General features: G+C 39.1%; 1 protein-coding gene across 3 annotated transcripts; it reads left to right on the forward strand.

Moving 5' to 3' along the window:
- Positions 1-10,547: 10,547 nt before the first annotated feature.
- On the forward strand, positions 10,548-50,326 carry Rab11fip2 (RAB11 family interacting protein 2). 3 transcript variants are annotated; one of them, XM_052182478.1, is made up of 6 exons: positions 10,548-11,548; positions 16,787-17,229; positions 18,153-18,621; positions 40,130-40,175; positions 46,132-46,339; positions 46,966-50,326. In XM_052182478.1, exons 1-6 carry the CDS (start codon positions 11,196-11,198, stop codon positions 47,034-47,036), a joined length of 1,590 nt encoding a protein of 529 aa, XP_052038438.1. In that variant the 5' UTR covers positions 10,548-11,195; the 3' UTR covers positions 47,037-50,326. The 3 variants fall into 3 exon arrangements, with proteins under 3 accessions (XP_052038438.1, XP_052038447.1, XP_052038455.1); XM_052182487.1 differs by lacking the exons at positions 46,132-46,339; positions 46,966-50,326 and adding an exon at positions 34,778-34,889; XM_052182495.1 differs by lacking the exons at positions 40,130-40,175; positions 46,966-50,326 and having other exon boundaries at positions 46,132-46,264.
- The last annotated feature ends 21,763 nt before the right edge of the window (positions 50,327-72,089 follow it).

The following is a 72,089-nucleotide window of genomic DNA, read 5'->3' on the forward strand; positions in this document are numbered from 1 at the left end:
CCAGGCCACAGGGGCATGTTTTCCACTATGTTCATAGCGGCCTTGTTTGTAATAGCCAGAAACTGTAAACAACCCAGATGTCCCATGACAGAAGAATGAATACAAAAAATGTGGTTCATTTACACACTGGAATACTACTCAGCTATTAAGAATGAGGACATCCCGAGTTTTGCAGGCAAATGGATGGAACTAGAAAGTGTCATCCTGAGTGAGATAACCCAGACCCAAAAGGACATGCATGGTATGTACTCACTATTAAGTGGATATTGGCAAAAAAAAAAAAATACAGGATACCCAAGATACAGTCCACAGAACTCATGAAGTTCAACAAGTCAAAGGGCCCAAGTATGGACACATCAATCCCACTTGGGAGGGAGAAGAAAGCAATCAAAAGGGGGGAGGGAGGGAGGGGCGTGGGTGGGAAAAGTGACAGGGAGGTGAAGAGGGGAACTGCTCAGGTATTGGGTGGGGGAAAAGGACTGAAGCCCTGAGGGCCATCGGAAAGAATGGAAACAGGCAACAGGAGGAAGGAGGTGTGTGTAGGGGATCCTCCAGAAAGTACCAGAGACCTGGGAGGTGAGTGACTCTCAGGACTCAAAGGGAGGGACTTTTGATGTAACTGGTCATTTTCATTCTTCCTCTTACATGTAATAGACTGTGTAGATAACAGTACTTTTTAATAAGAATGGTAATACCATGCTATGGTATAGTGTACTATTTTTAAATATATAAGAAAGCTCCACAAAGATATGTACTTTATGCTTTTATTTTTGTAGTGCTGGTGATTAAGTTCAGGGTCTTATACGTGGTAGGTAAGTGCTTTACCCCATGCTTGCATTTATATATAACAAAATAAAGAACTAACCAATTGCAAATTTATTAAATGACAAACATATAATTTATCATCACATCTTTCAAAGTTCTAGTCAAGACCAATAAGGAATGAAATGGTGCCACCAGAGATCTCTGTGTTGACATTTTTTGGTTGTTGTTGCCTTTTAATGCTTTTTAATCCTATGCCTCAAAAGGAGATAGTTAACAATTGATCTGGTTAGATATGATTTAAGGTGTGAGGTTTATATATGCCAGCATGAATGGGGGTTATTTCTCTTAACACTTTCAGTGACACATCTTAAAGACCATAACCATATTGGGAGTGATACAAAGGACAGAGTGAAAAAATATTTATAGCATATGACTGTAATGAAAAAAATGTAATCATGAACCAACAGTACACTAAACTGGTAGGACACAGTTTACATTAGATCATAAGAATGAATATCAAAAATACAAGCAATATTTTTGAAAAAACCAACCAGCAGTAAAAAATTTATTTATAATACAAACCAGATACTCCAAAATAATTTGTGGTTTATTTAATTCTTACCGTTCATCCCATATTCTTTTGAATGAGCTGAAGGAAGGCACCCGAGTAACTACCTCAGCTGGTTTTGATTTTGACTCTGAATTTCCAGCAAGATGAAAACTCTAGTCTCTATAACAAAAAGAGATGGGATGTCATTTTTAGAAATTTAGGTTCCCCCTCAATACAGCTACATATTAAAAAGAAATGTATTACAATAAGTTTCTATATTCCTGAATTATCTTATTATTTTGGGGCAAACAATAATTGCATAGAAATTCCAGGTAGAGGATGATCATGCTGGCATTTATATGTGCAGCAGTGTACACTCACAGAAAACCATTGTTGTAACAAAACCAGCTGCATGTAATAGAGAGTAAATGATTTACAAGGTTGCTATGAGAAACTACTCTATTTTGTATTATCATAAAAAGAACAGAACCGAATATTTGCATGACAAACAGAAGAATCCAGGAATTCCAAATGCAAGTTGGCATAAAAAAAAGTTCAATCGATACTAAGACTGGAAGGTGATTTAAAAAAGGAAAGAAAGAAAGAAAGCTCACTTTACTAGAGAATACTGACATTTAGAATTTGCAAAGTTAACATTTGTCCAATAGTTGAAAAGAGGAAACCTACTAGCAGGGATCTAAACTTGGAGTAAAGCTTGTTTCTGTTGTAAACTTCAATGGCGTTGAGAGCGTACCATAGTCTGAACTCTATTTCACTTAAGCAGAGAAGGGGAGTGCATTTTTGTTCCTAAATGAAGCTTGACCCTGAAATTTGAACCACACCAAAAGCCTTAGAAGTCTGCGTTTTAATGTGTTTTATATATTTATCAATCAAAGCATCTGCCTGCCAACAGTGCAGCAGAAGAACTGACTCCCCTTTCCATCCCAGCTCAGCCAGGAAACCAGTGCCTCTGCTAGCCCAGAGCCCCAGTTCTACCCAGACATAGCCACAGGACACAGAATCAGAATTATTGGGATGGCGCATCTCAAGAGAGAGAGGTGGCTTCATGAAGCTCCCTCTCAGTCGTGGGTGAAAGCTGAAAGCCAAAGTCTGTGCCAAAGGGAGTTCTGGCAGATCAGATGACTATCAAGATGAGGCACAGGCCAGAAACAGCAGAGAGCTGTGAGGCAGAGTGGAGGTTCCAGGTGATAGGCAGTGATGAGCCTGAGCCGCATCAATGGTGGGTCATCTATGCAGCTGTGAGATCTGCTGAGATCCCCACACTCCAGCTCAGGACTCCAAAATGTGTAGTCCAGGATTTGCAATTTGGCTTAAGCAACCATGAAATTTCTCATGTCTGATTTTGCTCCACTTATATCAATATAATAAAACCATTCTAAACAAATTAGTTGCCATAATTATCTGGTTCCTGCAGCTAAAGAAACTCTAATTATATACATATGTGTTAATTATACATAGCCTATACAAAACATAACAATAAATTATGTAATTATATATGATACATTCATGAATTATGACACAGTAGCATCCCGTGGAATATTTATAAAAGTGTATGATATAGTGAATATGTACAAATTACATATAGTAGATATGTTTTACATTATACGCTATGTTTACAAAATAAGAGGTTCTCATATATGTTACCAGATCAGAGAAAGGTCCCAAGGCACAAACTTCTATAGCTGAAAGGAAGAATTAGAGTCCCTTATAGAATTTGTCACCTTCAGGTTCTCTTTGCCCCTCATGCTTTCTTAGAGATGCAACAAATTCAAGATTTTAACCCAAGGAGTTTAGTGGCGAGTGTGCTGGATGAACATGGAGCATATTTCAAGTATAATTGAAAACGTATGTAAATGAGTGCAACACAGCAGCGTTTGGTTTCTGTCTTCATTAGTTTGCACCGTCATTGTAACTAGATACAGTGACACACCAGAGAGGACCGCCACTCTGAACCTTGGGCCTCTATGATGCCTTTGCTTTGCAAATGTGAACACCAATTTTGTCCATCGATGGGAAGTATCAAGTGAGGATGATTGGCTCCAATCAGATGAGGACCAAACACTGGTGTTGGCAAGAGGTGGATGTAGGATGAAGACAAAAATCAGGAGAGAATGGAGAAACAGCAAGCATGGACAAGTCGGTTAGAAACATTTGGTCTTAAGTAGCTACAGAGGAAGAGGCATGTGAGAGCAAGTGTGTGATGACTACATTTATCTGGAGTCTCTGTCAGTTTGCCCTTTCTTTCTTCCTTCCTCCCTCTCTCCCTCTCCCCTCCCTCTCCCTCTCCCTCTCCCTCTCCTCCCTCTCCCTCTCCCTCTCCCTCTCCCTCTTCCTCTCCCTCTCCCTCTCCCTCTCCTCCCTCTCCCTCTCCCTCTCCCTCTCCCTCTCCCTCTCCTCCCTCTCCCTCTCCCTCTCCCTCTCCTCCCTCTCCCTCTCTCTCTCTCTCTCTCTCTCTCTCTCTCTCTCTCTCTCTCTCTCTCTCTCTCTCTCTCTCTCTCTCTCTCTCTCTCTCTTCCTTTTTATTTTTTCCAAGACTGGGTTTCTCTGTATTGCCCAGGCTGTCCTGGAACTCACTCTATAGACCAGGCTAGCCTCGAACTCAGAAATCCATCTGCCTCTACCTCCCAAGTTCTGGAAATTAAAAACATGCGCCACCACTGCCCGGTGCCCTTTCTGCACAGTCTTTTTCCCTAGTTATCTTGATCTTATCAGTTCATTCTTTACCCTGCAGGAGTAATCTTTGCCTCCCCTGCCTGTTTTATCCATTGCATTCTCTACCCCACCCCTTTTTAAAAGATTGGCTCTTACATTGAAGTCCAGGCTGGCCTTGAACTCACACCCTGTTAAGCACAAGCTCAACTCAAGTGTTTGCAGTCCTTTTGCCTTAGCCTTAACATTACTGACTGCATATACTTTGACCATTACCTCTTTCTTATTGTCTACTTTGAAATGGGAGAGTGGGAACTGACTCTTTTGTCCACATCCACTTTCCATATCCTTTCCCTTTCTGAGGCTCTAAGCATCATTCACCTTGCACTTGCCTGAAACCAGAAGGTCACAAGAGACTGCCAATTACTAGGAATGAGAAAGGCATAGATGGCATAAGCTGTTATCAACTCATTACCAACCTTATAACTGAATGAGCTTGTTAAGGCATGTGCTTCCAAGAAGTCGCTGGGTTTGCTCTCTCAGAATAAATTTAAATTTAGCCTCATTTTATAGTGTTTTCTTTGGTTTTGCAACAGACATCAGTTTCAGCTCATCACAGAGATTTATCTCCATATCCACTGAATTTTTTTTTCTCGTGTAAGTGCCTTTCCTTATAAAATCAGTAGACTTAGATATAGCTTGAATGATGGCAAACTAGAATTTTCTTGTTTTTAAATCTGTTCAACTCCTATCATTTTAAGCAAACATTGATGCTTGAAGAAAATGTGTGAATACTAATGCATACATACAAACCTGAACCGTGATAAAATTTCATAGTTAATAAATTCTTTTTGTTTATAAAAGACTTTTCCATCTGGCACTGTTCTCAGTTCTGTAACACATGTTTAATGCTGATTGAGGTGGTGGATCTGCTTTGATCTCCTGAATGAAAACCCAACCGTTTTCTATAAAGGACAGCCTGAGTTAGCATTTCATCTCTTTTGTTATGGAAGCAAAAATGGTTAGTGAAGGTCTGGATGGCTCTTTTTCCACTTATAATGTCCAAATACCCTTGAGTCTCTGCCATTTATGGACACCAAACGCCATTGGTTGCTACTTTCTGAAGAATGCTATGGGCTGCAAATCAGTCACTTATCTTTGACTCTGTGCTCACACTAAAGCAGAGTTAGGCCCTGGCATCACATCGAGGATGCTCAGGTAATGTTTACAGCCAATTGAAGTACAAGAGTTGTTGAAAAGACTTGGAGAGCCTGTTTTCCAAGTGTCCTGTTACATCTTGAAATGAACAACACTGAAGACAGTCTTGTGCTTAATCTTGGCTATCTAGGTGACTATGATAGTTCTGATCTGTACAAAATGACTGTAGTTGAAGTTTTTGATGGTCCTTTTCTATATTATAGCTAGCAGGTGCTTCAAAGGTGATCTGGCTCAGACTGTGTAAAAAAGATAAGCTCATGCCCCTAAGCTGAAATACATTTGTTTTCAAATATTCAGATCGTCTAGGTCATTGTTCAGCTTACTTGAAAATTGCTTCAGAAAAGATGATTTAAAATCTGGCCTTGGGACAAGAAAAGTTTGACCCATCACTCAAAATAACATCTCTCCACCCCTGGCTCTGCATAAAAATCATAAAATAAATGAAATAAGATGAAATTCAACAAATGCATTTAAAGATTTAGTAGATAGAAATGCAGACACAACCTACTGGGTGAGAAACAAAGACATCATATATTTTTGAGAGTAGCCTGACAGTGAATGCTCTACAGATTAACCCAGAGTCTAGAAATATTATACATTCCATGCAGATCATTAAAACTCTTTAAAAATATTTTTACAAAGCACAGGGACAAATGAACCAATCTTTTCAAATTTTAGTGTGTGTTTGCATGCGTGCATACATGCATGCATGTGTGTGTGTGTGTGCATATGTTCTATACATGTGGAGGCCAGAGGACAACTTTATGAAGTTGTCTCTCTCCTGTCACCTTTAGTAGGTTCCAGGGATTGAACTCAGGTTATCTGGCATGTACAGCAACTGCTTTACAGCAAGGGTAATGGGTTAGAGTTACTTCAATAATAATCGTTCAGTAACAACCAAGATTCCAATCATTGCTGTGTGAGAGTTAACACTCAGAAGACTGAACACTACGATGAGTCACCATGAGACAGCTGAGATTGGAAGAGACAGAACTTAAGAATTCACTGTTTTTCAGGAACAACAATTCTTACTTTTCAGCAAATAGGACTTTAAGAATCCTGCGATAAGAAAGAAGGTGCTCTCAAGGCTTAGGTGGATTTTTTTTTTTTTAAAAAAACCAGGTCTACAGCTTGTGGGTTTGTAGAACCAGGAGTATGATAAGGCTCTTCTGATATGTTGGCCTGTGGGATTTTCTGATTGTTACTCACAAAATTCATTATTATTAGAGAAGTATTAGGGACGAGTGTGATGGGAAGATGGCAAAAGTTTCTGTCCACGAGACGAATTAGAATGATCTAATTCATTCCCTGAGACCATGTGGCAGAAGAAGAGAATCAGTTCCAACCTCCACTTGTGTGCTGTGGTATTTTCCCCATCAGATAACTAGCTAAATAACTAAATAAATTAATATATTTTCAAAAGAGAGGTATTATTACAAAAAAAACCACACTCTCTGTGCATGTGCATAAGGAGACAATTTGTACATCTACAAACCGTTGTTTATGATAGCTGAAAATTGGAAACAATTTAAATGTTCCTTGAAAAGACCAAAGATCAAATGGGGTTTACTCATCTTATCCAATACCATATAGCAGTTGTCATAAATACATTCCTGTTATATGAATTCATATGCATCTATTTGGTTGAGGGAACAAAGGTTGTCTGACATAATATTATGAGACCATAAACAAGAAATGGAAAATCTTTTACATGAAACGTCCTTATGTGCAAATGTGTGCTCTGCTCTACAAAATCTTATTCCCCCCACTCCCCCCCCCAGCATCTCTTCATAGTTCAAAGAAGCTGCCGATAACAGAAGTCATACTGATGGCTACAAGGGAACAGTTCAAGGCTTTTCAAGCCACTTGCCCTATGTGTAATTTCTTCCAAATCTTGAGCTGTTAGTGTCAATTTCCTCAAGCAGGGCCAATTAATTAGAGTTACATTTGCTTCCTTCCTCTGATCATTAATTGCTTTCATTTGGGGGAAGAGAATACACAGGACATCTTGAAATATATACATACATATATACATATCTATTCCTTCCAAATTAGAGGATCCATCATTAATAAATTACATAAAAAGGAAATCTGCTTTAGTATATTTTCTGTACCCAATTAGGTGATTAAAATGCAATTTGCTTCTTCGTGCTACAGTTGGACTAGTTGGAATCAGGACTGGGAGGAGATGCCCTGGTGTTTGTTAGGACAGACTCTGATTTTACAGATGGCTCAAAGAAGGAAATTTTCTTCCTAAAGATACATAGCCAGCAATAGGCAAACATGGCATTCAGACCCAGGCTTTTGGCTCAGGCTTTGTACACTACATAGCATATTGCTTCTTGTGTAGCACAGCCTAAGTCCTCATGATTCCACAAGACTGATTAATCAGCCCAGTGATGAAAATGAAACAAAACAGCCCCTTAAATCCTTAACACTAGTCTTTGCTGTTAGACTTCAATGGGCCAAATAATTTCTTAAAGTGTATAGTGTGTGTGTGTGTGTGTGTGTGTTCAATAAGTGTCTGTATCTGAAGTTTGAAGGTTTTAATAATACCCTGGAAAAGGTTTTTGCTTTTTTTTTTTTTTTTTAGCTTCTCCATCTCCATCTGGAAAACAACTAACACACCACCCATTACATAATGCACACTGAAGCATTAATATGTTGGACCCAGTGGGTTATTTAAACACTGAGAGTTTATAATTGTCCTACAAGAGATCCACAAGATGTGAGCCTAGAGATGTGGATGTTCAATGGGAAAGCCTTCCAGTGTGCTAGGAATAAACTCCCTTGTGGGACTGTCTTGAAAGGCACAGTACCTGCTGTTTTCATCTGTGGAATCTGGTGAGCTGTGCATGTGGTGGATAGTGGTGACCACTTTAACTTTATGGTCAGTTTTTTTTTTCATTGCAGCAAGTGCTTAAAGTATAAAATTAGAATTCTCAATCTTTTCCTCCTATGAAATATGTTTTTTTACCCCAATGCCTTGTTTTTAGAATTGCACTCAAGATTTCTGGACATACCATTACTAACAACAACAACAACAACAAAAGAAAGAAAGAAAAGAAAGAAAGAAAGAAAGAAAGAAAGAAAGAAAGAAGAGAAAGAAAGAAAGAAAGGAAGGAAGAAAGAAAGAAAGAAATTTAAAAATAAGTAGCTGTCAATTTTGGGGTTCTCTGTATTCACTCATATGATCTTTCCAACTTTAAAAATAACTATACATACACTTGAAAGATAGAAAAAATAGTTTCTAAAACTTACAAAAAAAAAAAAAAACCCTGAACACTTTAGTAGAGCACTTTGATCTCAGGTCTTATATAAATATTATTATTTTTTCATATGAGCCAACCATATTCTTGGCTTAGCTGACATGCTTTTATATTCTGAATGTAGTGATGCAATAAAAAAGACTCACTCTAGGAAATTACTTTTTTTATATAATGCAATTCTAGATTTTCTTTGGCTCTTATGGTTTTTGTGTTCATTTGCTTCCCATGAACAAAAAGATGTTATTGTCTTATTCTGACTTAAAACTATTATGTCATGATTTCCTATCTTGCTACACAGTAATATTAAACAATTTTGTCTCTAGCTAGGTTTTGAAACACCTCAAATTTAGGTGTGATAAAAGAGAGGCTAGCAATATCGATTGTCAGCTTTTGCATTTAGAGCATTTTCTGTTTTGGGTTGGAGCCTGTTATTGCATTGCCGTGGACTGCTGTAGCCAGCTTCCACCCTAGAAATGGCTGCATTTCAACAATGAGGGAAATGATACTTGTAAACAAGTTTATAACCATTAATAAAGCTTAGCAAACACTGTAAGCCCTTTAAAAACACAATCCATTATTATAATTGCCTATTGTTTAATTACACCCTCTAATAGAAGTGTGAAACCTTTGAAATGCCGTTTATAAAACTATGCTTAAATTGGATTTCTAAATGCTTATTTTGTTTTTCTACAAGTTTCAGGTGTCAAATTATTTCTCTCTAGAGATGCTGGTGAAATTCCACCACTGACTGTTCCAATGTACTCTTTAGAGAACCCTGAAAATATTTTTCTTTAAAGTTGACAACTGCCCACTCTGGGATCCAGATGCTATGCATTCAGTGTGATGATTTTGTTCTGCTTTGCATACATGGCCTTTTCAAACACTGTCTCCCAGGGATGGGAAACTCAGCTTGGATAACAGAAGTTTTAAAACTTGCCCGAAAATAGCAAACACAATATCTTATAGCTTATGGCCACTTTAATTTGGATAAAGCACATTCTTATTTATCATATTTATTCTCAAAATTAGTCCCATAAAGGGAGAAAAGCATTTAGTCAGACAACAGATTGGTTAGCATGTCTGCTTAATGCTTAGTTCTCTGAAGTCCTTTAGGGATGTCTAATCTTTTGACATTGCTTCGAGAGCTGTCATCTGTCTACAAAGTTCTCCCTGAAGAAAAGCACAGTGCAGTTAAATACTCTCATAACATTTAAGGTTATGTTTGGCCTCATTCATAGCTATTGTTGGCCACAGGTTGGACGTGCTGCCAGGTAGTCCAAAGAACTTCAGAATTTTCCTAGGAAGACACGGATAGAAATAAAGTCAACAGAGGTAGTATGCATCTCCTGAGACTAAAAAGTAGAGCAGGAAAGGGAGACATAGTGCTAGTGTCCTCTCTAGCCATGAAGTTGGGGTGTGGTTTCCTGGAAGACTTGACAGTGAGCACTAAGACTTGGAAGCCATACACACGACTTAGAAAGCGGGGTGGGTGGGGGGACGAAAAGGGGGGAATGACTAAATGACTAAATAGTTCCGTAGAATTATGGTGGCAGGCATAGGTGCCAGAACCAGGTCTTCTGACGGCATCCCAAAGCATCTATGATTTTTATTAAGCAAGGAATCTAATGTTTTGGAATCTATCTGTATCCTTCGCTTTAGGTCTGTGCTCAGAAGGAGGTCCCTTTAGTCAGTTGAAGGTTTCCTCTTTAAGACGATGGAAAACAGTTGGATGAAGTTTAAATTGTGCTATGTGCTCCACCACCATTTAAGGACACCAGCCCAGCTAGGACTGAACACACTGCTGGAAGAGATTCCTGCCTTCTGGAAACCGGTTCTCTCCCAAATGCTGGCGGTGTATAGGGCCCAGTGCAGCCTCCCAGAACCCCTAGTCCACCTCTGCGGGCTCACACGTTCTTAGAGAGCAGCAACCGCCAGGTTGGAACCTCAGCACCCACCCTCCAGCGCGCGCAACCCAGCCTCGGCTCCCGCACCGCGCACCCCGTCGTCACGGCAACCTGGGAGGCGCTGACCCCCCCCAACCCCGCCCGGCCCCGCCCCTCGCGCAGTCCCGCTCAACATGGAGACCGCCAACCCGGAAGTGGCGCGGCCGCTGCGCGCCGGGCGCTAGGAGCCGCGGGTCGCTGGCCAGGCCTCGCCCGGTGCCGCTGTCCGGCCTCGGTTTGCCTCCCGAGCCCCGCGTCTCTTCGGCGCCTGTCCAGGACAGCCGCTTCCGTCCCGCTCTCCTAGGCCTGCGCCACTCTCGGGGGAGGAGCCGAGCCGAGGCCGCGCGGGCGGAGGGAGCCAGGCCCGGTGGCCGCCGACGGTTCGTATCAGCCGGGTCGGAGGAGGAGCCGGGCCGCGCGGGGCGGAGGCCGGGCCATAGGGGCTCAGGCCCTGGGACGGCGGCGACGCGAGGCGCGGGGCTGCGCGCGGAGGCCCTGACGGCACGGAGGTGATGTGGGCCCCGGTGCTTCTTCGGAAGAAAGGGACCCCCGCAGCGGCGGCGGCGGCCTCCCTGCCGGTCCTCCTGACATCAGCCCTTAGGGACCTCGGGGCTGCCCTGACTCCCCAGCTCGCTGAAGTGCCCTTAAGGATGCAGTGATCAGGGTATGGGGCTCTCCCCGCGGGAGGGGCGCTGCCTGCGCTTCTGAACTCTGCGCAGAGACAACAAAAACAAAAAAACGAACCCGAAAAGCAAAACAAAACAAAACAAAAAACCCAGAATGATGCTGTCTGAGCAAGCCCAAAAGTGGTTTCCAACCCACGTGCAGGTCACTGTGCTCCAAGCTAAAGATCTGAAGCCAAAAGGCAAAAGTGGCACCAATGACACATACACCATAATTCAGTTGGGCAAAGAGAAATATTCTACGTCTGTAGCTGAGAAAACCCTGGAGCCGGTCTGGAAAGAGGAGGCCTCCTTTGAGTTGCCTGGGTTGCTTATTCAGGGTAATCCAGAGAAATACATTCTTTTTCTTATAGTGATGCACAGGTCCCTAGTGGGACTGGATAAGTTTTTAGGGCAGGTGGCAATCAATCTCAATGACATCTTTGAGGACAAACAAAGAAGGAAAACAGAGTAAGTTATATAATTTTATTTTGAATTTTGGGTACTTAAAGCTATATGGATTTACTGTTCTTGAACATAGTATATTTGAGGCATTGGTCTTTGGAACTGAAATAGGATCCAGTATTAAGCACTTCTCTTTGCATGACTTTGAAGTGAAAATAGCCTTTGCTCTGATTTTTTTTTTTTAAATGGAGTGATTAGTGAATCATTTTTTTCTCATTTCTATGTGAGATAAAGTGCTCTTAAACAGTGGAATATTTTGCACTGGATTTTAATACTTCTTATAGGAGGCCTAGAGCATGAACTGGAAAACCAGAAAATTAAATATATGTGTACCATTAGGTCTATGTTTGTTGAACACTGTTAAAAGATAAATTACTAATGAAGGCTGTCAAAAGCTAAGTTACTAATTTTAGAACTCTGTATTTCAGCACTGGAAACAGTTGGCCTTTATTTTTGCTCCAACAGTTTTCAGGGTCAATACTTCTTGATAGGGTAGAAAGTTGTAAAAAAAAGTTTTGGAAGTTCGCACAAACATCTTCAGTCTTGAACCCACTGACATTTTTCCTTTGAATTTGCAGTATAGTGGAACTATTGTTTACTGAAGAATCAGTTCAGTAAAGCTGTTGTGTTTAGACCGAATTAGCTGGTGTAAGATTGGTTTACAATCAGTGGTTTAATGACTTCTTCGATGAAAGCATGGCTTTTGAAATAGAACTTTCTAGCCTAAGTTAGATATACTTAATTTAAAAAATCAAAATGCAAATCAATACTAGGATGTTATGTGCTAAGTTGAAACAAGTAGCATCTTCGGAAAGGTAGGTCTCCTGTCCTGTCCTTTAGCTTACATGCATGTGCATGCATAGATTATAATGGGCCTGAAGGCTCATTGAGATGGCTGGAGTTTGTGAAAAGAGGGTTGGGGGAACTCATAAGAGGACTGCACTTTTCCTAAGTAGCTTAAAAAAAAAAAAAGAACAAAACCCAGTCCTGATGCATGTTTATCTACCTACTCTTTAGAGCACTATTTTTACAATGATAATTTTAAGTTCACATTAATTTCTTATAAGTATAATGATCTTTTATCTGTTTTTTTTATTTGTAAAACCTGCCAGCAAACTTCATTTAATAGGAATTGTTTTTGTCTTGAATAAAGACTTTACCTAAGATTTAGTGTATGTAAGGTAAAATACTAGAAATGCAAGAAAAAAAAAAAGGTAAATATTCATGGGGGGGGAGGAGAAAAAGTTTAAGTTGTATATTTAATGATTTTTTAAATTTCCTGATACTTAATAAATAGCATGTTCTTCCTTCTGAGGGATTCTTCATCGGATTTAAAATGAAAAAATGAATAATAACCAAATAATTTGCCCCAAATTGTCACTTTGAGATGATTTAGTATATACCCTTTAAGTGTTTTGACTGTGAGCTTTTGAGCATCTACAGTTTCAAATTTCTTATCATGATTTAAAAAGTACTTTTAATATTAATGGTAATATACTGCAGACCTCTCAAACATAAATTTCCAAATTTAAGTAGGCCCAAGTGTAGATCCATAGATCCTGAGAACGAAGTAGCCTTTTAAAAATTTCTTGTTTTATTTCCGACTTTGGCAGCTTTGCAGTTACAATAAACTAGACCATGAACAATACTCTTAACAGTGTAGTCTGTCAATAAAATTAAGGACAGCTTTTGGAGGGGAGATACTTTGAAATGCTATCAACAGGGTTTGCAATGTTACTGCACACAAAGAGATTTTCATATGTTATTAAACCCTTACTGTTTTGTGTGGGTGACTAAATGGGAACTGTGTATTTGATGAGGTATCTTTATTGGTAATATTTCTAGATTTTTAATATATTTAATAGCTTCCTTTCCCAGGCCAGCTGCACATGTGGCACAGTAAGAGACAGACTTGAGCCACCAGTGTATTAAGAGAAAGGTATTTAATATTCTGCGCATTGCTAGCCCTTGTCAGCATATTCCCAAGTGCTTTTTGGAAAAGTGGAGTGAGTGATGAAGGCTACCAGCTGATTGAGACGTCCCATGAAATTGCTGGGTGTGATGCTTTATATTTTTGACAGTGAAAACGACAAGTGTTTACATCTTGTCTTCCAGTGGTATCATGAGAAGCAAAAAGTATCATGCTTAAAACTATTATTTTAACCTATTTTCTACTTTGAATATATATGTATAATGTGTATATAAATATATATAAGTATATATTATTTTATTATTTCTCTTTAAAGGACAGGAGTGGGGAGGCCCCAAGCCAAATCCTTTGAGCAGAAAGAGAACTTTTGCATTTGCCTTCTTTAATAGATGTCTGGGTTGGTTCTGGCATGAGATTTAAGGAAATAACACAGTGTTTAATAATAGAATGGGAAAATCATTGATGCTGTTATGTAATATCCATTGATTTTTTTTTTAACAACCCAAGTAGGTGATGTTCTTTTTCTTTCAGTGCTCTCAAAAATTAATAAAAGAGAATCTAGAGTTAGATTAGACTCACACATATGTAGACGCGTGAGTGTGTGTGTGTGTGTGTGTGTACTCATGCATTGCACCTGCCTCCTGGCCTCTGGCCTTCTTATTGCCAGGCTCGTCCCATTTCTGACCACACAGCACCAATTGCTTGGGAATCATTCCCACATGTGTGATAGTTTGGACATGGACCTGTGCCCACTGAAAATTGAACAGAAGCCATATACCATTTCAACCCAGCACTCCAGAGGTGGAAAAGATTCGGCATTAATCCAACAACTCCCAAGTGCTGTGTCTTCATTTGTCCCTTTGAAGCCTGGGAAAACAAACACTATTTCAGGATTCTTGAAGTTCTCATTAAGATCGGTTTCAAAACAGAACAGCTAAAGTTACTTGTCAGGCTACCTTATAAATCAGTGTGTTTATCAGAGTTCTTTGTAGGATTTTGTTTTGGTGGTTGTTGTTTTGTTTTTAATGGGGGAGGGAAGGAAAATTCCAATTTTTTTTTTTTACACTTGGATTCAAATGTATTGTTGCTTTATTCTTTAAGGCTTGCATAGGTGTTTCCTACTGAAACTAAAATGTTACAAAGCACTCATGTTTGGAGCTGAATCTTGCCGATTTTATGATGATGGTTTAGAAATGAAGTGAATTCTTAGTGTAAAGCAATCAGCTCTAAAGGAGCGCTCTCTCTCTCTCTCTCTCTCTCTCTCTCTCTCTCTCTCTCTCTCTCTCTCTCTCTCTCTCTCTCTCTCTCTCTGAAAGAAGGAGAGGAGAGTGTGGACACCCCTTTCTACCTCTGTGCTTTCTGGTTACATACAGAGTTCTGTAATGTGTGGCAGCCATGTGGCTAACCTTATTAACACATGTGCTTCATAAGTAAGGAAGAGTTTCTATTTTCCTGCAGATGTTTTTCATCAGCTTTAGATGTTTTTCTCATTGGCTTCCATCTGACTTGGGGAAATGGCCTGTCCTTCTCCTTGCCTCAGTTTCTTCATCACCAAAGTAAGAGTGTTGATGTACATAATTCATGTGTTCTTATTTCAAATACTGATTTTTGGCCATCTTCACCAACTTCCATTTTGGTTACCATTGATATATTTTCCTCCAACTGGCTTTTATCAAGTTGTTATAACTCTGTTATAAACTCTATGTGCCCTTTTTTGTTGCCAGGTTGGGGGGCATATGCATTTGTACAAAGAGTGCTTGCTGATTTTTCATATAGAGTGAGCTTTTTGGGTCTTTCTCAGGTGTCACCCATCAGAAGTATCTATCTCTCAGGCTGTTGAAAATGGCTCTGTTTTCCAAATCCCTGAGTTGACTCTGGGGTGTGTGCTTTGCATCATGTGGAGGTGTTCTGAGAGCTCATGTTTGCATTGTTTGGTGTTCTCCATTCCACAGTTCATGACTGTCATTTCTTACTCCTAATCCTGGTTAGATTTATCTCATAACTTTTTCTTAGTTTAGGGTCATAAAATATGCATTCTCTCATAAAATATTCTATTGTAAGAAAATGCTTGTTTTGGCATCAGTATGATATGTCTTGACTGATTGAATCATTTCAGTTTATCAAGGAAACATGGCATCATCATAGAGTTGATAAAGATTTGTGTGTCAGCTCTCTCTTTCTTGTAGCCCATCTTTGTCTTGATGTATAGTAAATCCAGCCATCTTTTAGCTATCCTGTTGGCAAACAACGAGAAGTGATATGAAATCTCATCAGAGTTGCGCTGTAGCTAAGATAACTCTTTACACCCTACTAGATCTGTATTTAAGTAACAGCATGTCCCCATAACAGGGCTCAGACCCCATTGCTAAATGATGTGAAAGCATTGTGGCTGCGTGCTGCAAGTTTAGGTTGTTTGCCCTGTAGAGTGACCACCTGTGACGTCATCAACTGGAGAATTTCTCCAGTTGTGAATAAAAATACTATAAGCAAAACCAAAACAAGCCCTGCTTCTTATATAGTTCACTTAAAAATTGGCAGCATGATGCACGAAGTGCCTGAAAGCCGGGGTCTGGTTTTGTTTGTAAAGTCCTTTCTATTTCACAGTCAATAGCTTTCTGGCAGGAATCATCTGAGCTTTTTATTCTTTGAAAGCTTCACAAGATTTATTGCTTATCACTTCTTACATTTTACTCATTTTACATATTTTATTCAGTAAAAGGGTTAGATCCATTTTTATATAAATATAAGTAATGGTACTTATTTAACAAACTATGTACTATCCCTATTAATAAAATTAATAAAATAATAAAATTCTTTTACTACTTATATATTATATTTTGGGATGGGGACTAAATATTTTATTTAAATGTCATCATTATTTATCATTTTATGGTACTCAGAAATAATTAGAAGTGATGAACTATTTTCAAAGTTTCTGACTCAGTGTTTTGAATGTTAAGCATGTCCTTAAGCCATTAGCAACACTTGTCCCATATGGAAACATAATTAGCTATTGTTGGTAAGGATTTTGATGATGATTTTTGAATTATGAGGGGAAAGTTTATCAAAAAGGCTTCCCATACTCTCCAAAGACTCACTCCTGTGGTGTGTGTCACTCTGCAGAAACTAGACCATTTGCTTGCTTGATTTGTTTTCTTTTTAAACAGTGAGTAAAAGTAGAAACCTGTAGCTGACTGGTTTTCATTCAGTTTGTAGACAGATGTGTGGTCACTTTACTTAAATGCTGCCTGGATATAACAATGCTTGCTGCCATCATTATTCGTTACAACCAACTTTTTTTTCTTCTCTTTAAGGTGGTTTAGATTAGAATCCAAACAAGGAAAAAGAATAAAAAACAGGGGTGAGATAAAGGTCAGTATTCAATTTATGAGGAACAACATGACAGCAAGCATGTTTGACTTGTCAATGAAGGACAAGACGAGATCACCTTTTGCAAAATTAAAAGATAAGATGAAAGGGAGGAAAAGTGACGGGGCGTTTTCTGATACATCCTCTGCCATCGTTCCGAGCACTCACATGCCCGATGCCAATCCTGAGTTTTCAAGTGGTGAAATGCAGATGAAATCCAAACCAAAAAAGCCTTTTCTTTTGGGTCCTCAGCGACTCTCTTCTGCTCATTCAATGTCTGATTTAACTGGGTCCCACTTACCTTCTGAGAAGCTGAAGTCCAGCACTGTGGGTCCAACACATCTTCTCAGTCGCCAGATAGATTCCTTTGGAGTTGTTCCAGAAAGCGGTAAGTGGCACCTCATTTCTTTTTCTTCCTCCTTCCTGTTTTACTTAGTGTAACTTCTATGATAGAAAATGAAAAGTAGTGTTTCTAAAGCCAGTCACTGATTGTTTGAGTACCTCCCAACCCCAACTTGTTACATTCACTGAAGACAAGCTTGCTTGTGTCTGTATTTATTGTATGTGGTAGTGAAATGAATCCTAGTCTTTTTTCACGGCCTGGCCTCTTTTTTCTGCTGTCATTGCTTCATTTCAAAAGCTTGCAGCAAGGATTGGTTGGCAAAGTGTTTACCTTGAAAGTGTGAAGATCTGAGAGTTCCATAGACACCCCAAATGCACATTCAGAAAACAAGACGACAGCAGTGGAGGAGGTAGAAATAAGTGGATCCCCAGGGCTCCCTGGTCAGTAAGCCATAACCACTTGGCAAATTCCACACCAGTAAGAGATTCTGTCTCAAAAAATTCCCAAGATGGGTAGTTCCCGAGGAATGCCAGTGTTGGCTGACCTCTGGCCTCCACAAATATCCACGTACACACTAAAAAGGGGGGGGGCCTACAGCATATATTCTGTTCCATCCAAGTGTTCCTAGAAAAATGTCTATATTCAGAAGAAACTAAATTGGAATCTAAAGATGGAAGTTTAAGACTTTTCAGTATGATTATGAGAGCAGGTCCTTTGGATTGGTTTTATATTTTTCTCATGTGATGGTTTCTAATCCAAGGAAGATAGTAATATAATTGTCTGAAAATATACTATTATTAGCACATCTACTTAATAATATCTTTACCTAATTTTAAGATTGTTTTGATTATTTTGAGGGTTAATATCTTTTGTTAATTGCTCTCATTCTGAAGCAGCAGAATGTGTCAGATAGTGTAATAGCATATGTCACCCGCCACCTACTAATGGGAAAAAAAAAATGTTTGTAGGAAGTCTCAAGTCTCCACACAGACGAACACTAAGCTTTGATACTTCTAAATTAAACCAACCTGGCAGCATTGTGGATGAAGGTGAACACTCTTTTGGAAGACAGAGTGACCCATTTACAAATGTGACTGCTTCATTACCCCAAAAATTTGCAACACTGCCAAGGAAGAAGAATCCATTTGAAGAAAGCAGTGAGCCATGGGACAGCAGCACGAATTTATTTTCAAAACCAATTGAAGTCAGGAAAGAAAGTAAGAGAGAGAAAAGGGAGAAGGTGAGCCTCTTTGAAAGAGTGACCGGGAAGAGAGATAGCAGGAGATCTGACAAGCTGAACAATGGGGGATCTGATAGCCCATGTGACTTGAAATCACCTAGTGCTTTTAGTGAAAACCGGCAGGACTATTTTGAATATGAGTCAACCAACCCGTTTACAACAAAATTCAGGGCTTCAACTATAATGCCATCTTCAAGGTAAGCTCACCAGGAGAAGCATGTGCCATTTGGGAAACCTTGTACTTGAAAGTAATAAGTATTCCTTTCAGATGCATGAATCTTTTTATATTCCTTTTATTTACTTATTTATTTTTACCTTAAAAAAAAAAAACAATTCATCATAGCTCTAAACATTGTTGTTTGCATGTGCCCTTGGAATTGAATGATTTACCTTAGAAGGGAGAAGGCTTCTTCCTTCTTACCCTAGTCTGTTCCTACCTCTGGGAGCCAGAAACCCACTGTAGCTCTTTCTTTCTTGGAGAAAACAGCATGGTGTTTGATGAGACCCTGTGAAAGTGAATAGATCATAGGTGTGAATTCAAACCAGAAATATATTTCTAGGTGCTTCCCAGGGATTAAATCATGGGCTGTCAGGAGAGCGTGAGCGAGCCAGTAACATTCGGCTTGGTGCTCTTTAGCAAACAGTGAAGTACTAATGTTGTTGTCATAGATGTTAACTGTCTTTATTAAATGACTGATCAGAAATAGCTTTATTCATGAATATTTTCTGGAATCCACTGATCCTTGGGGGGTACTGTCTGTACCCTAGCCAGAGCTCTGGGTGATAAGTAGCCGTGGGCACAATCAGCTGATGAAAATTGGAGTTTTGAAGCCTTGGGTCTTTCTGTGTATACTGCTGCTTACTTCGAGGCATTAAAGTCAGAGGTTCTGCAGATGTGAATGATAGAGGACCTGCTTAAGGAACCTGAAGCAAAGATGAAGATGACCTTGAAATTTTTAAGTAATTGTGGAGAAACAGAGGATGAGTGTTTGCCACAAAATGGAAGTCTTTCTCCCAGCTGTAATGTGTAATATATAGACCTGAGTGGGAATCCTGGCTGTGGAGTTCTATGCCCACTCTAGACCTCAGCATCAACATCTCTGAGGCAAAGAAGATAATACATAGTTTGTAGAATGTAGTGAGGGTAAGTAACACACACATGAATCTCATAGTACAAAGCCAGGCGCCAAATAGGGAACCAGTAGATGGTCACTGCTTCAATCTGAGCATCCTTGACTTAAAACCTGATCCACTTTTATGTAGTAGTATAGTATCAGTATTAATGTTCTCATCACGGATAGAACCTTGAGTTTCAGATTTGGAACATTTCAGATAAGAATTTTTATATGGAAAGTAAATGCAGATGGAAAGTAAATGGAAAGTAAAATCAAACTGAAGCACTTTGGGTCCCAGAAGTACTGGATAAGGGTGACCCTTGTCTTAATTGATGTATTATATATTATTTTCTTTAAAATTGGGGCTTTTATTTTTCTGTTCCAGTATAAACAGAAGATTTAGCATTAACAGCCACTTGGGTATGCCTTTCTCTTGGGCCTCTTCCTCATGTATGCAAGGCCCACCCTTAAATATATATCTTCTATGTTCTGTTAAAAAGATACACTTAAAATTTCCAGAGGGAAGTATTCATTTTCTGTTTGTTTTCCTTATTATGAGATGAATATTTGCTATGGATTTAGAAAAAAACTTTGTTCAGTTATGTTTATAGACTATGCCTCAGAGAAATAAATTTTTATTTTGTGGTATCAATAATTAATTGAGGAGTTAACGTGTTGACGTGCTGTACTAACACACAAATACTTCTTCATGTACTCTGTATTTCATCAATTCTTAAATACAGGTGTAAATATGAGTGTGCCCCTCCCTTTCTGAACATTTTTATTTTTTGCAGAAGATTACTGAAAACAACTGTTCAAGGTAACTTAGAGATTGGCTAACCTAGGTAATTTTAGAGTCAGTGAAAAGCTAAGAAAAATGGGAAGTAGTTGTAAAATAATACAATACAAATAATATGAAAAAATACCTGTCCTCAAGCTGTGGGCTGCCATGGGCTTTAACAGGGAGGCAGCCCTCACTAGATTTTAGCTTCATTTTGTTCTACATTAGTATTAACACCACTATCCAAATCAGGCTTGTATTATAAATTCTATGGTCAAGTACATAAGAATTTTTTTTAAAAAAAAAATTTAAGACTTTCTTTGTGTTTATGAGGCTCCAGGTATGGGTACAGAATATTCCCTCCTGGAGTTTCTGTCACAAGTCATCTTTCTGGTAAACTAGAACATTTGTAGTTAACAGGGGCTCCAGTTAAGGTGCAGAACAGTGGGATGTAAATGGGCTGAAACACGGGTTGAAGGTCCTAGTTTCCAGCCAGCAGTGTTAGTGTGGGTGGAAATTGAGAGGTTATGGCCAGGATAGTATCTAGACTTCCTTTTCTAATGTTATCTTCAGCTGGATCAAGTAGCGTCCAGACCAGGGGTTTTGAAGCCACAGATTGTGTACTGTGAATTATTTTTTCCAGTATGTTAAGTAAAACCTACTTGGAGAGATCCTGAACTCTTCATGGTTTTAAGACTATTGAGTCAACTTAAAGCACAGTCCATTGCCAAGAAGCTAGTGTGTGAACTGGCATGCCTGTGATTACAGGAACACAGGAACCGTGTCTGTCCTTTAAGTAACTAAGCATGCCACTAGAACTGGAGAATTTTCTTTATGTTCCTCTATCTTCAGTCATTAAGAACATAGTTTTTAGAAGTTAAAGTTTTTAGTGTTTGTATATGTAACATTTGCTCAAGGAAAATCTACATTGGAAACCACAAAATTCATTTTATTTTGCATCTTGGAGTCATTCCTATAGCCTTGTGGGAAACTGATGAGGAAATTAGTCAGGTTGCCTGCTTCAGCAGAATGCAAGGCTCCTTCCTCTTGGATGTTTACTCGGTGTTCTTCCTGGTGACCTGCTCTGCTTCTCTGAAGCCTTTCCCACTTTGCAAGAGAGTAGTGGCTTCCCAAACAGTGTGCTTTCTGATACAGTTTAACTTCTGAAGGAGCATGCATTGTGCACCAGCACCTTAGTCACCCTTTCCTCCCATTGTCATGAGTAATTTCATTAATCTTTTTGACCTTAATCTTCTACATGCTTTTTGAGAGGCAGTCTAGATAAGAGATTTTGAACATAAACATGATAAAAATGTTCTTCTCATTTTGCCTGTCTCCTGTTAACAGTGAAGATCTCCCTAATATACTAAAAATAGATCCAAGAAGGTTGATATGTGCATTTTTATTTTAAAATCTAAGAGAGTGATCAGGTGAGTCAATATATGCCTGGTATCCAGCACTCAGGAGATTGTGACAGCCTGGGCAACTTGTGAGATCCTATTTCATAATTGAAAATGTTAAATAAATGAGCAAAGGTATACTTAATCGGTAAGAGTACTTGTCTAGTGTGTGCAAGTTTCCAGTACTAATTTAAAAAGCTGAGTTTTGCACTAGTATTTAAGATTTTGATGTAAGTAGCCATTTCTAGTTATCTATATGACAGGTAGGCTAGGTTATCAACTGCGGTAACTCCTGGTCTTAGTGGCTTCGTACACGACCTCATTGAAAGGGGAATGGAGTAAATTGGTGCTTAGCCTCACACAGTTTCTCTGGAACAACGCATTTTCCTTCTTGTACTGGCACCATTGTTATTTCACACAGGGAGAGGTGAGGACCATCGGGCATAGTAAGTTGTCATGTGCCAGGGCTGGAATCATGAGTCTACATATGTCTTATTGGCCAGTGTTCAATCAGGTTTCATACTTACTGCAAACTGCTAAGAAATTGGGTTTAGCTGTGTGCCCAGAAGGAAACTGAGTTGATTTAGTATACAGCATTGTGTAAATGAAAGACACCAGTCGAGTATCTCCTGAGATTCTGGATGCCATGGAGCTCTTGCTATCTCTCAGTGTCCCACTGCTCCCAAGCATGAAACTATATAGTTGGAACTGATGTCATTTATAGGAAAATGTCAGATAGTATTGTTTGCGCTTCAGAAATGTTCCCTTGCCTTTTGCTGTCAAAAGTCAGAGACAAGTATACATTCCCTTGCCTTTTGCTGTCAAAAGTCAGAGACAAGTATTATTTGTCAATAGGCTCAAATACTTATTTGTGTTATGTCTTGTTAATTGTAAAGCAATGCTTTTCTGTACCGCTAGAGTATCATTTTCTAAAAACAGATATGCCTTCAGGGTTAGGATTTTTTTAAAAAAGTTATTTAGAATAATTGCTTTTAAAAACCAGATTATAGATGATTTGAAGAGTAGAAATGGGCAGGTGTACTCACCCTGTCAGTGTTGTTCAAATAGAGTCTCACTGGGTACTATAGGACAGGACTGGATTTGAGCTCTTCTCTCTTCAGTGTTCCAGGCATTGAGATTATACCTGACTACTTTCATAGCCACCGTTTTGTTGTGCCTTCTGCAGTAGAGCATGGAATTGTGGCTCAGTAAGGAGCTGGTGTGAGCTGCATAGCATATTGGCTTCCTTCTCTGGTCTTCTGCTTGCCCTCATTGCCTCTTCCTCCATGCTTAGACAAGGGATTGGCCCAAGAGGCCTTATGGCTTATTGACTGTTTCTGCAAATGACACTTGGTTGGATTACCACCACTCTCATCTTCATGTGGATGTCTGTGCTAGAATAAGTAAGTTCAATAGTGTCAGTAACTAATGACCCACAGAGCCAATTTCCCCATCATACTTTCCCCATGTCCTCAAGCTCAGGATTCTATTGCTTCAGCCTCAGCTTCTTCATTGTGGAGCTATAGGTATGCACCACCATACCAGACTTGATGTTTTCTAGAAATAGTGTGTTCATTTTCATACTGGCTGAGTGGAGATCAGCCTGGCTCTTAGAAGGGTAAGAAACCTAAAACAACTAAGAACTAAGTCCCAGAACTAAGTGACTAAGGTGTTCCATGCAGTCACATTTAACACTTATTTTGCTAAGTAAGCAGTGGGTTAAAATGCCTTTTGTTCAGTTAAAGAAAGCTCAGGTCAGAAATGCTTATGAAGTGTGGGTCCAGACAGCAACTCTGATTTGAAGACTTTGTAAATGCTAAGGTTTGTCATATTTTAGCGTTTTTTTTTTTTTTATACTATACAACTTTTTTTTTTTTTTCTGAGCCTCCCTACTCAACTTGGGAAGTTCATTTTCTTAGTGAGTTTCTCTGCCTCTACCCACTGGTACTGTAAACCACATGCCATCTTCCTTTCCTGGACTCAGGCAGGAGGAAGTATCAGAATGCCAAGAACTCATGCACCTTGTTGTAGAGCCCTGGTGTTTCCCTCCATTGGATTTGTTCTGATAGAGAAGTTGGAATTGCCATTAGATGCTTGTATCTAGTTGGTTAGCATTGCTTTCTATTTTGTTTTGTTTTTAAGCTGTGGTTTGTTGGACTTCAGATGAAGTATGAATCTTTTCATCAACATGCCTTGAAGAAAATAAGTGTTTTCAAAACTCCCCATTGATGACTAGTTGGGTTTAAAACTTATTGATCAAAATTGTATCCCTGTAGTCATACATAGTGAGTTTCTAACAGCTGGGAGTCAGGAGTTAAGCTGATAAACTCAGATTTGAATGGACCCCCTCCTAAGATAGACAACACAGCAGGGAAAACAGCTTGGCCAAAACAGACTCACAGGCAATAGGAGATTCCCTGTGTTGGAGTATGTAGGAAGTTCCTAAGCTGTAATGGATGTTGAGGACAAGACTGAGCAGTAACTTGTGTTTATGGTATATGGATGAATTGTTGGTTAGGATACAGATGAAACCTAGCAACCTAGTAAATGAGTGACTCAAAAAGCATGCTTAGTCCATTGAAACAGTGGTGTGTATACTCCATGATGGACATCTTCCTAAGGAGGTCTGGAAAGTGTCATACTTCCATCCAGTTATAGGAAGTCTTTAGCTGCATGAATAAAATAATGTCTGTCTTGCTTAAAAAAATCAAAATAAACCAACAGACCTGTCTTTTCTCACATCAAGGCAGGTGTTCTACCATAGAGCTCTGTCCTCAGTCCTTTTTCCTTTTCATTGTGAGACTAGGTTGCTTGGGATGGCGTTGAGCTTACTGCAGGCCAGGAGGACCTTGAATTCATGGATCTATACCACTAGGATGACACCTTGAGCTTTTAAAAACATTCATAATAAAAACCTCTTTCATGTGAAGAACTAATGAAGTCAGAGAGCAAGAAATATCTCAAGGCATTTTGTGTTTGTCTCGGAAACAGTGACGGGCACAGAAAACATGTTTTCCGTCCTTTCTGCTCTATTGCAGCTCTAAGCACTAGGCAGCCCTTGCTCAATTGCTGTACAAAAACTTGGTAGTGAGCTTTATGTTTTACTCCTGGGATCTTTTATTTTATTAGGTCACATATTTCACTTGAATTCGATCATTAAAAATCCTTCTAGCTTTTCTTGTCCTATGTCTTCTAGCCTTCCTGTGATCTTCCTAACCAATAAATTCAGATCATATATTTTTTAGGATAGTATAGAAATATTATATAAGATGAAAACATATTTATCACTAATATTTTCCATTTTCAGTTAACAGTATACCTTTTCCTTTTGAGATCCATTCCTTCTTCCCTTCCTTTCCCCACCCCTTAACTAGTCACTTCCTGTTTGTGATCAGGTCATATCATTCTTAGGAACTACCAAAAATTAGTTACCCTGAATGTGCATTTAATTCACACAGTACAAGAATCACTATAAACTGTTGCATGTACCCATTATCAGAAAGCTATATTATGCCCATTAAAAAAGACTGTTAATATAAGGTTACATTTTTATTTGAAAAAAATAAAATAGTGATCCTAAAGAAAAAAAATTTATTCCTAGTTGTTCTAGTTGTTAAATATTCCTTTTCAATGTCTTCTGTGGATGTGTGTGTGTGTGTGTGTGTGTGTGTGTGTGTGTGGATGTGTGTGTGTGTGTGTGTGTGTGTGTGTGTGTGTGTGAGAGAGAGAGAGAGAGAGAGAGAGAGAGAGAGAGAGAGAGAGAGAAAGAGAGAAAAGAGAGAGAGAGAGTTTTAAAGAAGCCCTTAGCATTGTAAACCCTACTGTGCATAAAGTCTATTTTGATAGGAATATTTAGCGTTTGTCATGTACATATGAAGATGGCTTGCTATCAGCCATTGAGCCCTTTAGCCTACCTATCATTTATATAGCTGAACACCTGTAGCCTCACTGATAAGACGGAGAATATAAACTTTTGGAGTCCTTAATCCATTAGTGGCCCGGGATTTGTAGGGGTTCCCATGTGATAGTGATTGGGAGGGAGAGTGTGGGTGTGGTTAGTTCCCACAGCACTGACTAGAACTTATGTGTGACTCCCTAGAGATGACTTGAAACTTCTCGATCCTTGTCATCCTAGAGTCATTATTATGGTCTCATTAATTGGTACATCTCCCATTGGGTTAATTTGCAGATACCAGCCATGCCATTCTTTGCTAACTCTCTAATGCAAATTGATATTTATAGTTTTTAAAAATTGAAAAAAAAAAAGCTCTGTAACAAAAAGACAAACTTTGCTAAGTTTTTCCTTTTTTGTTTTTATTTTTATAAGATGAGAGATTAAGATACAAAGAGATTGTGTAGGAGAGAAAAGGAAGAAAACACACCACAAACCCACAAAAACTACTGTAGGCTAATAAACTGATGTGAAAATTTCTCAATTTACAGCACTTGACAGGTGCTAAAAGAAAAGCATCTTTAATTTTAATGTGTTGTTAGGACCTCTTTAGAGAGACTGTACAAGTTATTAACAAGGTCCTCCGAGACAGGAGACGGGTAATTAACAAGACCTATGGAGATATAGTTTAGGTAATTAACGAGCTCTTAAGCACTGGACACAGGATAACACGTGGTGAGTCTGATAGTTAAAGAGAGCAGGTCGTAACGATATGACCAAATGCAAGATAGAGCCTGTAAGTCCTCTGGAGCTTTCCAAGAGGAAAGTGTTACGATTATATTCCAATGATCCAAGCATGCTAACTTTTATAAGTGGCTACATAAACTTTTGGGTTTAAGGTAATATTTGAGAGAATTATTTGTTTGTAAACAGGAAGAAGAAGAGCTTGTGGATGTAGGTGGATGGTGTTTGCTGATGTGGGTTCTGAGCTGTGTAGTTAGAGGAAAATTCTTAAGAAGGACAAACTATGCCTCAGGTACTTTAAACACCACTGGTGAAGTGTGCTTTTCATTTGTGGCCTCTTGTCTAAAACTGCCTATTCTAGATCATCTTGTTCCTCTGTTGACTTTAAAATGGCAGGCTTTTGGCCATAGAGGAGACTGCATTGGGGACATCCTAGCCAGGGTTCTTCATTCAATTCTCTGCCACTTTCATATTTGAGAGCTGCCATTCCCAGTTGCAAACACTTGGTCTGGTTATTTCCTGTGTAACTTTGATGTTACTATCTGTAGTTTTGATTCAGAAGACTCCCAGTCAAGCATTTTCTTACAATCATGTTGTATTCTGGTAGGAATGTCCAACTAGTAGCCACAGGACCCATAGGCTGAGGACAACAGTGAGTGTGGCTCAACATAAAACCATAAAGGTAAAAGCTCTTGAGCTGTTTCTAAAGGACTATGTGGTTTTTAAGCATGGCCTTAGTAGATGACTTTGATTCTCAGTTTGAAAAGCTTGAACCTGCAAAGGTCAAAATCTAATGAGTTTCTAACATTGCATGACCTGTCTCAATATGACTCCTGCAGGCCATCAAGCTGAATTTCAACTCTGGAATCACTTTCATTATTTCTTTTCAGTATTTTCTATATGAGAGAGAGAGAGCGGTGTTTTAAGTGAGAATACATCTCATCAGCTAAGATACTTTAGTCTTTGGTTGATGACCTTATTTGGGAGAAGTTCAGGTGGTGAGGCCTTACTGGAGTAAGTATGTAACTGGGGGCAGGATTTCAAAGCTTAAAGCCTCACCCTACTCCATTTCACTTTCTCTGCTTTGTGCTAGTGGTTGAGATGTGAGCTTATAGCTTCCCATTGCTGCTGCTGCTGCTGCTGTGGTGACTTGCTGTCTCACTGCAAAGGTGAATGTACTTGGGCTTTCAGAGCATTTTAAGGTGTGTAGTGCCATGATGTGTCTCTGATAGCTTATATAACAGTAGGATGTCCAGGGTTTTTCTTTAATTTTGAAATGAATGTGATAAGAAACAGTAAAAATGGCTTACTAGTTAGGAGCACTGGCTGGTCTTAAAGAGGAAGAATTCTTTAAGGAAAATTGCTGTATGAACAGGTACAGTCAAGTCATCTGGGGTATAGCTTCACTATAGAATATTTGAGTAGTCTGTGGAAAGTGCTGGGATTCATTCTCTAGCATGACCCTAAAATATTAGAAGGCTGAGTATTTTGGTCTCTGCCTGTAACTCTGGTACTGAGACAGGAGCCTAACCCACACTATAGTCTAGGAGCTAACATGAAGTGCCTGTGGGGGGAAAATGGGAGGGGGGTATCTGAGGCTGGGGATGAGTAGTTAGTTATAACTAGGATAACCAGTTAGTTAGGCTGTGAATATGAGCTGCTTTGGTGCTGTTTGTTTGATGATGAGGGTGGGGAGAGGGGAGCACCTTTTGAGAAACACTTCAGTGTATTTATTCATCAGCCTTTGAGTGAGACAGTGGCCAAGGACTGGAAAAAGGAGAAAAGGAACATGTTTAATGATGTCTCCCAAGTGTGTGTGTGTGCATACACATAGAAGCCAAAGTCATGATGTGTGTGTGCATGTGTGTGCATGTACATGCATGTGTATGTGTGTGTGTGCACACGCACATGCTGAAGGTCAACACTGGGTAGCTACCTCAGTCTCTCTTTACTTTTATTTTTGAGACAAGATCTCTTACTGAACCTAGAGCTCACCATTTGGCTAGACTGGCTTGCAGTCAGGTTCCGGGGATCTATCTCTGCTCCCAAGTGCTGGGTTCACAGGTGCACATCCTGAGCTCTTTCATCTTCTATGGGTGTGCTGGGGATCAGAACTCAGGCCCTCATGCTTTTATGACAAGTACTTTACCACCTGAACTGTCTCCCTGGGCCATGTACATCATTAAGATACATTCTTAAATTTGACAAGATATAGCAATTTTTTGAAATTGTTTTGTTTTGTAGAACAATGTTAGGTCTGTGGTTCAGATTTAATGTGTTAGTTTTGATGGAGAGGTTTTAGTTTTAGGTTTTTGTTGTTATTGTTGTTTTCATTTTTTAATCATGAGATGGTGTTTCCATGTCTATTTAAGGTTTTGTTTTCAAGAACAGGGACTATGTGTTTTTAATCAAATCTAGCAAGCTAGTATGAACACAGTAACAGTTCTTACAAATTTATTTTCTAACACTTGATTACTCAGACTTCTTGAACATAGAATGCAAATTTCAGTAACTTTAACGATTTGTGCATTTAAAGTGTTTTCATCTTATCATTATAATGATGATACACATAGACATGTTCTGGCGTTTCCAGAGTTTGCTCTTCTAAAACTCCTGTAAGTGTGTCATTGTGGGAATAACCTTGCTTCTTACTCCTATAGCTCTCTTTGGTTTTTGTGCAGACCTCCTTTCCAGGCCTCTGGGTTTTGTACCTAGGACATTTCTAGCTGGGCTGTCTGGCCCCATCACTTGATATTGCTCTCACTTTATTGATGGTAAAGCTCTTCCTTTTGAATTGAAGCAGTGTATTTATGTATTATGTATTCATGGTAGTAACTACTGTAGACAGACTGTCAAAATATCCAATGGTGACATATAAAATAAACCAAACAAAACCTGTTACTGTATTCATTTAACCCATTTCTAGAAAAATTATGGTCTGAACATTTGACATAGGTGTCCTTGAACCTACTGTTTAGTGATGAATTATATCAATGTTATTATATAATTATTAATAAATGTTTATTGTATGTTGAATGTCTTAATGTTTTATGCTTGTATATACTTGCTTTACATTTGGAAATCTTTCTGATGAAAGAACTAATACCATTTAAATAGCCATTGCTTGAACACGCTTGGTCTTCTTAAAGTGTCCATCATCAGATTTTTTTGTATGGTTTCTCAAGCATGTGTAAAGCTTCAGTAAGGCTAGGAGTGGAGGTTTGAGGGTATGATTTACACAGTGCCAAAGCCCTAGCTCTCCAACATTGGGATGGGACCTGAAATAAATGACCTGTTGTCAAGACAGAATAGTGTATGCTCTATAGAAGTACCAGAAGTTTACCATGCAAAGGTAAACAAAGGAGAAATTTAGTATACTGAAACTGGGGAAATGTTTTCTGAAGGCAAATGTCTCTGTCCTTGAGTTTGACCACTGAACATAGACTTTACAAGTTTGGAAATGTGTTCATAAAACCCCCATTTTAGTAAATAGTAATTAAGATCATATAGGAAATGGTTAGAGAGCCATATATGGTGGTATACACCTGATATTCTGGCACTCAAGAAGCTGAGGCACAAAGATGAATTCAAGGTCAGCCTGCTGCCAAATGAGACCTTGTCTCAAAAACAGCAAAACAGATAAAGCAAATAGAAGGGTTATTTAATAGGTTTCAAAGGAATAATTTCCAAAGAGTGGTTTTATACTATTAAAATTATTAGTTGTTTATTAAAAGCTGAGGGATCACACCATTTCTTTTCTATCTAGAGTTAGGGAGGTGTACTCCATCTATCACTCTCTGCCTGGTAGGTTTCTGAGGAAGTATGCCTGCTACTGTAGGCACCCACCTAATAGGTACCCTGCAGCAGCTTAGCATTAGGCATAATGAACACTTTGTTAGGGAGCTTGGTCTAAGAAGAAGGTATCTAGCCAGTCATGTATTTTGTTTATCAGAGACATACAAATGTGGTTTTCTATATTGTTTCTTCTTTCTTAATCTTCAGAGAAATGAACTGTCTAAAAATATGAAAAATAAAAATCATACTGAACATGATTTATGTTTGATTCAGGTTATACTTGACTATCAGTGAAGGGTTTCACAATGTACTATGAATATAGAATGTTTTAAAGGAAATATGGGATGGGTACAAGTTAAGAATTATAATTCAGGTTTGTGTTTACATCTTCAGTAAAAAGCTTTTGGGCCTTGCACATTAGCCTTTCACTGTCAAATAGGGTAACCTTATTGTACAAGATTAACGTGGTACACAAAGTGCTGAGGGCAGTACTGGACTCATAATCCAGAAATGGTCACTCTGCCTATGATCTTACCTCACAGATCTATAGAACTCTTAACAGCAGTGCTAACCAGGTCAGATAGAGGTAGACTATACTCCCTGCTTGAAAGATATATTAGAGTTTATTAAAAAAAAAGCAGCTGCAGCTGTCATAATAAGTATAAAGGATGTTTATTGAGATTTTGCAACATTCCAGAGTCCCTTTGGAAAGAATTTCTGCCTTAGAAAATCCATGGCAGCACCAGTGTGCCCTGTCACTTAGATCTGAAGTATGAGGTACTGCTCACTGTTTAAGGACCCTCCATCTACTAGTGTGACAGAAATTACACGTTTTATGTTCTTCCATTGTTGTGTGTTTAGAATTAATAAACATTTCCCATTGAACAGAAAAAAAAGTATCAAATGAGAAATTGAATGTGAAATGTGCTTTTTTATGGGCATTTTACAGGAATCATCCAAGTCTTAAATGTCATCCCTGTAGGCCTGCTTCGTTAGACTATCAGACAGTGCCACAGGGCAGAGTTCCATAAGAAAGGTGCTTTTTTTCACACTTGATGGTGAAGATTCTTACTTGGTTCATCACTTGGTTATGATGGTTCTCTCTTCATTGCTACTGAGAGACAAAGGCTACATAAAAGGCAGAGTCTGTATGTAAGGCAGGTTGATTCAAAAAATGTGGAATTGTCCTAATAATGCACGGTGCAGTTGGAAAGTGCTATTGAAAAGAAAAACTACAGGTTAGATGAGGCCTCGTGCTATACACGTAAAATCTCAGCATTCGAGAGACAGAAGTCAGAGGATCATGAGTTTGAGGCCATCTGGAGCTGCATAGCAAGCCCTTGTATCAAATCAACAACAGAATGTGCAGGAGTTTAAATGAGCAGAATTAGTTAGTCTGGAGATAATGGAAAGGGGGATTTAACAGCCTCAGAGGAGGGCTGTATGAAAAGGGATAGGGAAGGGCCTTGATGAGGGGGAAACTCATTAAAGGCTCTCAGGGACCTGATGTGTCTAAAACTATCAGTGGTTAGAAGTGGGATGGGCCTGGTTTACTGGGAACTTGCTATGTCATAGTCTGATTTTAGCACTTAGTTCTCTAGAGAGTGAGTATTTGTCAGGACAGGAATGAAATGCTCAAATCTCATTTAGGAAAACTCAGGAAATTGCCACCTGGGCCTGAGTAGGAAGCAATACAGGTACTCAAAGATACCAGTAAGGCCATATTTCAAGTGAAATACTAGATTCTGGGGGGAAAAAAGCAGAACAAAAAAGCATTGTGTGGTGTAGAGTAATTTTCAGTATAAAACTTATAGAAGCTCAAAAGTGTCAAAGTTATTGTAGCATAAGAAACTTAGATGTTAGCATTGGTTTTAGTGGCTGTCTTTAGACTTATGGGAACCAGTGTTTTAACTGTTTTCGAAATGAAGAAACATTTAGAAAAAGCCCACCAAGGGCTGGAGACTGGCTCAGTGATTAAGAACACTAGCTGCTCTTCCAGAGGACTCAGGTTCAATTCCTAACAACCACATGGCAGCTCAACCGTCTGTAATCCAGTTCTATGTGAGTTAATACCCTTGCACAGATAAATATGCAGGCAAAATACCAATACATATAAAATAAAAGCAGAGGAAAAAGCTGAGCAGGATAGAATAATGTATGGTCTATAGTGAGAGTGTTCATACATCTATGGGGCAAAGAGTGTATTTCCATAGGAAACTATGTTATCTTCAAACAGATATGAATTTCTCTATAACCCTGCTGAGGCAAATTTGATCACTGTGCATGCCTTGGGGTTGGTTTTGTTTGTTTGTTTTTTTGTTTTGTTTTGTTTTGTTTTTCAGCCTGGGCACTTAGCATATAGAACTCCCCTATAGAAGTTCCCCTTAGCATATAGAAGCTCCCACAACTGTGCTTCTGCAGAGTTAGCAAAGAAGCCTCTGGGTTTGTCACTAAGAAAGGGGCTCTGAGAATTCACTACTTTGTACAACCCTTGCTTGAAGGCTTTGCAGGGATGACTGGAGCTTTGAGTGCTTGTGGGCCAGTACCCTCCTTGCAGACTGTTCTTGAACACTTGAAGACTTCCTAGAAACCAGGGACTACCATGGCTTCTCTCAGATGGGGCTTGTCTCAGCTACAGCCACAAATTTTGTCTTCGCAGAGTGGTGCGAGACACCATTAGCCTTTTTAATCTGGTTTAGAGGGTGGTAGGATGCCTCTTTCTCCCCCTCAGGAGTTCAGGTTCTCTTCAGACCTCCCCAGAGGGGGCAGGCAGGTTAGGGAGGCTGGGCTGCCCTTGATCTTATAGGCAGATGGAGATAGTGCTAGTACTGGTCTAGTGAGAGGATTGCTGGTACCTTGCTTTCATGACTCCTTCCTAATTCCCTGTTTTCTGAATCAAAGGGACTACCTTCCCTCCCTCAGCCACTACTAACTGTGGATGTGTGGCACTAGCAGTCATAGGCCAAGGTTTCCTCAGAGTACAAAGATAAGCAATGCAGTTTCCCCAGTGACAGAAGAGTCTTCTTACATCAAGAGAGGCATGATAGAAATCATGGAGTAAACTGCCTGAATTTTAAGTTCATCTTGACATGTCAGGGAAGTTGTGTGTGTGTGTGTGTGTGTGTGTGTGTGTGTTGCTGGATTTATTCTTCTCATGTATTAAGGGTACTTAAGAGAAACTGTTTGAGAGGCTTAGCTTTAAAGGAGTGGGGTTTGGCATCCACGGGGCTTATATATGGAAATCAGCGAGTTGTTGGACTGTCTTTAACTTGTTACTTTTCTTCTGTAGGAGAAAGTAATTAGTTAATAAACTTGATTGAATATTAAGTCTCAGAGCATGCCTTTCTTGGTTGATATCCATAAGTCCTTGTGTTCTAACCCTTTCTCCGGCAGCAGCTAGTATTCATTATAGAAAAACTGCACGTCTAAATTTACTGTCCATGACCTTTGCTGTCACTGACCACGTTTTTTAATTGTCTTGCCTCTGAGATCTCTTAAAAGATACCCCATGAGAATATTAATAAGCAAATTGCTGTTAATCCCCACAGACACTTCTGCATTAGTTCTGTTTTGTCACCAGGGTGTTTAGTGTGCCCAGTCCCAGGGGAGAGCATGTAGTACCGCAGGCTGCTCTGTCATTAATCTGACTTAGTCCTTTGTTACTTGCTTTTTTCCTAAAAAGAAATAAAGAAAGAATGAAAGCAAGCAAGCAAGCAAGCAAGCAAACAAGCAAGTTATTTCATCTTGTCTTCTCAGCTTTATTTGCCTGTGTAACAAGCATATTTATAATTGAATTGTATTTACTGAAGAAATATCTTTGGCTATGTCAATTAAAAATGTTTCGTTGTGCTTTGAGAAGAGGATTATTAACGATTTTTTAGAACAACTTTAGTGTGTAACCTCTCTGGAACATGAAATAAGAAGCACAGGGGAGTTCCTGTTTTTATGACTTAACAGAGGGTTCTTTAATTAGTTTGTACTATGGTCAGATAGCTAAAGTGATGGCAGGCTGTGTGCTCATACGCCAGCCTTGAGTTAATTTTATTGGCAGTCCATTAGTTTGAAACTTATTTCAATTCTTATGGGTAGTTTGTGTTAGTTTACTTCTCTATTGCTGTGATAGAGACCATAGCCAAAAACAATTTGAAGAGGAAAGTATTTATTTTGGCTTACAGCTTATGGTCCCTCATGAAGGGAAGACTGGGTAGGAACTCAAAGTAGGAACCTGGAAGCAGGAACTTATACAGAGCCACGAAGAATGCTGTTTACTGACTTGCTTCCCTGTAGCTTTGTCAGCCTGCTGTCTTGTATTCTCTAGGACCGCCTGCCTATAGGGCAGTACCACCTACAGTGGGTGGCGCCATCCCACTCTCCCAAAATGATCATTTATCAAGAAGAGGTCTCATAGGTTTGCCTATAGGCCTCTCTGATAGAGGCATTTTCTCATTTGAAGTTCCCTCTTCTCAAATGACTCTAGCTTGTATCAAACCAACCAGGATCATAGCTGTATATGCTGGAATATCTCTTTCTATCTTAAAAAGGAACTGAAAACAATCTACTAGTGTCCTCTTAGATATGAATATAAGTAATGTTTGCAATTTAGGAATGGGTTTTCTCTGTTCCCAGGAACATTCAGTCAACCATCCTGGCTCTCACAAATTATTATCAAGCACTAAGTAGCAAGTCATTCAGCAATCATGTTTAATGGTTCTGCCATGCTGTGGATGCTGTGACAGAGGTAAGGCTGGAAAGGTTAATGAGACATGATTTCTTCAAGTGGCTTCCAGCAAAGAGGCATAGGAATCTCTGGATCGAGGCTAGACTCAGAGAAAATAGCTGCCTAGAAGATGGTTGGTAGAAAAGGTAAAGGTGATGAGTTTGGGTGCATTCACCTTGTAGTGCAGGTAGGATTCTTGATCTGAATATGTAGCCAGACAACTTGTAAGACCAGTATTCTGGAAGGTAAAGAAATTGTGGTTGGAGAGGAAAGATTTCAGTCATTCATCCATGATATGGTGACAGCTAAAGTATCAAGAGAAGTGAAGCCATCAAAGTGAAGTAGAGAAAGGTCTTGCTGCCGTCTTAGGAAATAGCTGCATTCCCCCATACAAGCACAAAAAGAGGAAGGCAGCAATGAAAGGAGCATTGGAGATGCAGGAATTAGGCTTGCATGCTATACAGAAAACAGCCTCAAAAAGGCAGAGTAGCCTTGGTGAAATGGAAGGGAAGGTTGGAAAAGTGAGGCAGTTGTCCTGGTAAAAGGAGTTTGTCATCAAAGAAGTAGTGATAGGGTGTGGGGATTAGAGCGTGGATGGGTTAAGTTCCTTCTGCGTGAGGGCTGGTGTCCTTATTCTACTCTCTAGGATATACCAGGCCAGTGTTGCAAAGGGAGAGTTTCTCTCTTACTGTCATGTGTTACAAATTTAATGATGCATAACAGCCTCTTGTAGCGCCTCCTCCCACCTGCCCTTGCCACTGAGGGAAGCTCAGGTCCCTAGAGCCTTCTCCATTTGCTTAAAGGACAAGATCAATAGGATGCTGACCTTGGAAAGTAATTACTGTCAGAAGTTCTTCTTTGATGGTTTAGAGTTACACTTGCTTCCTTTACATAGTAAGGTACTGGCCAATGTTTGAGGAAACTGCTCCCTCTCTCTGCCAGGTGGCACATCTCTGAACTTTGTCAATTATTTGGATTCACATATTAAAGGAAAATGCATCAAGCTGTAGGCTAAAGTGACTTTGCCTTTTGAGCAGTGATGGTGTTTAAAAAGAGAGTAGGAGGTATAAAACTTGACTTTGAATGGTTTGGAAAGGGTAGCAGCCCTTGCAGTGATAGCCTCCTGCTTGGAAGGCTTCATCCTGAAGCCTAGAGGTTGAATAGTTTCCTCTGGTTGTAATAGACATTGGTTCTCAGGTGTTCTGTTGTCTTGACATTTTAAGCTTAACAGTCTGAATAGGTCTTCCCCTGTCTTAGAGCTTTCTGCTCCAAAGAATGTGCTTGCTCAAAAAAGAAAAAACATTTTGAGCATGGCTGGAAGCCCAGGTTATCACTGTAGCAACTGGGCCCATCACTTCCTAGAGACAGGCTTATTTTAGTACCTATAGACAGACTAGTATAACACAGGTTTCAGTTTCTACTCAATTATTTCTTTACTCGCTACTCTAACCTTAAGATAAATTAATAAATGATATATGAAAGTTTATGATTTCTAGAAAAATAATACTTAAAATGCACAATAGTTTACATTTCAAGTTTACTTACACACATTTTTCACAATTTTTAAATGAATTCGCAAATAAAAAATACTAATGCTTTTACCTGAAAACTTGACTATGATAAGATTAAGACATTTTATCTATTTAAAATATGTTTAAGCATATACATTAAAATACTTATCTGTTCAAAAATTACTTTAGAATCCTGTGTCTCTATCAAACTTCCTCAGGTCTTTTTCTAAGAATAAACATAAATTCGGAAATGTAGTTGTACTGGCTCCCTCTTCACCATGAGCATTTATTTTCTACCTGACTAAAAACATCAGCCCCTAACTTGTCAGCAGCTCAGCTGAGCAGTCAAATTGTATTATTCAATATCTTGTCTGACATGAGGACACCAGTCCAAAGAAAGAGATATCACAAATTGGTGCCACACTTCAATAAATAGAGACATTTTATTTTGCACCACACTAATTCAATCCAGTTCAGTTAACTCTTTTTCCCCCATGTAAGGACAGAGGAAAAGGGGCAGCCATGAATGACTGAGTTGGTCATGTGTTTGACATGTCAGTGTGTATATACAAAGCAGACCATAATGGAGGGTTCAGCCTTTGGCTCTCAGACAATACCAGTGTGAGTTCCTCACTTAGCACATGTGCAGAGTCGGGACCTGAGCTCACAGGCAAACTTACACCCATGCACATCCTCAGGTACAGAGAAGGAAGGGGCTGGGCTGCTGTCTGAGTGCCCTGCCCTGCCCTGCCCTGCCCAGCCCTGGCAGTGAAGAGAATCCCAAGTTTTATTTTACCTTCCTGAGCAAAACTTACTCCACACTGCATAGTACTTTGTGATCTTGAAAAAAAAAATATTTGACCCAAATATGTTCCTTAAAAATCCTTCTGATAGTATAATACCCATGCTTCTGTCATTTCTCAGTTCAACAATTTCTGTCTGACACGGGCTGCAGAGTGGATATAGTCATGATATTTTATTCCTGGTGGTGGACAGAATAGATCAAAACCCCAAATGTGGAATGTTCATAGCTTATTGAGAGGAGACCAATGTTGTTGGGAAACATGCTTGTTGATAAGGTCTGAGGTTCTTGAGTTTGTCCCAAGAAGCCTTCAGGGCATCTTAGCCTGCATGTTGTGCTCCAAAGTCCTGACTGATGCCACACTCTCCCTAGTGTTTACAGAGCTGTCCTCTGGACAGCCAAGCTTCTCTGTCTTTCATGGAATCTCAAGTACAACTTTTGCCAGGAAAAAGGCCTTCTTCAGTCAATTCTGTGAGCGAGCATGACTTTCATACACTTTTGCTAAGAATTTTGGGATACCCTACCTCTCTATCTTGTGCATGAGGCTTTATTCCGTAATGAAATGAAGTTGCCCAGTTAATCCAGAGTGCTTATCCTGGGTCTCCAATGTTACATTCAGCACTCAAAAGATTTGTCAAGAGGAAACAGGCACAGGGCTGGAGTCTCAGGACAGATCTCAGAGCCAGATTCTACCAGTCAGCAGAGGAAGAATTTATTACTGTTATAATGTTACCTAACATCCCTTATATTTAAAATGAAGTTATGGAAGATAGAAGAGACTGGAGGCCCCAGGGAGCTTAGAAGTTTGGTGGGGTTAGGGGTAGGAGGTGGGGACATCCTCATAGAGACAGGGCATAGAGGAGATATGGGATGTGGATCAGTCGAAGGGTGGACCAGGAGGAGAATAAAATCTGGAGTTTAACATACATACATACATACATACATACATACATACATACATACATATAAATTTTAAAAACATATACAAAAAGAAAAAGAAAAAGGAAAAAGCTTTAAAAGAGTGCAGATTCCATACCTCAATTGACTTGAGATTGTGCATGGGGCAGGCTCTTCCTGCTGTTTGTTTTCTGTGTTACTCCATTCATTTTCCCTCTCCACAGCAGGCCTGTTTAGGAAATGCTTTTGACATTATGGTTTTGCAGATTAAGGAACCAAGATGTAGTCAAAGTGGCTTGTTAAAGGTCACGAAGTAGCAGGTACAGGGGTAGAGCACAGTGCGAATTCATCTCCCCCAGCTGCAGCACCCTCCACTCCTTCTCTGTTCTTGAGCACTTTGATGTTCTGTCACACCTGCATGTAAACCATGTCACACATCGGAATATCCACCAGGGGAGATGGGTGTAGTAGAGTGTGTTGCTTATCAGAAAACATGTCATGAGGCCATCCATGAAGCCAGGGGACATGACTGTCTCTCATTGGCCCTTTCATTGCACTGGCTTGGATTGAGATCTGGAGAAAGTAGAAATCATCAGCAATTGGTGCCACAGTAGAACACTGCAATTACGGGGCTACAGGTGCAGGGGTACAGGGGTGCAGGGGTGCAGGGGTGAAGGTACAAGGCAACTCTAATGATGGCCTTTGGGACTTTGTTCTTACCATTTTGTCTCTTGTCAGGGTTTTGAGGCATGGCTGGTTCTCTGACACTGATGTAGGACCTTGCAGAACACCATGCAGATGGTGTACATGGATAGGGAAATGTGGCAGCTACATAAGCCTACAGTGCTATACTGTAGGTCTCAGCACATGTCTCATGCTTGACTGCCTAGTAACCCAGCCCCACAGCAATATTAAACTGTTTCCACAGACTCTCCTCCTGGAGAAGGTCCACAGCCAGTGCTTGTAATCTGGCTGTGAAAACCTGAGTGTACCCTGGCTGCATAGCCCCTTCTCCTGATGTGAGGCCCTACATGTATTGTGCCTTTTAGGGTTTGCACTGTGAGATATGATGTGTACCTGCAACCAGGGCTGTGTTTCATAAAAAGATTTTCAGTGTCTGCAATTTCTTTCACATGGATAAGATTTTAAAAGTGAGTTCCTTAAGTCTTAGGAGTCTATTTTTTTATGTAGTATGCAGACAATGGAAAAATATGTCTGATAGTTAAGTCTTCTTTTTAATGTGTATATGTGGCATAAAAAGACTCCTGGGACATTAATCTGCTTCGTATCTGTTCTGAGGATAAGTGCCTTAAATGCTGGGTGGGATTTGCAGTGGAGCAGCAGTGATGAAACATTTACTCATCCGATGGCTTTGAAGTTGAGCTTCTCTGGGGTGGCTGTAGTCTCCTTCCTAATGGGCATGTTTTAAAGTAGAAAGTGGCTGTGGCACTCTGTGGTGATGCCTGCAAATGGACAGTTTGAAAGCTAGCTACTTAGAAATCACATTAATGACAGAAATTCTTTCTGCTGTTACTGTGGACTCATTCTCATTGACAGGGTAAGGTTTCAAAGTTAATTTTTCCAATACACTTGATATTTTAAACAAAGGGTGCCTGATTTATCTTACTCTATAACCTTTCCAAACATGAATTTTCTTAACTTTTCACAGTAATATATCAAAAGGGTTAAGGTATGTTAAGGTATGAATACACACACACACACACACACACACGATGAGTATATTATAAGAACTTTAATGAAGTATCTTACTGGTAAAGTCACTATGCTTAAAGATATTTAGAAACTGTGTATTTAAGATTTATGGTTCCTTGATTCTGAATACTGGAGGATTTTCTTTAAGGGCTTAAACCTTCAAATGCTTTAAGGATGTTGAATATATACTGTTTTGCTTCTACTTCTTGACTTTCACTTACCTAAGTTAGGACTTTAGACAGACATGTTGCAGTGTGGCTTGAAATGTTTCTATTTTTCTGTTTCTTACCATCTAGACTGTGCCAAGTTTAACCTTTATTTTATGCTTTATTACTTAGTTTTCATATGAATCCAACAAGCAGTGAAGACCTCAGGAAAATTCCGGTAAGTTACCAAGTGGTTACATGATCACCAGAGAGCAAGCCTGGCTTCACTCTAGCATATATTCCCCTCATGCCTCTGTCTCCTGAAACAGCTCAATGGCAGAAACAACATTGGTCAGTGTGGTGGTTTGGGGAGAAAGAAGAAAGTGAAATTGAGACTTTGCCTCTACTACACAAATGAGTGTGACTTCTGTATGTGTTCGGAGATAGCCCAAGTCAACATAGTTATAACTGAATGTCTATCTAGGATATACATGTTTGTTTATAACTTGTGTCCTTAATGTGAAAGCCATATGTCAGACTCAACATTGTAGTTATGAAAGTAGCTAACATTTGTTGTTGGGACAGGGATTGAATAAAACTGCTTGCTAATATTCATTAGGAAAGCAGCATGGTAAGAGACCAGAGTTTTTCAGGAAAGACTTTGGAAAGACAAAAGCCTCAGGATATCTATCTTCCAAGTCAGACCCAAACCAGATCTTTACCAGGATTGGCAGCAGTCAGCTAGCTAAAAGCATGTGTGTAGTTTGCAAGAATTGCTGAGATAGCTTAATTCTGTTTCATTGTTACCTGAAGTTCAGGATTGTATAGGAGTATTCAGTTACATCTGAGTCCTCTTAAATTTGTTGACCTGGAGAATAAATCACTTTATAAAAATACAGGCAGATGTTCTTGGGGGAAAAGTACTTTCTCACTGAATAACAGAAAGAGGCTAGTGGCTGCTGTTTCAACAATCTACCCCTAATATGTGTGATCCAGATGTACTTAAATTTTTTTCTAGCAATTATATATCATAGTTTCTAGAATATGTTTGTCTAAAAGAAGTCAAAGTGGAGTTATAGTCTATCTTATAAACCATTTTAAGTGCAGTTGTCTGTCTAAAGAAGTGTAGAAGACTCAGTGGATGCACAGGACTTTAGATAATGCTTTTGCTGTTCTATGTAAATGATTTCTAAGTTTTGATGTTTTGTAAGTATTTGTCTTTATAATGTGGCAGTCTCAAAGCAATGTCAGACTATATGAAGTCAGCGTTTGATCAGATAGTGAAATGAATTCTACCAGCTGTTACTTAATCTCAAACAAAATGCAACATCAAAAATTGATTTAATATGTAGCTATTGTTTATTAGGTAACCTTAATTACAATTTCCGTGTGCTTGTAGATGTACTTTTCCAAATCTTATAATTTATCAGTGTTAAAACATCCTTAGAAATCTTTAAAGAAATAAAATGTGAAAATTGTTTTAGTTCAAGGATTTAAAGGTGATAACAGAATCCTTGATGTGTGATTGTTTTTCTCTGGTATCTAACTATTCTAAATGACAGTTAAAAGATTACTAGGTGTTGCTAATATACTGCAAGATACAATTAAGAAGAGAAAGAGTCCTTACAGACGAGTTTTCAGAAGAAGTTATTTGAACAATTTTTATGTTGAAGATTACAAGATGTTTGAAGTAATTTACATGAAGTTCTCCAGTAATAGACATCCAGCAAGTTATTTTCTCTCCTTCTGGAGGGAGTATTGTGTAATTAGGTTTGTATGTCGGCTTTGCTGGTGCCAACACCTGTCTGTGGAGGCGCGGTGTTTAGGCAGGAGCAGTAGCCAGTTGAAAGGGCAGTGTGAGCTCTTTAAGGCCTAATTAAGAACTGAAAGGGAGATGAAGAGAGGAAGACAAAGGATGTGAAAGTAGCTGAGATGATGTTCCCAGAGCAGAGTCCTCATTACACCATAATGAGATGATCTGAGAACGCCAGCCTTCATCTCCTCCCTCTCTCCTCCAGTTGCCTTGGATGTCAGTTAGGACCCCACCAATATTTGGTTACCAGGGTAACCTTTCTTTAAATCTTCAGTTATTTTGAGTCTTGATAATTTGCTTTTGTCTGAATTTAAATATTGTAATAATGTGTGTGTGTGTGTGTGTGTGTGTGTGTGTGTGTGTGTGTGTGTGTGTATTTCCTAGTTTAAAAAGCTAGATTGTATGTAAGGTAAAAAAAAAATAGCTAATACATCTGAGAATCTTCCACATGAGTCTTATTATTTAAAATTCTGGTTTAAAACTTCATAGAGGACTGTTCCTCTCTTACCCAGTCCTCCATCTTTGTGTCTATATAAGGGACTTTACTTTTAGCAGATGCAAGGTAGAAAAGAAGGATTAGTTGTGAAAGAAAAGAGACAGGAAATTTTTGTATTACATTTCAAAACAGGAAAACATCCTTAAAATGTGTCCTGTCTATGAAGTATGGGGACAAAACATTGAATTTATGGCAGCCCATCGTAGGCTGTATATGTTCTCTGTTCTGAGGTTGGAGTTTTCAGTTTTCCATGAATACACCTTTTGAAAAACAATTTTTGTATTTCCTTGAGAGTTTCCCTCTTTAAACAAACTAATGTTTTATAACCAGGAAACATTTTAACATCATTTATATTAGTTAATATGAATTTTATTATTTCCTTTGACGTTATAAATGTGTGTGAGAGTACAGTAATATGATGGCTTAAGAATTATATACCTAAAATTAGAAAATTTGTTTAAATGGTTCTCAAAAATTAAGTAAAATCTGGAGCCAAGTCTGAGCTGTGTTAATTATTTTTATTTTTTCCCAGAGTATACATAGTTTATGGTACATGTGTCTTTAAGATGTTCAGCTATTTGACATTCAGCCTGATTGATTCCTGCCTCATTCTTATACAGTATTACTTATGCTAAAGTACAAAGGTTAGCTTATTTATGACAGATTAAAAACTCTCTATAGTTTATCTTTACTATGGAAAAATGCATAATACAATGTATATTTTATGAGACTATTAATTTATAATATAACTCTGTTCAGAAATCTGATGCTGAATTTTGGGTAAAATTTCCACCTATAAAGAAGATAGAACTTTACTAAGAATAGAAATGTATTTCTAGGAAGAAGGCTGGGGTGAGAAAGGTAAAGAATATGTTGTATATTGTTCATTTTGGCTGTAAAGTATTAGAACAGTATTCCAAAATATTAGGTAATCTTGAAAGATTGAGATGATTGCTATGGTGTCATTTAGACTACTATGTCATAATGGAATTTTTTGGGCATGTTAAACATTAAAATATTAGCTACATTAACCAATGTGATTGATACAGTATTAACCATGTAAGTGATTTTTAAATGTATGCCAACTTATAATTTGATATTTGAAAAATCATTGCATGTGCATATAATTTGATTAAAATTAGAGAGTCTGAACAAATGCTATTATATTAAGTTCATTAAAAAAATAAAAGCAGACAACCTGTAAGTAACATAACCCATTTAGTTAACTTTCATGACCTCCATGATTCTTAGATTTTTTTCCAGTAAATATTTTGTTAGGAAAGTGAAATCACATAGTTGGACTTTATTATTTTAAAAATGCAGTTCAGAAGAAAAAATCAGTCAATAGGTAACAGGATTGAAAGGGTGGGAGGTTGTGTCTCATCAGAAAAGCTATTTGACATTCAGCCTGATTCCTGCCTCATTCTTATACAGTATTACTTATGCTAAAGTACAAAGGTTAGCTTATTTATGACAGATTAAAAACTCTCTATAGTTTATCTTTACTATGGAAAAATGCATAATACAATGTATATTTTATGAGACTATTAATTTATAATATAACTCTTAATAACCAGTGACCAATGCATTGTTTTATAGGCTTAACTGACCCAAGCCTATAAAGGAGTCAGAACTTAGCTCTAAAATTGTCCATATAGGGTTAAGAGCAACATTTGAAATGTTGGTGCACAAATAATTTAATTCGGAAATTTTCAACTTTTCCTATTTACTAATTGAAAAAACTGGGTTGTTTAAAGTATATCTCACAGAATTTAAATTCACTTTCTTAAATATTGTGTTTATTCAGTTAAAGTAAGCTTATGATAAACTTCAAAATCAAGTAAAGGATTTGATTTTCTTTTTTGAGGTCTTGGGAAGCATTTTTTAAAAATATGGTACCATTTTAAATTAACATTTATTAAATGTTTTAAAATAAATCCTTTGTGTGTTGTCATTGTGGCATTATAGAGGCTATTAAGATTTTTAAAGCATCCAAACTGGTATTTTCAGTATTTAAGTAGCTCTGGAAGTAACCTCTGCTCTCCCAAGTAATATTATCCCTAGTTGTCAGATTAGTTTCCTAGAACATTGCCTCGAAGATACTTTTGCTTAAAGAAAAGCTAAGATGTGATTCGCTTCTGCTTAGAAACCTTCAGTGGTTTATTTTCCTTAGGACAAGGCTACAAAACCTCAAAGATGACCCTGCCTATTCTTGATGGTGCAGTAGGAGTCACAGAGCCTCTTCTCTCAGACTTGTTTTCTGGTCATGCCTCCCTGGCCTGTGACAGGCCACTGGACCATGAGCCCTGGTTTGCTAATTGTCACCCCACTGCCAGTTTTTGCCTGGAGATTGTGAAACCTGTTGCAAGCTGTTGCAAACTCTGAAGCCTGGGGTATGGGAGACAGTTTTCAGCCTAAAGTTTCTACATCCAGGAGGAAGGGATATTGAAGGGACTGGGGTGTCACTCTAGTTTCTGCCCTGGGGTCTGGCAATAGGAGCATATGGTAAAGATCTAGATATACAACACAGTCAAAGTAGATACAGAGGATGGGAGAGACATAAAATTTCTATGGGAACAAGAGTCTTTCTGCATTCCTCTGGCCTCACTAATCCTCTGTTGGACAGATGAACCAGGTTCTTTAATATTTCAGATAATTTTTCTTAAAGCAAAATGAAAGTGTTTGACAAGAAGTGATGCAAATCATCCTAAATTGTTGGGTTTAGGGATAGAACTGTGTTTTAAAGGCATAAGATAAGCTATTTTGTATCTAGACAGAACCAGAAAAGGGGAAATCATTTGAAATGTAAATAAAACATATATCGAATAAAATTAAAAAAAAAGAAAGAAATCTAAATCTTAGGACATTGAAATCTAGGGAAATATTAATGGCCCATCTTCATTGTCACAAGGTGTTTTCTTTAGATTTCACTGTCACAACACTGTTAGAATCAAACAGTAGAAGCAAGATCCTCTTCTGGTTGCATTTATACCTTTGTTTGGTTTTATTTAACTACATGAATATCATTAGCTCGGTAAATAAGTCAGATGAGAGGACATGTAGCTATCCTGACCATAAGTATTAGTGTGGCTGTAGCTGAGCTCTGAGCTTCCTGATAACAGGGCAAAAAGGGAAACAACATCAAACAAAGGACATTATTTATGAGAAGTGAAAACATCCATTACTCAGGAAGACTCAGCTCACCATGTGGTCATCTAAGGCAGAAGCCTTACCTGTGAATGGTGCTCCTTGGTTTAGCTCCAGGAACCTTTCATCATTTGTCTGCAAGTTAGAGAATCAGCCTTGCATTTCTGTTTCTCATAGCCATTGTCAATAAAAGTGCAGATGGAAGTGTGAGTCCACATTTAGAGGAAGCAGTTCTGTGAGGACAGTGTCCATATATGCACTTTTCTATAGCTTCTTGGCAGTCCTTTGACTAGATTCCTACAGGTGTTTAGTTTTAATCTATTTTCATTATATTGACTAACTTGTGGTTTGGAATTGTAGAGCATGTCTTATCCAGTCCACTCTAGTATGCTGGGAGTGGAACCCAGGGCCTTCTGCATGCTAAGCAAGTGCTCTGCCACTAAGTCCTACCCCCAGCATTCATGCTGTGGTTAAGGTCTCACTGATACAGACAGTTTCTGGCTCTAGGGAGTTGTTCCAATGTAAGAAGGAGTTTCAGGTACAGTTTGAATAAGGCTTTTGATCTGCCCATCTTCCTTCCTGCTAGGGACTGAGCAGCACCCAGGATCTGTCACCCTGATTCTAGCTACAACTAGAGAGAAACTTTATCAGCTTCAACAAAACCAAAAGGTGAAATTCTGAGTATTAATGTATGTGTCTGTGTCCTACCTGCTAAAGCAAGTCTGCATCTCATTCCAGGACAATAATCCTTTCGATGCCACGGCTGGGTACCGGAGTCTGACCTATGAAGAGGTGCTGCAGGAGCTGGTGAAGCACAAAGAACTCCTTCGGAGGAAGGACACCCACATCCGGGAGCTAGAGGACTACATTGACAACCTCCTTGTCAGGGTGATGGAAGAGACACCCAGCATCCTGCGAGTGCCCTATGAGCCATCCAGGAAAGCTGGCAAGTTCACCAATAGCTAGTGGGAGTGAAGAGGACTGTTTATGGGGGGCAGGGGAGGAGAGAGAGAGAGAGAGAGAGAGAGAGAGAGAGAGAGAGAGAGAGAGAGAGAGAGAGAGAGAGAGAGAGAGAGCACAGGTACTGGGAAAGACCACATAGTCAGGCTTCATCTCCCCCCCTCTGTCACTGGGAACAGTTTCAGCCCAACTGAAAATGAGCCATGCCTTGATGACTGAGCAGTTCTCTGGCATCACTTGGGTGCTGGTGCTGGACCCCTGTCTGCCATAGGCCTGGAACTATCTTCAGCAGCCCATGAGTTATTCCTCAGGAATAGATTCCATGAAGCAGAGTCGATACTGTTGTTGGATTCTCAGAAGTCAGTCTGTAGACATACTCAGTGTCAGGAACACTGCTCATTATAAACAGACACACAGTGTCAGGAACACTGCTCATTATAAACACTATGGGAAAAAAAGTTCCTCACACATGACTATGTATGTTCGCGTGTTTCTGTATATAAAGTACATGCATATACCTCATATACACATGTGTTTTTAAGACATTTAAAAACAAGTGGTTGCCTCTAAGGTTAGGATATCAATCTCATAGTTTAAAATGTGCTTTTGCAGTATACACCCAGGACCACTTGTCACCAGGGCCACCCCACCTCTGTGGAGAAGCTACTTCAACCCACTCCTGATTCTCTGAACCCTGATTTTTGAAGGGATTCACTACATCCAGCTCCAGCTATCCCTGACCACTGTCCCCAAAAATGATGATCTCAAGTCTCTTTTCAAGGAATAACAAAGTTTAGATCTCTTTATTCTTTTCATAGAAGCATGGATTTGTTTAGCCAGTGTTTGAGCTTACGGGAAGTATAAGCAGAGATTGGGTAGTACTGTTTTGTAGTACAGTTTGTTCTACTGTGCATCACGAGCAAAGACAACTGTGCAAAGATATATCTGAAAATGAGCTGGGGGATGGGAGTGATTGTCTGTTGCCTGATAACCCAAGGCAATAGCAAGTTCTAGGAATGAAAGTTGGGCTTGGTTTCAATTTCATCATTAATAGAACAGATGGTTGCCTTTGTGCCCTGAACCAAAGACTCATCACAACTGTAGGTGTTGAGAGCAGGACTCTACCAACATACATCATGAGGCAACCCACGTCCACCTTTGAGGATTGATGTCACACACTATGGGGTCTTTGTTTAAGCCTGCCTCCCTAGAATGGTAGTTTTCTGTGAATTAGCTTTCTGTATTTGTATAAAATTATTCTAAAATTTAAAGTGAAAAGCAATGAGATAAGGATTTTGCAGATCTTCTGCTGGTATTTCAACCTTTCAGATCTAAACACTCTGAAGCAGACAGTCTTTCTGAATTGAGGATGTGAAGACTGGCTGCATATAGAGGAGGCTGGGGCCAGGCGCATTCCGCCGTCCTGTAGTGAGGTGCATTTTCCTGATTACTATCTCTAGTAAGATTTCACTGAAAGTAAAGTGAAAGCAGAGATTGTAGTTTTACTGATTTTCATATTTTTTAGTCACAAAATCCCTTGTTATCTATATTTTCTGAGTTTCTGTGGTTTTCTAGAAAACATGGGTTTTGAAGTGAATTTTCCCCCACATACGAACTTAAGTGCTTTTCTAAAAATCAAAATTGAGGAGGAAAAATGGATTTTTACAATCAGTTTTTCTTCCATTTAATTAATTGAAGTGATTCTGTAATAAACTTCAAAGTCTGAGGTAGATTTGATTTTTCCATGTGAGATCTTGGTAAATATTATTTTTAAATGGTGCCATTTAAAATTAACATTTATTAGATGTTATCAAATTCTTAGTATATTTTGATCATGGCATTGCTAAGACTCTACAACTTTTTAAAGCACCCAAATCCATGTATTCAGTATTGTGACAGTTGTCTGCAGGTACAATAACATGTGTTAGCCAAGTGTGTCCTTTCTAGAGTCTCAGTCTCGTAGAGATCTGAGCTGTCTGTTGCATTTGACCTTCAGAATAAGTTTCCCATAAATATCATCTGAAAAGCATGGTTCAAATGCCTTTGTTCCTTTTTATGAGAAGTAAGTCAAAAGGCACAGTTTTGCCTCCATTAGAATCTGTATACTTGGATTCAACAGCCCTTGCTGACTGGCCAGGCTGAATAGGTATTTGCTTCTCAGAATCTGAAGTGAAGCTTTGTCCAAATGCAGTCTGTTAGGCAGTGAGATTTATCTGATACACAATTGTTGTTGCTAAATAAAAGCAAAAGTCTTGAGACAAATGAAAAGTCTGTATTTACATTCTGGAAAATTTATTCTAGTGGTAAGAGTTTCACTCATAAAGTTAATGTTATCATTAGTCAACATAACAAACTTATGTTGTTAAGTAAAACAAATTCCAGAGAACATAGCATGTAGCAGTCTCTAAGCACATGTGCAAGCTGGGCCCTGTAGAAAGAAGGCCGGAAAGACACTTGCTTTGTCTTCCAAGTGGAACACAGAGTATTCCAGTGATTTATTTTTTTATTAACTTAGAGGTGAAAATAAAAATGTATATTTCAGTAAACAGTGCATGCACAATAGATTTTTAAGAACATCTTATTTCTGATTTTAGCCTAAAAATACATACTCAATACATACACTTCTACCAACAAGACTTTTTAAAATCACAGAATCAAGCCTGATTTAATTTAACACACTTCTGTTATATAATTAAACTATTTCTTAAAACAACAATAACAACAACAACAGTATTTTACAAGCAGTCTCTTATTAGTTCTAAACAGTATTACCACACGGCCTGCCTCTGGGATGTGGCATTCCTTAACACCAAGGTCATTGCTTAGAGTTGTATATAAGGTACCATGTAACCCACTCATGGTAAGTGTTGGAAGCATTGCCTTTTGCTGCTCTGTTCTGCATTGACCCCAGTTTTGCCCTCCTCCCATGAATGTAGTATTATTCATAGATTATACATAACTACATGTATTGCTTTTGGCAGTAAATCAAGTTCTAGTTGTAATTTTCCAGCTGTGAAAATGTTGCCTTGTATTTAAAAGGGTTTCATGAGTGGAAACCTAAGTAAATAGACTCATTAGTGACAGACCTGCTTCTTCATGTCCCCCTTCCCATCTCCCACTCCCTGCATCCTGCTACCCACCCTGATGTGAGTGCTTATTCTTAACAAGGAGAATCTTTAAAAATGAGAAATAAAAAAGACCTGCTATCTCTATGTATCTATAGTAACTTTTACACTAAGCTTTTGTTTTCCCCTAAAAAAAAGAGCAGCTTACCCTGGATTAGAAAAGCAGGTTGGAACTCCTTGCTGTCTGTGCCATCGTCTGTCTCTAGGTAGGTGTCACTCCTGGGTGAAGTGTGAGCATGCCCAGTCATGTGATCTCTTCTCAGAGGGAAGGATACACTGCAAGCTTGTGGTGCTATTGGAGAGGGTCTGTCAGCACATACCGAAAGCCCCCATTTTCACAGATTTATAACTTTAATAATCCAGATGCTGTCCTTGGAGGTATTTAATATGCAATAGGTAGCACCTTTACTAATTAATCTGCATATGAAGGGCTTCCTGATGTATTTAATAAGATGTGTAGAAGCTCTTCAAGCATTAAACTGAAGTTGACGTTTTATTTCATTTACTTTTCTCTGTCAAAAAATATCAACCACTTATAATGGAATTGAAGCCTGTTACCTAAAAGTATTTGGGCCTTTTAATTTCTGAAGCTTCTAGATTGTTTGTATTGTGAGGTACAAAAAAAATGCTGCAGATCTAGAAATGTATGTTCTTAGCAAGTGTTTGAATGATGCAAGTATTATTTATAATTGAAGAGTCTATCCCTATGTTCTTAAGTAAATGCTTAGTAACTCATACATTTTTGCAGGTACAAAAGTATATAAACATTGTATAATGTGACAGTTGTATAATTTATGTAATCTGATGCATGAGTCAGAATTTTTATATATGATAATTGATTTGTTATAGTTGATTAAAGTGTTTAAACTTAATCCAGTCATCAGAATTTCTTATTGTAGATAAAGCTGTTTCCATCGTGCATTTCTATAGATGTCTTTATTGTCTCTTGATAATAAGACAGATTGTGTTGGAGCATGTGTTCAAAAGGGCTCTATACATGCCTTGTAGAGAATATGGCTCTTAAAAGTCATGCAGAAGTGAAGTATCTTTTCTGTTAATTTTGTGTGTGTGTGTGTGTGTGTGTGTGTGTGTGTGTGTGTAAAGGAGAGACTGAGAGAGCACATGCGCATGTGTATAGGCCTTTCCCTTCTCTCCCGAGGGGCATGCTAAGATTACAGACCCTTATATTACTATATCCAGCTTTTACATAGGATCTGGGGATCAGACTCAGGCTATCAGACTTATATAACAATCCTTTTGATCCTTGAGACATCTACTCAGCCTCAGAAAAGTTCCTAAGAACTTATGGCCAAGCTTTCTTCAGCACTTGTGGAGATGCATATGCCCTGAGACTTGATCCCAGAGGACCAGGATCTAAAATGAGTTGGAAAATGCTTTGTGAGTGCTGGCATTCAGGCTGAGGCCATGGAAAGAGCTTTCTTCTGTGTCACTTCACTCTTCACAACTCAGGCAAAAAGGACACAAGGTTCTGGAGGAAATTATAATTAAGGAAGAGTAAGATGGGGTTGACAAACACCTGGAGTTTCTAACTACTTGCCTTCCACTTATGACTAAGGCCACATATGTCCATAGCCCTCACCATGACCATCCAAACACATACCTGTTCATCTGTGGTACCATCTGAGAGAGACTGGTTTCATACCTGTGACTGCACTTCTGTGTCTGAACATGCAGATGGCAGTACATCCAGTACTGCTGTTGCTATAGAACCTAGAGTCCAGACTCTGAGATGTAGTCCATATTATTCTGGGATGTCAGTCAGCCCCTCTATAGAGCTTTCATTACAGAGCCGCATATCCTCCTACCTTCTAATGGTTCTTGGTTTTGCAGGGTCTTTAACCTGCCCCTTCCCTTGTAGAGTGTGTCCTCTCTAGTCTGTTTTCCTGCTAGCTAGCTAACCCTAGCTTAGTCTTACTCTCCATCTGCAGAGACAAAGGCATTCGAGGGCAGTTTGGGAGCCAAAAGCCAAGGGGCAGGAAGGTGGCCATTTGTCAGGATACTTCCTATCCCAGAAATATATTTGTTCACATGGGCTTATAATTCAAATGCCTCACATTTATACTTTTCTCAAATAATCTTGCATAAAAAATGTTCACACTTTTATCTTTCTGCAGATATGCAGTTGCTTACAATTAATTATTTGGGTTCCAAGGTGCTTAATTTTCTCATACTACTAATGCACTAAAATTTCATGTCTAAGTGTCCTTTGCTTTTATCACTTGTTAGTCCCACCACATGCCAGAATTCATGGCAGAAAAGAAGATCACAGATTTCTTAAGGGTTTTCAACTCTGACGTGTGGTAGTCAAATTCAAGATAATGTCTGGTAAATACTATCAATACCAAAATTGGTGATTCTTTTTTAGAAAGCATAACAAAGATTGGGCTGCTGTCATTTTACTCAGATTCTTCCTTATTCTTGTTACTGTAGGAAACTGCAAGCTCACCCAGTGTTCTCACGTGTGCCTTGAGCAGGATAGTATCTCTCCCCACATACTTTAGGGCCATGCAATTATGATACATGGTAACTGTAAGAATACAAAGGTCACACAGACAGAGACAAACTGAAACCCCTATCCAGAAACCAGCTCTAGAACACAAGTACCTGCAGAGGTGTTAGATCCCTTGACTGGAGTTACAGGTGCTTGTAAGCTTTCTGGTGTAGGTGGTGAAACTCAGAACTTCCACTTAAGAGCTAAACTATCTGTCCATTTAATATTTTTGAAACATGTTAGCTATTTAAAATTCTACCCTACTTTTGGATCTACTCAGATGAGCAAAGATGGCCAGATACATCATTGATGTTCACAGACTGTCCCTGGAGCTGCATCTGGAAAGTTAATAGTTTAGATTCCCAGAATCTTCTCAAGTCTTCAAAAGGTTCCTATGTGAAATCAAAGATACTGCCATAGGAAAGAGCACAGGGTGCAGCTCACATGCAGTGTGGTAGGAACATGTGTAACATTATATATATATATATATATATACATGCACATACATATACATATATACATACTTAAATCCAAAATGCACTAAGATGAATGACTAGCTGGTACATTTAAGTGAGAATTTTGCTTAACAGTCACTTCCCAACTTTGTGATGATTGCTATATTTTGTCCAAAAGTTCATTAAAAAAAATTCTGTTCTTTTTGTTATCAAAACTGAGTTGAAAGCCAGAGAGATGGCTTAGCAGGTAAAAGTACTTGCCACCAGGCCTGATGACCTGAGTTCAGTCTCTAGGGTGCACAGGTGGGAGGAGAGAACCTGCTCCTGCAGGTTGCCCTCTGGCTTTCACATATGTGCATGCACACACCCATACAAGTTAGAGTAAAATCAAAGGGTAAACTGAGTTTAAACCTCTTTCAATAGAAATAAATAATGAAGTTTATAAGTCTCATCAGAAGGAAAGGTTGTTATGCACTGTCTTAAATAAGGGTAATATGAAGCCACATCTGACAGAGAATGCCTTTGTGGATTTATTGATTGCAGTAATCTTGATGACATTAACTGAAATATACTCAGAGATTTCCTGTGTTCACTTCAGGTAAGCTAACCCTTTGATGATAACTTTGTGTTCTCATCAGACTCATCCCTCATGGAAACCTAATATTAGGTATCTGTCCTAGAGAACACAGGTATTCTATAAAGTTCCATTTGGACCTGTAGCTGCAACCTCTTTCAGAAAGTTTTTGTTTAAGATAACATTAAGAGAACACAGTGGATTTGGGTCCAGTTGATTCCTTCCTAGTTATGAAGGAGGCCTTATGGAGAATACAGATAAAGTCCTGGGAGTTGATTGGAGAAAAGCTGGGCCCAACTCAAGGTAAAATTGATTGTCACCTTTAGATTAATAAAGGTTATGTTACAGGGAACCCTACCGAAAGCCACCTCTTTTAAAGGAATAATTCACTTCATGAGCTAAGTATCATTTAGTATTATTTAGTGTTTCTATGTTTACATTTAGATTTTTATTAGTGTGCTGCTATTGAACATCTTTCATGATTTAAAAGCTGTAAAATATTTTAATCTGTGATGCAGTTGTTTACAAAGCCAACCACTTAATTCTATATAATATGTAGCACTTGGAACCATCTGTTAGGAACATTTGAAGACTATAGAGTGCACATTGCGAAGATGTATACAGGCAAATGAGAAACAAAACATGAAATATTCAGGCCATGTTTGTGATGAAGAAAAAAAACCATATATTTTAAGTTTAAAAACATTGCAGTCTGAAATTTGAGAAAGGCTTTCCAGAATGAAACACTTTTCTAATTTCAGGCAAGTGTCAAACTGACATTTTAGGAGCTGGGGTGATGACTTTGTGGGTAAATGTTCTTGATGCACAGTTTGAAGACCTGAGTTCAAATCCCCAGTGCTGATGTAAGTGTGGCCATGTGCTGTGGAAGGTAGAGACAGAAGGACCCCCTGTCCTTCTCTGGACTCTTGCACATACATGGGAGAGTTTAACTACAGGTGAATGTACAAATGCCATTTATTTTAACTGATTTGAAATAAAAAATAATGGCATCAATATGAACTAGAATTATGCTTCTAAGAGTTTGTGCTTCAGTGAGAGGTTTCAAAATAGCTAACAGTCTCATGGGGATGACTTGAGAAGACTCTGCTGTGAAGCCAAGAGGACCCATGGTGAGGGGTGTCTTCCTGGGAGGCAAAGCACCATGTGTCCTTTGTGGTCTTTGCAAATGTTTATCTGGGCAAAACACTCATACAAAACAAAATAATCTAAAACATGTTAAAAGGAACCCAGGAAGGCAGTGCTGAGGGTGATTCTGTGACAGAAACTGCAGTCCTCCAGGAGCTCTGTGGTTTACTGGAGACCAAACTGGACCCTCGCATATTCCATCCTGGTATAAGTTTTATGTATATGTGGGTGTTCTACCTACATACCAAGACTCACTATGAGACTATGGGCCTCAAAAGTTACTTTTTCTCTGTTGCAGACAGACATAATGAGCTATGTCTTTGCTCTGAATTAAGAAAAGAGCAAAGTTAACACCATGGGTGAGTTCACAGAGTAACCTTGTGAAAAACTGATATCTTTCTTTCTCTTTCCCTCTTTCTCTCCTCCATCCTCCTTCTCCTTCCCCCTCCCCTCCTCTCTCTGTGTCCATCTGTGTATCCATATGCAAGGGAGTTGAGGCTGGACATTGACATCAGGAGTCTTCCCCAATTCCCTTCCACCTTATGTTTTGAGACAGGGTCTTTCAGAGAACCTGGAACTCACCAATTCAGCTATACTGGCTGGCTGGGCATGACTCAGAAATCTTCCTGTCTCTGCTGCCTTAAGGTTTAGATTGGCGAAGCACACAGCTTTTTGTCATGGCTATTGGGGATTGAACCCATGCTTGCCTGGCAAGCACATTACCAACTTAGTTATCTACCCTACCCTGAAAACTCAAGTTTTATAAGCCATGAGAAACACCTGGATTCACGCCTTGCAGCCAGGAGTAGTTCTAAGAAGACCTGCCCGCCCCCCCCCCCCACATGGGCTCATTTTCTCACCTTGATGAGCTGTAAGCTATCAGAATAACATCTACCAGGATGGTATATGCGAGGGTCCAGTTTGTTCTCTAGTAAACCACAGAGCTGGAGGACTACAGTTTCTGTCATAGAATCACCCTCAGCACTGCCTTCCTGGGTTCCTCTTTACATGTTTTACATTATTTTGTTTTATGTATATGAGTGTTTTGCCTATGTTCATGTATGTGTACCACAGAGGCCAACAGAAGGCATAGGATCTGGAACTGGAGTTATGCATGACTGTGAGTTGCCATGTAGGTACTGCGAACAGAATTCAGGTGCTCTGTAAGAGCAACAAGTACTCTTAACCCCAAGTCATCTCTGAAGTGCTTTTTTTTTTTTAAAGATTTATTATTATATGTAAGTACACTATAGCTAACCTCAAACACACTAGAAGAGGGCATCAAATCTCATTACAGATGGTTGTGAGCCACCATGTGGTTGCTGGGATTTGAACTCAGGACCAGAGCCATCTCTCCAGCCCCATCTGAAGTGCTTTTAATCTTGTGTTCTAGTGCTCAAACCCTATAATTAAACATAGTTGGTGTTTTGTTTTGTTTTGTTTTTTTACAGTGTCTACTACCTACTAGTCTCACAGTAGCACTGTGACCACTCATGGGTGTTACACAAAGAACATTTCCTTGTCAAAAACTATAGCAAGACCACAGTTTACAATATGTTTACCTGCTGCTGGCTGTTCCAGACCTTTCATTGTGCTAGGATATAATTCAAATTATCTTACCCTTCCCTCCAATTTTATATCAGTATTATCAAAGACCTTATAAGTGCTTATTGCTTCCTATCCAAGATGATTTGCAGTTTTTCCTTCTCTTGACTCCCCTAGATTGATCATTTTGTCATTGAATCAACCTCTCCCTAAAGCCTTCCTCCTTGTGGAGGTGTGTGATACATTGAATCAGAGTCACCTGAGTCTTCAGTCTAGTTTTATGTTTACATTTCCTGGTGACTGAATGGGCTTCGCCACCATGCTCAAAGGTCGCAAAGTTGCATCGGTAACTCAGTACTGGTACTCGGTACTCGGTAACTTGGCCCTGGTACTCGGTAAAGGCATGTTTGAGAAGAGAGAGGATTAAAGGGTGATAAAGGAAGGAGCCTGCATTCTAGTTGGATTTATATTTGAAATCAGGAGAAAAGTTTTGAGGGGTCCCTGATTGAAACAGGAAGAACATGGATGCACTCTTTTGAAGAGCCCTCACAGAAACACTAAATAGAAAAGTTTGGAATTACATCATGATACAAAGTAAGCTTGTCACTTTGGTGAGAATTCCAAACAACCTAGACTTTCTGATTGAAGTCTCTTATTTAATACACGTGCGTTTCCTTGACAATGTAGGAAGAATGTGCTCAGATAAAACTCAGTTTGATAGGGCAAATATATTGCACTGTTAGTGTTAATGATCAGTCAGCAGTTACTGTTGTGCCATGAAAGGTGGTGAGCTTTCATTTATCTCTTTTCTTCATGCATCAGTCTCTTCCAATGTCCATCTGTCCTTCCTTTCCCCATCTTTCCCTCCACTCAGCAGTATGTGTTGAGAAGTTGCTTTGTGCAAGGCACTTTTTGTAATACTTAACAGTGCAGAATGGAAGGATGGGGAGAGGAAATCGTGCCAGGACCATCTCTCCTCTCTGTGTGTGTTCATGTGCATGAGAGTGAATGCCCATGTGGAGCTCCCAAGACAACCTTGAGTGTCAATCTTTGCTTTCCACCTTATGTGAGAGGAAGTATAGCTATCTGCACCAGGTTAGCTGTCCTGTCAGTGTCTGGAGATTCACTTTTGTCTTCCATCCCATTCTAAGATGCTGGGATTACTACCGCATGGAGCTTCACATGGGTTATGGGAATCAGGACTCATGTCCCAATTCTTTCATGGCAGATACTTTACCCATTGAACCATCTCCCCAGGAGCGGTTTTTAATCTTGGAAGGACAACTCCATTTAAAATAACCAGGTCGTGTGTACTTACAGCAGCCCCAGTCTGGAAACTGAGTGTTCCATCATGAGAGGCCTACTCTCCATGAAGAGACTCCATGCTGTCTCTACAGTGAGTTCATGATAGGACATTCGTAGCATGATGAGCTCACTTGCAGATTTTCCATGGCTCTTAATTAGCTGTGTCTTTAATTTTTTAAGAGGTAAAGTTGAACCCTATAAGGTATTTCTAGGCAAGACTTAAAAGGCACCAAATCATGTAATTTCAGTGATGTTCACTGGCTTGTGATTTTTCTGTAAGACAGAGAACTCACTGTGTTTAGAATTGTACCATATCTTTCAGGGAAAAATAATGAATGAAAGGATAGTTTGTGTAAGAAAACATCAACATTTGTAACACGGGAGTTCTTTGGTTTGTACAAAACCAGCAAACAAACAAAAAACAACAACAAAACAAATACCCTGTGATTGAGTAAATTCAGTGATGTAATAAAAAGAGAAATTCTCTAAATTTGCTTCCAAAGTCAGGAACGCCAATGGCAAAGTTTCATAAACAGGAACTAACAAGGCTTTAGTCTACATATTTATTGAGAGTAAACCATTTATTGATCTTCCTGCTACAAGCCTACTTACCTTTGGGAAATGAAAAACTGACAGCAAATTAGTGGGAAAAGAAGCATTCGTAAAGAATCTTGAGGCCATTGAATGCCACTTGGAAAGCATATAAATTCAAATTCCCACCTCAGTCCCTGTACCAAGTTCTATAGAGATTCAAATTTTAAACAAAATATAAAACACTAAACAAAGAGTGTGATCTTCTATTTTGTCTCTTAATAGAACAGATAAGACCTATCAAGGCAAGAAATGGACATTTTAATAGAGAGCATGTACAGATATTCAACAATGTAATTTTTAAATGTTTTAAGCGTTAAAAGTAATATCAATGTCAGCAGGCAAATGACAGAACATGTGGAAGACTGTTAAACAAAAATGGATTTTTTTTTACATTAAAGTGTTTATACATATATTGAGACAAGCTATGATGGAGATATTCACAATACAATACTAAGAAGAAAAATTACAAATCACCTTAGGGACATTTGCTAATTAGCACAAGCAAAGAGTTCACCAGTTAGCTACAAGAATGCACATCCTTGTTGTGATAAAGGAACATAAACTTTTATTTGGAGGATAAATTGAAGAAAAATTTTCAGAGGACAATTTCACAATGTCTGTTAATATTTTTGTTTACCTTGTTTGGACATGTAACTTTATTGTAGTAAAGTTTCTCATATTAAAATTTCCTGAAATATTTATATAAAATGCACTTTAAAATAAATAGAGCAATAAATAATTAATATAATAATGAAATATCAGAAGAAAACTAGTCAAGTGCTATCCAATTAAATATTACAAAATAAATAGAAACCATGAGATTACTCAAATCTTTAGGATACCTTAATAAGGGAAAAGGCAGTGTATCTATGATGTATATTGTTGTGCAAGGATACACCAGCTATAACATTCCTAGAAGAATAGAAGACACTGGAAGAATTTATTTCTGAAAAAATGGCTTCCTTAATTTTCCCAACGCCCATTTGATTTGTTTCAAGGTTTTTATAAGCAGATACTAATTTACTTTCATTATTATTTTATTTTATTATTTTATTATTTAATATTTTAATTTATAAAATAAAATATTTTATATAAAATAATTGTTATTTTATTATTTAATTATTTTATTATTAAAATAATTATTGTATTATTATACTTAATTTATTTAAATTAAAATTTAAATAAAATAAATCTTTTGTCCAATTTCAAAGCAGTTTCACTATTACCTGACTATATATTTATTATATAACATATATTCATATTACATATGTAATATGGGATCGATAGTTTATAGCTTTAGAAGTATGTATGTTTTGTATAGACTCTATATTTGTAAAATAATATCTAGAAACAACTGTTCCACAGAAGTACGAGACTTATATGTAGCCAAGGATCTTGAGTATGGTAGGGTGTACTGGGTTGCCATACTAGTACATTGGAGATAAAGAACCTCACCTTTGAGGGCAGTCTGGGATACACAAGACCCTCATCTCAGAATAAACAAACAGGAAAAAGGACAGCAAAAGGAAGGGTGGGCTTCTCTGCAGCCATGTGGCATCCAGAGCTTGGTTCCTCTGGCCAAGGTATGGAATGTTCTGTTTCAGGTTCTTCCTCAAGATTTATGCTGATGCTCACTCCATGGGATGACCATGGACAGAGTACTGTTCCTCAGGGTTCTCAGACAATCACCCCATGGAGTCCAGGCCAGGAATGTTTTCTGCAGTCTTGTCTATTATGTTGGTAGCAGCACTCTAGAATTTGTTTCTTTACCAAATTGTTTTTCCTTGCCTTGAATCTGACCATCTAATTCAGTGACCAGTATGGGCCCGAGTGATTATTAACTATTTTAACTATCTGTTTGTAACCAAAATAATTTGTAAATTTAAACGAAGACATCACTGTAAATTGTAAAAACCAAACAAAAAGATTCATACACTCATAAAACCATGAAGCCCCAGGGTGCAGCTTCACTCTACAAAAACTGTTAACTCTTAGGCAATTTTTTTTAATCAATGATATATAATTGTAATCTAATCAAGAGAAAAATTTCAAATTACAACAAAACCAGACTGAGGTAGATTCCATCTTAAAGAACATCTGTGAGGGTAGGCAAACAATAAATATTCAGTAAAAGATTCTAAATTAAAATAGGCCACAAAGACATAAATAAATGCATTGCACAAATATCTTTGGACTTTGGATCCTCAGGGGTAATAGAGAGGTGGACACCTGAAAATTGAATATGAGCCTCTTAATAAATGAATGAAAATTTCCCAAGGTATGTTGATATTTATGAAATGCAATGGCCTCATTCTTAGAAACAGGATGTATTGGAGTACCAGTCATTGAAAACTGTCATGATTTGTGCAATTGATATTCAAAAGGGTCAAAACAAAGAGTGTAAGGCTAAACACAAAAGCAAAATCGCCTCCATTTGTAATCATGGTATAAGGAATTCATGAATATAGTGGGTGTTTTTGTTTTCCTTCTTCTGTAAGTTTAACATTTTCAAGAAATGAGAAAAGAGAAAATCTGATTTGATCTTCACAGAGTCATGAGTGGATGCTTATTGTGAACAAAACAACAATCTAAAGCAGTGGTTCTCAACCTGCCCATTGAACTCCCCTTCAGGAGTCAAATGCCCTGTTCACAGGGGTCACTTATCAGATATTTAGATTATGAAGCATAACAGTAGCAAAATTACAGTTATGAAGAAGTAATGAAGATAACTTTATGATTGTGGGTCACCACAATATGAGGAACTGTGTTAAAGGGTCTTAAAGGATAGCAACATTAGGAAGGTTGAGAGCCACTGATCTAAAAGAGGAGAAAGACTCCTTGGGCTGCATGCCAGTCCTTTCTACCACCCCACGTGGCTTGGCCTCTACCCCCATATTCTATCCATTCAACAGGCTCATCCTTTCAATGTTTCCTAGGCCTTGAGACCTCTGTCAGCACCTGCTGCTCCCTTCCTCCCAGTTTCCCTTTCTTCTCTTCATTTGCCAGAAATCCCACCCTGCCTCCCCCTGTGCTTTTTCACAAGTTCCTCTAGGGATTGCTTCCATCAGGGGTCCCAGGTGACTTGTTTTGCTCAACCTTTGCCCCTGGCCTATAGCTTTGACTCCCCGGGTGTCTCTGCTCTCAGCTTCAAGTCTTCCTCCCCCATCTAATTAAACCCAAGTGGAGACACACCTGGCCTTTTCCTTCCTTCTTGGGCCTCTGGGTCTCTTTTCCCAGGTTTCTTGTCAGTATCTCTGCCCTTGCCTGCCCTCTCTTTTCTAAGGGTGCCCGTGGATCTCCAGGTGTCCAGTCTTCAGCTGTCACTGGCGTGGGTGATGGCCTTTGAAGCAAGCAGGAAGGCCTGATCCTCCAGGCGCTGGTCTCTTCACAGATGCCCTGACAGGTAGGTGGATCTTCCTTGCCCCTCTCTGCTGATAGTATTGTCTTTCACAGCCTGAATACCAAGGAGGGGTGCTCTTGCCACCATACCTATTCCCACCCTTTGACTCTTTATAGTCTCACTTGAGAGTTAATGCCTGAATTAACTGTCATTCCTCCTTAACCAAACAGCACACAGACTGTAACAATGGAGGGTGTGATTTTTGTTCTCTGTTCAGTCAAGTAGAAAAAAACAAAACAAAACAAAACAAAAATTGGCTCTTGCCTGGCTTTCCCAGCTAGAAATCATGGCTTGCCCACTGACGTTGAACAGGAATCTAGTGACTCTAGTCCCAAATATATTAAGAAGAAATCTATCAGGCACAGGAAAATTGTTCCATCCATCTAATTTTGCTCTGTAACATGCTATAGTTATCTCTTGATGTTTGTAGGAAATCAATGCCTAGATTGTCCCAAAATATGCAGATGTTCATGTCCCAGATATCCAACATTGTAGCAATTTGCATACACAGTCTACAGACATTACCCGTTCAAATCACCTCAAATCCCTTGCCATATCAGCTGCAACTGCTGTGTATATGGTTGCTGTCCTACATTATGTAGAGAACAATGGTGAGAAAAAAATAAAACATCTAGATATGCAGTACAGATAAGGAAAATTTTAAATCCAACATTGGTTGAATTCATGATGCAAAAGTGGCATGGGAGGAACCGTGTGTTCAGCTGATTACAGAACATAGTCCCTCCTCCAGTCAACGAGTTTTCAAAGGGAAGGCCACTAAGGCATTCCCCACTAACCTCCTTGTCTTAGGGTTTGTATTCCTACACAAAATACCATGACCAAGAAACAAGTTGGGGAGGAAAGAGTTTATTCAGCTTATACCTCCACAAGACAGGAACTCACACAGAACTTGGAGGTAGGAGCTGACACAGAGGCTGTGGAAGGGTGCTGCTTGTTGGATGCCTTCCCTGGCTTACTCAACTTGCCTTCTTATAGAACCCTGGACTGATGGCCCTACCTACAATGGGCTGGGCCCTACCCACTTGATGCCTTACAGCGGGATCTCATGGAGGTATTTCCTCAAGGGAGGCTCGTTTCTCTGTGATAACTCCAACTTGTGTCAATTTGTCACACAAAACCAGCTAGCATACTCCTCTTTTAATCTTGCATGTTCTCTACACATTTCCAGAGTTTGAGAGGCAGAGAGAACTACATATATAAATTTGATTCAATTACTAAACTTTTTTGCATCTATTTCCTCGTTTGATAGAAAGGGTAAGTCAGTTGGACTCTCCCATAGCCTTGAAACATATTACAAAGTGAAGTGGTCTAGGATTTTATAGTGTTTACTTGCATTTTTTAAAAAAAGTATTTTTCAGGGTCTGGGGATGTAACTCACTTGGCAGTGTTTGCCTTGGATGAAAGAATCCCTGGGTTTAACACCTAGCATTGCATATACCCAATGTGGTGGTAAACACCAGCCCATGAGAGCAGAGACAAGAGCATTCTCAACTACTTAACAGGATAGAAGCCATCCCAGGATCATGATACCCTGCCTCAAAATAAAATAAATCAAAACCATCAATCGTAAAAACAGATTTTTCCATGTTTCCCAATTCTAGTTTCAGTTTTGAGCTGTGAAAACTGATCTGAACCCAAGACTTCACTGGTATCAAAAGAGTTGGGTGAAAAAGAGAGCAGCTGTCAGGGCAGGACTCCTGCCATGCAGCAGCACCCAGAGTTTTCCCCTTTTACCTCTCTAAGGAGCCTTGTGCAGATGCCCCAGGACACCCTGCTTGCTGTCCACCTTGTGCACTACAGAGGCACATTGGGCTTCATCACCTCTGGTAAGTGTTTGATGATGGTACCTTTGATGTAAATGTGGATCACCAAATCAAAGTGATGGTTTGTTTAATGTTTGTCACACATCCGGGTGATTCTGAAGCCAACACAGAAGAGGAGGCACATTACAACAGGGATTTCTCTCTCTAGCCAATTAAGGTCATTCAAGAAGTTTCCCAATTTAAATAGTTGCCCAAGTAGAAAATGAGTCTCCCTAGCAACCATTTACTAAGAAGGCATATCAGATCATTGTGAAAAGACCAAAAAATGCATACATATAAAGTATGAGCCAGCAATTACTTGGACATTGACAGTTTGCACAGAAGGCACACTTGAGACCTGGTGCCAAGCTGCGTGATGAATACCAATGTTAGTTTGGTATTTACCCTCAGTTTTTCCTCTGATTACCACACCAAGAGTAAATTTGTGAAGTCTAACTCCAGTAAGGCACAAATAGTAAGACATGATTCTGAAACCATATCCTTCTCCTCTTTGGCAGTGTATTTCCATAGAAAGCCATCAGTTTCCTTTCTGTTTTCCAGAAGAGAAAGCTCTGGGGATAGTCCAGCTCTGCCCAGCCTCAATGGGTGTGGTTCATTGGATTGGCAGGCTGGGACCTTAACTCTGAAGCACTTGGTCCTCCTTGAGGGAGGTGTTTCTGCATTCTGCATTCTGAGAGATGCCTTAGCAACACCCCTGAGTGCAAAGGCTTGCGTGAGGGCTTTACTAGTAGACTAGAACTGTGGATGACTGTGGATGACTGTGGAGACTAGTTCATTTCCATGTAATTTAGGGTGAAGGATGGAGAAGCCCACTTCCAGTGCATGAGGCATGAATGCCCACTAATTTGGCTTTACCTTTAATAAAGTAGTTTTGCTTCCAAACAGTTTATTCTGCCAGAATGGGAAGAATGGGATATTATTCAATATGGCTGCAAAATTTTCATAATAATTAGCAATCAATATTGGTCCCCAGGAAGCCCTATTTATTCCATTCAGTGGAAAGGAGACCATCTGTGGAGAAGGTATCACTAGGTCTCTGTCCTGGGAACATGGAATGTAGGCATCTGCAATTAATATTATTAATTTTAATTGTGCACAGGATCCTTTGATGTCTGCAGTGCTATTATTCTGCCTAACAAATAAATAAATAGCGCTACCTCTCTGGTATAAGTTTAGGGAAAGCTATTTTAGCCCACTTTCTATTATCGTCAGGCAGTGGGCTTTACCAGCTCACACAGAACAAATTTGATTGTGTTTATATTTAAGCTTTCTTAACAAGGGAAAACAGGAGGATTAGGTTCAATAAAAACAGGAGAAGCATTCTGAATGTGTTTAAACAAGTTTTCCCCACCGACAAAAAAAAAAAAAAAAAAAAAAAAAAAAAAAGACCTATAGCATATCATTCTCAACTACACTGGCAGGGGAAAAAAAAAGCCAAAGGTTCCCCTGAAGAATTTGGACCATGCTCAAGGCAAGTCACAGCTGGATCCTATTATAGAAACCAATCTTTTCTCGCCAATGACTGTTTACATCCATGAAGCTTTTCAGTAAATTCATTCAATCAAAAGCAGTTTTCGGTGCTTGGCAAATATTAGATTACACATAATATACTTGTAATGTTAGCAGAAAAAAGAGGATGACACCCACCCAGGCCACTCTTCAGAGCAGCTGCTGTGTCCTCCCCGCCCGAGGCATGTCTCTGTAGATTGATGGGACTTACTTTAGTGCACTAATGCTGACACATTTACTTATCATTCATGATAATCACTTCTGCTGCTTCAGGGAGAAATTTTTCTAAGTACCTAAGTATTGGAGGATTAATTATTGTGTGCTGAAAAGGAAGAAAGAACTTTTGGGGCGCTATAGCAATGTTTGTCAAGACTCTGGTCCAGATAATCTTCTTTATTCTGTTGTTAAATTAGAGTAACTTATCTGTGTCTTCATTGTTCTTTGTCTCAAACTGGAGCAGTGGCATTTTCTTTAAAAAAAAAAACTGTTGGTTTGAGAGCAAATGTTGGTGGGCAAACTGCTTGAGTTCATATCCTAACACCCGTGTAGAAAGCTATGCATGGCTTTGAGTATCCCTAACCTCAGCATTGAGGAGAGAGAGGAAGATCCTCTCTGGAACTCAATAGCTAGTAGGCCCAGCCAAAATGGCAAGTTGCAGGTTCAGTGAAGAGAAGCTATCTCAAAAAATAAGGTGCAGAAGGATTAAGGAAGACATACCAAAGGTAGCCTGTGACACTCACAGTAACTGTCCCCCCACATGAGAACATGCGTATGCTTAAACCACATGCACACATGCGCATGGGTGTGTAAGCATGTACATGCACACACACATACACACACATGACAGAGATATACAGAGAAAGAGAGAGAGGTCATTTGAAAAATTTCACTCTATGACCTATGCTTTACATTTCTCTTCATGTAGCTTTCATTTCTATACTTGACAAAACACCCTGCTGAAATGTATGTCTTCCTATCCCCTATCAGGAAATGTAGTCTAATGATTAGAACAGTGACTTGAATCTATAAAGGACTACACCTCGCCAGTCTATAGGTGGAAGTCATAAGAATCAGTGGCTTGATCTCCACCAAACACCACTGGGAAGGAGCAGATGTTGGCTCTGCCTTTTGTTGTAATGAGTCTTTTATGCAGTGAGGAGATACTCCAAGTGCTTTGCAGATCTGAGGATAAGCATGACACAATCTTAAAATCTGAGGTTTTCAAGAAAAGCAATTGTGATATTCAAGGAGGTACTAGGTTAGATTTGTAGAGTAACAGTCAAGTGATGTCCAGTGTTGGTGGAATGTAGGAGTCTAGGGACCTTCTTCAGTACTAGAGAGCAGGGGGTGAGGGGCACAATGTATACTCTGTGTATATACTATGTATACACAGTGATGAATCTAGTGAGAATGTCTTAGAGGTTGGCAACCATATCTTTCAATATGAATACATGGGGATTCTCAGACAGTATCCAGGACTGCTACAGCAGGGTTCACTGGTGAAACAGAGAATGCATGTACCATAAATGCTTTGTCCCATCTGATGATCACGGGGTAGATACACATACAGTAAAATGGACTTATGTGAAAACACGAGCACAGCCTTTCCCAGCATGGAACAGGATAACATCTATGCAATAGCACTGTGTATATAAATGAGCTGTGATACTGAATAAAATTCTGCATTTTCCTAGAACACAAACACTCTGAAAGATCAGCCAGGCAAACCTCAGTGGTTGCACAGGATGGGAGTAAGCACGAGTGGACAGAAATGAGGATACTAGGGAATGGATATACATATGATATCAGAATATGAGGAAGAGCCATGACTGAAACAATAACAGTATGCCAAGAGCCAGACAGAGCAAATTCAAAATCTCTATTTCAGATGTGGCTACTTCCTCCAACATTTTCTCTCTCTCCTCTCTCCTCTCTCCTCTTTCTCCTCTCCTCTCCTCTCTCCTCTCTCTCCCTCTCCTCTCTCCTCTCTCTCCCTCTCCCCATCCCCCACTCTTCTCTCTCTCCCTCTCCCCCTCCCTCCCCTCCCCTCTCCCTTCCTTCCTCTTCCTTTCTTCCCCATCTCCCTCCTTCCCTTCCTCTCTCTCTACACAGTGTGTGTGTGTGTGTGTGTGTGTGTGTCTGTATGTCATACAATGGTGGTCAGAGAGCCATTTCTGGAAAGCAGTCTTCACCTTCTACCCTGTGGTTCCTGCGGAAGCAAGGCTAGGCAGCAAGTGTCTCTACCTGCTAAGCCATCGCACTGACCCATTTTTCCTCTTTACTGGTGCATTATGTACACTGGTACCAGGAGAAATTGATGCCATTGGCTCCATGCTAATCTTCCTGCTGTAAGTCCTGAAAACACATTCATCTCTCAGAACTTTCTCACTGGCATCCTAACAGTTGCATCTGTGGGATATCAGTTAAACTTTTAGTCTCCCATTTTATTTTCTTACTGTCCTTGGACTTTCCAAAGCACCTCTGTTCTGACTCAGCATTTGAAGCTTTTTTTTTTTTTTTTTTTTTTTTTGGAATGCCTCCACTAGATCTCTCTGACTAATTTTTGCTGACATCAGTATTCTCTCTGCTCTGAACTACTGATCTAGCTTCCCTCGCGGGGACATCCAAGAATCTCTTTTATTCTCCTATTTTCTCTTTCCACTGGTTATTTCACTGGAAAAGCTGTCAGAGAATAGTTAACATTGCTCAACACCTAGTCTCCTCAATGTACCACCTGCTGAATTCAGCTACATTAAGGTCTAATTGTATCTAAATGGATTATGATTATATAGTAACTGCTTTGTTCTTGTAACATGTCTTCAATCAGGTGAAAACACACCACATTACCTAGCAACAAGTTGGGACAAGAGAAAGGATGACATCTCTTCAGCTAAAATCATACTATTTATTCACTCAATATTTATTGAACTCCTAGTACATACTAGGTGTGTACTGAGCTCTAATTGTATGCTAATTATTGAATGTAAGTTGATGAATAAAATATACCTAGACCATGTATTTGAAAAGTTTGAAATCCATGATGACAAAGACAGTAGACAGTAAACACAACCATATGTATATGTAGAGTGATGTGGTTGAAAATAGCCCAGAAAAGCAACTTGGGAAAGGACAGTAGGATTGCCAGATTAAGCCAGTGAAAACACTTCGGCTCTGTTAAATGGGAACTACAGATGAGCAATACATGTTTTTCATATAAACATGGCCCATGCACATTCTGGTATGTGGATATATATAAAATGTATTCATTGTTTTTCTGAAATTAACATGTAACTGAGTCATTTATATAGCTATCTAATAGTTCAGGACAGGTTTCTTTGGAAGGTAACATTTAAACTAAAGAAGGAGGAATGACCCACAAGGACAGTACTGAGTGGTAAAGAAGGCCAGGGAGAAGGGCTGTGATTGGTTTGTAGGATCAGGCAGAGAGAATAGAATATTCAAGGTTCTTTAAATCATGAAAAGAGGAGAGTAGTTATTTGACTTATAGATTCTCATTGACTGAGGATAGAATTCAGTCCTAAAACACCTCTAGTACCTTGAAAATATGCCTTATCAACAGAGAATAGATCAAAAATTAGTACATATATACAATGGAACATTATTTAGTTATTCTAAAGAAAAGAGCTATCAAGCAAGGAAGATTCAGGGAATCTTGAGTGCTGATTATCAGCAGAAGCCAGTCTGCAAAGGCTAGTAATGTATGACTCCACTCCTCCACATTCAGAAAGAAGCAAACTATAGAATCAGTAAAACAACAACAATAACAATAAGAACAAAACAAAAGTAGTTGCCACAGGATTGAAAAATAAGGAGAAGAGAGGGTTGTGGGGCACAAGGGGAATTCAGGATAGTGAAACTCTTCTATATGACATCTAATGTTAGGTTACATATTCAACACTTGTCAAAACCCATAGACATGCAGACCTGAGAGAAGGGTCCCTAATGTAGTCTTGTCTTCAGTAAATGACATGTTGTTATAGATTCTAGTTAAAAGAAATGTGCCACACTCAAGATGTCAACAGTTAGAGGCAGCTCAGGGAAGGACAGAGAAAGAATGACTCTGGGAACCCTATTTATTAGTGTGTGTGTATGTGTGTGTGTGTGTGTGTGTGTGAGAGAGAGAGAGAGAGAGAGAGAGAGAGAGAGAGAGAGAGAAAGAGAGAGAGAGAGAGAGAGAGAGAGAGAGAGAGAGAGAGAGAGAAAACACATGGTAGTCAGAAGACAACTTTAGGAATCAGTTATGTCTTCCACCTTTATATGGCTTCAGGGATAGAAGTAGGCCTGTCAGGCTTACTCAGTTGACAAGCATCTTTAGAAGCTGAACCATCTCACAAGTCCCAGACTCTACAGCAAAACATTCCTTCATGTATCTGTTTGAGCAAAATGTCCTTTCACTTGTGCCCACTTCAGAAAAACACCCCTTTACCATCCAGCACAACTGACTTTCCAAAGAACCCTTAAGTTTCCATTTCATTTGTATGTTTGTGTTATCATAAAATAAAATAAAAAAGATACATTAAACCATTGTAAATTGGTAGGGTATCTATATATTGCAAAACATTTGAAGCATAGTAAGAAGGAAAGCATATCATAGAAGCCAGATGTCCTGGATCACACCTGTAATCTCAATACTTGGGAGACTGAGGCAGGAAAATCACTGTGAGTTAAGGCCAATCTGAACCACATAGTAATACTTAGCCTGAAGATTCAAAACAAAGAGGAATGGAGTCAGATCAAATTTTAATGCTAAAAAAAAAAGCATGATTCTAGTCATACTGTGGAATAGAGAGTGGGAAGTGGGAAGAGACAAGATGTGGGCTGTAGGGAGGGATGGCAGCTATTAGCATGAGATACAGGTGGTGTCTGTAATTGAGATGGACTTAACAGATAGGAGTGTTACTTGCATCTCTTCACTTGCATCTTACAGATGGAAAACCATAAGGGAGAAAGACCAACACCCAGGGTGGCTTGTATTTTAATGGAATCACAGCTGGTGAGAAGAGCCATTCCTGACATGATGAAGGAAAGAGGAACAGAAAGGCAATTGAGGAGCACAGTCATCAAGAGTTCCGAATCAGAAGTGACTCTCAACATCTCATTTCCTCCCTTATTGTGGCATTATTCTATTACTTACTAGTAACCCACATTTGGGGGGAGGGGTTTTTTGGGATTTCAGAGAAGCATGAGGCCACCACAAACACTGGGACAGGCAGAGTGCTTTACCTTGATGCTGTGTAACTAACCCACGCCTGATGCAGCTGTTAGCTTTGAGCCCAATGAGGATTGTCTTCCCATCTTGCTTCCATTTCAATGATTTGTGCTGACTGAGGATTGACATTTGGTCTTGAAACCAGTTCAAGGTTGCATATTTTCTTAGATCAACCTATGTCAAGTCTTCTATATGCCAACACATACTAGACTTCCAAATAAGATGTATTTGATGTATTTGTTTAGGGACATGAGGATAACCAGGGAACTTTTGCCATGGTGTTATGAACTCCTGAGGTTATGGGCAACAAACAGATTGTACATGAGGGACTCCCTGTTGACCTAGATGCCTGACCAAAAGTCCAAAATGCAGCCTTTCCTCAAGTTTAGTGCCCAATGTTATGAGATTTCATATCAAGAGACCAGGGTTCAAAGCCAGGACTATTCACTGACTCCTTTTGTGTTTCCAAATGATCTACTGGGCTCTCCAAGCTCATTTCCTCCCCCATTGTGGCATTATTCCATGGTACTTATTAGTAGCCCACATTTGGGGGGAGGGATTTTTTGGGATTTCAGAGAAGCTGATTCTGACTGCCAACCCTAGACAGAACTGTGATTTAGAGAAACTTCAACACTTTCCACCCATCTCTATTCTTACTGTAAGTTTCCATCCTGAGGTAACCATGTGAGCCAAACTAGTTCAATGAGTTAACCTTAAGTCTTTGCTTTGTATTCTGAGATAAAACATTCTTTTTCCTTCTAGACAACTGGTGGAGGTAGCCATTTTGCTATTCTGAGGGAAGCCATTTGTTCTCATGAAGACAGCCAGGTTGAAGGAAATTATCACACTCAGGAGAACAGAGGTGACGATTTTGGAATAAGCATAGCTCACTCTTAGAGAACACCATAAAGCCTTGGAGGAAACTGTGTTCGAGGTTGACTTTGAACTATTTCAGTCATGAGAACAATAAATCCCTTTATTATTTAAACACTTTAAGTCAGTTTTATTTTTTTTCTTCTGTTATCTAGCTTCTTCTGAATTTAAAGGTCAACTATTTCAACTCCTGAGGGAAAATTCATCTCATCCTGGATAGCCTCATAAACTCTACAGCAAATTCATAAGTGATATCAGAGAGTGGAGGACATACAGTAGTAAGCTTTTGTCAGTGTTCACCACTACTGCATAAGGGATGTATCTAATAGGCAGGAGAAATGGAAATTAAATTGGAATACTAGAATGTTAGTGAACAAGTCTAAGATCAGAGCCATGGGGTTATTTATATGAGTTGTCTGTTCAATAGCATTTAGATAAGTTTTTCTAATGTTCTTTTGATGTGTATGTGTGGGTGTGGGTGTGGGTGCTCATGGAGGCCAAAAGAGGGCTGTGGATCCCTTAGAGCTAGAGTTATAGGCAGTTGTGGAACACACAATGTTAGTGCTTGGAATTCTGGTCCTCTAAAAGATCTGCATGGACTCTTAACCACTTAGCCTTCTCATTTAGGTATCTTTAAGCTTTTAGGTTTTGTTCCTGAATCCAAATAGGATACTAAGTATATGTGAAGTCCTTAAACTGGAGAGCTCTGACCAGGGGAGATGCACGTTGTGTCTGACAGGATCAGTAAGATTTTGCTTCAAAAATAACTATCTTCTAAATCTCAATTGCTTGAAATAAAGTCTTAATTTCTCATGCTGCATATGCACTGCAGCTTGGCTTGGAAGCTCTTCTCTGAGGCATCTCTAGTGCCCTAGGGAGTAGAGGTGTTACTCTTTAGAATCTTGTTGGTATTAAGAAAGAAATCTCTGAGGAGGACCTAGTTAAATCCTCTGCTGAGAAATAGCAAATTATCTCTGACCACAAATTACTGACTAGTACTAATAAAACATCTCTATACCAAAGGAAGAGGATTGGGAAATGCAACTTTACTGCTTACTTGCCTGAAAGGAGAAGGCTAGAAACATTTGGTGAAGACCTGAAGACTTTTACCTTGGGCTTCGACCCAACTGTTTGACCTTCTCAAGATTGTTTTGAATGATTCATAATTCATGAACATCAATAGATTCAGTTAGGTTACAGATCAATAATAAAGACCTTGGAGGCCTTGTTAGATGGCATTCATATCTCTGTTCTGACTCATTACACATATAATAATCTTCCAAATTCTTGAAGCATAAGAGTATGATTGATTACATCATCTGGCCCTTTGCCTGTCTAGAATTGTGCTATCAAATTTTTTTATCACCATCCCTCTTTCTTTTAAACAGAAAAAAAAATTCTCTGAAGTACAAGTATGTTAGGTTGAACAATTGTCTTTGAATGATTTTGCACACATTCCAAAAAGAGGAACTGTAAAAGATTGCATGTTCTCACATAAAATTACTGGTGACTGAGCATGATAAACAGTCTCTGATGTCATGTTTATGGAAGTTATATATAATCACTCTGTACTTTATGTTTTGCGATAGGCTCTCCTACTGAATCTGGAGTATTTGGGTAATGA

This window comes from Apodemus sylvaticus, chromosome 1 (assembly GCF_947179515.1).
Source record: "Apodemus sylvaticus chromosome 1, mApoSyl1.1, whole genome shotgun sequence".
NCBI lineage: Eukaryota > Metazoa > Chordata > Mammalia > Rodentia > Muridae > Apodemus > Apodemus sylvaticus.

What these genes read in the sequence shown, in the direction of transcription:
- Rab11fip2 (XM_052182478.1), top strand. Translation starts at nt 11,196, where the DNA reads ATGATGCTGTCTGAGCAAGCCCAAAAGTGGTTTCCAACCCACGTGCAG. An exon ending in AAACAAAGAAGGAAAACAGA is followed by an intron (nt 11,549 to 16,786) that starts GTAAGTTATATA and finishes CTTCTCTTTAAG; the next exon opens with GTGGTTTAGATTAGAATCCA. An exon ending in ACTATAATGCCATCTTCAAG is followed by an intron (nt 18,622 to 40,129) that starts GTAAGCTCACCA and finishes TTTATTACTTAG; the next exon opens with TTTTCATATGAATCCAACAA.